A 72,089-nucleotide genomic window follows, 5' to 3' on the forward strand; every position below is an offset into this window, starting at 1 on the left:
GCCATGCAGACCCAATACATGGGCTTTTGAATCTATTAATACAGCTGAATGGGGGGTTAATTTGAGACATTAAGATTCAAGCTCTGATGGGTGGTGATAATGATGATGAGGGAGTAGAGATAATATTGACTTTTCCCTGTAAATATAGTTTCTGAATGAAGGTCAGATGACTCATTTAATATTAAGTTAATCACAGGGAAACGATTACTGCCTGACCTGTTTGTAATAGTGCTGCTTTAAGGTCCTTGCTACAGAGCTCTGTGATATAAAATGTAATAAAGCAATGATTCATCCCATAAGAATGGAAGGACATACTGTAGCACAGTGAAATCGGAGGGAAGGATATTGGTGGCTTATGTAGACAAATATACATTGAAGAGGAAGTAGTGATCAAGTAACCTGTCCTAGTACTGGAATTATTTATCAATTTTTCCTTATGCTGAACAGGTGCAGATCAACTGCCCTCTTGGTGATTCCATGGTAGAAAGATGAGAGATGTGGTGGATAGACTTCTTTACAGGATCAGAATGCAAGAATTAAAATTGTTATTAGTCTTAACCGAGGACCAGACTTTATTGAGAAAAATCCCAACTGATAGTAAGGGTTTGTCTTTTTTGTTTAGGAATTAGTCCAAGATTTCATAATATGCTCCTGACCAAAAAACTCAGTGGCTAAAAAAATGCTAGAGGCTGAAGCTCCCCCCCACAGGTTCTAAAACTGTGAGCAACTGTTTCTGGTAAACAGAAAGAGAGATGACTGTGGCCATTTCTCAGTGGCAGAGATAGTTTAACAGGTCTGAAGTTCATAGGCTGAGGCACCACTTTAAAACCTACAGGCTTAACAGCTGTTTAAACTGACCTAGAAGGAAAACAAATTTCACGCCCTCATTTTATGGGATTTTGCTTCAAGGTGTGGTTCACCTCTTGAAGTACAAGACATACATAGCTTGAAATTAAATATATCAACTAAAAATGTTCTAACTGCTACCACTAGCAGCATGTCCTTGGCATCCAACCAGTCAGAGGCAAGCAGAATAAAGCCTCCTGTTGTCCACATGGGGCCTGCCTCTTCTCAATGGACTAAGACATAATGAGCAGGGATCACTTAAGCCTTTCCAGACTGTTGCTCAATTTCTTTGTAACTCATCGCCACATCTCTGAATTTAATTTCAGTTATTTTATGGATTTCTTTTGCTGATTTCTGAAGAGTGGCTTCACCTTGTTGCTATTGTATTTCATACTGGAGTTGGCCTTGTCAGTCTGAGCTTTGCAAAACCAGTACATGATACAGCTTGTTATTCTGTGTTCACATAAACCCCATGATGACCAGTGAGAAGCTATGCAGTAATCATTTAGTATCTCTGGAAATGTGAGTTATGGAAATGTGAGTTATGCTGGCTTGGGTAACTGAGCAGCCTGCTGTGCAAGGACAAAATTATAAAATATTTTCGGACAGGAGTAACATTTTGGTATTACGAGACTCATTTGAGCATCAATCCCTTAACTACAGTCCACAACTTTTCTCTGAAGATAGATTAGTCTTCTGCATTATGAAATAAGTATTTTAATGAGGTGTGTCACAGCCATCCTTAGCAATTACTTTACTGAATACTCAACTGGTCTCTGTTAACTTTTATAAAGAATTAAATTTTGTCTCTTTTGAACACATAGATTTTTAAACTGGCATTATGCCAAAGGAAGTGATGCAAGATGATATTCTTCAGTCATAGAAGTTGAATTTTTCTTACAGATATGCAAACTGCTTTTGTCAGTGAGAGGCTCCTGAAATCCTGACCTCACTATGGCAGTACAAAGCAACTGTAAAGTCAGCTTAATTCACCAGTGGAAAGTTTTCTATTATTAGGAGGATCTAAAGACATAGTAGTGCTAAGAGGCAAGGGCAGGGGAAATATAGCACATTAAAACAAACACAGAAGTGGTTTACCATCACACTCTGTACACATTTTTTCTTGTAAATATACCTCATACCAGCACTACATGTCTTAAGAATTAATTTAATCAAAAAAACCAAACATGTATTTCTCTATGTAGATATCAAAGGAGCTTGTTTTCTTTCTTCTATTCATGTTTGTCTTCGCAGAAAATACAGAAAGGAGATTTTTTGTTCAAGCAACAATCTTTTAAAGTGTTGGAAAGTTAGTGAAATATAATTCAACTTCCAGGAGCCATTTTTAATGCATGACTTGGGAAGCCAAGCTAGAGCAAATGTTAATCCAAACACTAATTTCAATAAGGGATGGATAATATTTAAAGACTGTGGCAAAACTGATCTGCTTTCACATTGTGACTGACTATGAGTATCAGCAAATTATCTGCTTCCGAGTAAATCTACTTAGTTTATCATCTGCACAAAAATTAGACTGCACATTCACCATACGAGTTACAGTGGTTTAATACTTGACAAATAGTGGTGTCAGCAAGAAAACAGGAACAAAGCAGGGGGAATTAATATTATTTGAGAGAATAACTTTCAGGAATGTTACTGTTCAAAGTAGAAGCAAGTTCTGAAGTCATCAAATTACATTTGAAAAGAAAGAAAGTATATAACAAGTCTGTTAGGGTAGCTTAACAAGCTCTGAAATGAAGAGCATGTCTACAGGTGACTTACAAGTTCCATGGTAAGAAAAAAATTCTTGAATTCCACTTAGCCTTTCCCATGGAAGAGCAGGGAGACCAAAAGCATGGGGAAGAGTGACAAGGATCAAAATAGAATAGAGTGTCCTTAGCCCCAGAAAAAAACTGCTTTCAAAATCAAGATTTAGTTTATTCACACAGGACTGCCCTTATCATATTGTCTTACTAGTGAAATTCTTTCAGAAAATTCTCTTGAACTGTAAAGATCTTCATTACTATGACACTGTTTATGAAATTTTATGAATTTCCTTATTTTTAATTCTAAAACTTTTAAACTTTCTAGTTCAACTATTTATTTCTTTAGCAAGATCTTTTAATATATAACTATGCTGATTACAGCTGTGGGGAAGGTCAAGATGGAGATGGAAATATTTGCCCCCAAATATTCCCTACATTCATCTCTATTAGAGGCTTGAGACTGAATTGTTAGGCTGGTATGGATAATATATCACTTTCTCTGTTTATATTCCTTTTTGCAAATGATACCGCTTTGAAGACTAAGCACAAGGGCATGTTTAGCAGGAAGACTAGCAATCAGCACTGATTACAAGTGTGATTTTGGGGAGTGATTCTATGGTATATTGATGTACAGTGCTGGAGGCTCTGCTCTTACCAGAATCTTATGAACAATTATAGCAAACAGTTTTCTGTAATAACACATTTGGTAGTATTGTCTACTCATAGTTTAATACTTAGGTCCAAATATGATATAATTTGTTGAATTGGGCAAAAATCAGTGTGTCTGTTTCATGGAAAACTTTGGTATTTGTTTTCAGTAGGAGTACGGATGCAAAACAGAAATGCTGAGGTGTTTTTTTACAGGAATTTGAAAATGTCTTCAATTAGCAAATGTCAGAACATTAGTTTCAGATTTGTCATTGTGCACAGCTGTTAAATTGCCACAGTGGAGATGTTATCAAAGTGCCTCTGCTCCCATTTTTCTTTTCAAATAGAATTGGAGAGAAAGATGCCGCTTTGTAACATAGAGTTCTGTCAGAGGAAACAGAATTCAACTGTTCTTCCTGTAAGGCTGTATATGGGCTTCTATTCTGTGTGTTGGTGTGGTCTGATTACTGGGAATGCCAAACATGGCACAAAACACAGTTGGGACCTTGCATGCTGTCTTCCATGCAGGATGAGCAAATCCTTTACTCCTTGCCAGGAAAAGCGGTGAAGCACAGGGCTAGCAGTGCCAGTCAGACTCAAGAGGAGACGAGAGAACTGGTAAGGCAGGGAGAATGCCTGTCAAGCATTGTCTGAAAGATAATAGAGGTTTGAGTTGCAGTGTCTCTTCTACACAGTATCCCTGGTAGGTGTTAAAAGGCTATCTTTTCTGAATTCAGGGGAGTATTTTATGTGTTGATTAATTCAGCTTAAATCTGACTAATAAACTGCTTGAATATATACAGCAGGGAGTTCGAAAGATGTGGAACACTGCATCTTTGGAGTACCTTGCAGTTAGAATTCATCACAACTTTAAATATACCGGTTCCTTCAAGGGCAGGTGGGCTTAGTCCATGCCTGTTTCAGCACTGAAGAGATGTGATCATGTGCAGTATTCTAATGTTATGTTACTCTTGTGTTTTTCGTGGTTTTTTCACATCACAATTGTATGAACTGTTATCTAAACGGCTTCTTCCTGCATCTGATGATTGTTTTTCCATTCCCTGTTTTAAAGTTTATCATTTTTTAAGAAAAGTGTTCCTAAAGCATTTATTTTTTAGCTGTTAAATAACTGTGAGAAGTCTCACAAAATGTTAGTGATGTTTGCTTTCCCTAATCAAAACCATTCTGTTTTTAATTTTTCATGTGTCTTGGTTCTTGATTAAATTACCATAGTACCTTTCTGTAGAACTAACTGGTATCTTCATGCATGGGTAACAAATACATCTTCTGTCTTTTTTCTGCAAGTTAAAAGTGGCAGAAGAGATAGGCAAAATCTGGTGTTAAAAGTAAAATGCAAAATTCCTTCTTGAAATTCTTGAAAATCTTAAATGCAACTTCCAGATCTGGAATCGTCTTCTGAAAAGTCTTACACCTACCAATCTCTCTTGATTTTGGAGTTAAGCATTTTTTGAGAATATTTTAAAAAAATAAAAAAATCAGTATTTTGTTCATGTTCACTAATTTTGTAATGATATTCCCTATAGTATTGTTTTAATATTCACAAATCTATAGTCAGATTAACAAGAAACCTTTTAAATCAATTTAATGTATGGTTATGGTGATTTTTAAATTTTTTTGTCAGTCAAAACTTGTTGTGGGAGGGACAAAGTCATTGGAAAACTGGCATAACTGGAATTATTTTGAATTTGCATTGAATTAGACTTGGTCTTTTTCTTCAAGGACAGAAGCTTTTCAGGAAAAAATAGTTAACGGAAATTATACTTTCAGATTAAATTTGGCTACTTTTTTGGAAAATGATTGAAAGAAACATTGAGGTTTAGGTTGAACCTTATTTTCTGCCTGAATAAAAAACTTAGATTTCTCTTTTTCCTCATTTCAAACTGATCTAAATATTTTCCTGATTTTACTTGGCAACTGTCGTGGTTTAACCCCAGCAACTAAGCACCATGCAGCTGCTCACTCACTTCCCCCCACCCGGTGGGATGGAGAAGAGAATGGGGAAAAAGAAAAAGTAAAACTTGTGGGTTGAGATAACAACAGTTTAATAGAGCAGAAAAGAAGAAACTAATAATGGTAATAATAACAATACTAAAACAACAATAATAATAATAAAAGTATCAGAATATACAAGTGATGCACAATGCAATTGCTCACCACCCACTGACCAATGCCCAGTTAGTTCCCGAGCAGCAATCCCCCCAGCCAATTCCACCCAGTTTATATACTGGGCATGACATCACATGGTATGGAATACCCCTTTGGCCAGTTGGGGTCAGCTGTCCTGGCTGTGTCCCCTCCCAACTTCTTGTGCCCCTCCAGCCTTCTTGTTGGCTGGGCATGAGAAGCTGAAAAATCCTTGACTTAATCTAAACACTGCTTAGCAACAACTGAAAACATCAGTGTTATCAACATTCTTCTCACATTGAACTCAAAACATAGCAATATACCAACTACTAGGAAGAGAATTAACTCTATCCCAGCTGAAACCAGGACAGCAACCCAAACTGATTTTTCATACAAGTGAATTTCAGTCTAGTTGTTACTTAACTACCATTCTATTTTTTTAGAATGTCCACCTCTTTGTGCTGATTCAAAATCCTGATAAATGTTCAAGAAAAACCATTATCTGGTTCAAAGAAATTCTTTTGCCTTGTGCCTGATTTATTTCAGATAAATGAAGAAGTATATTTCAGTTGTTTTCCTTTCTGGTTTTGAGCACTAATGCAGTTGTGTTTTATTTTGTAATTCACTAGGTAGGGGCTATATTCCATATATGGTCTATTCTCCCAGTCTGTATTTAATAGTGTTATGTCTTTTCATTATTTTTTCTGAGGCTTTGATTTACATTGTCATATTCAATTTTAATGCACTAGGGTCATAGCACTTGATGCAGTTGTAACGTATTGATTAGTTCTGATACATGAGACAACTATATGTATATTGTGTTAGAACATAGTATGTTGTATTGCTACAGCAAGTCCCAGTTATGTCTAGGAAACATTTACTAATGAGCTTTTGCCTGACTTCCTGTTGAAGGTACACTGATTATGAATGTGTGCATGGTAGCTGCTTCTGCCTGGAGAACACTCCTGTTGAAAGGACACTGATAGCCTCCACTGACCTACTTTATGACATCATGTCTGAATATTTACTTTCTGTATCAGTGTAGTGGATTGACCCTGGCTGGACACCAGGTGCCCACCAAAGCTACTCTATCACTCCCCTCCTCAACTGGGCAGGGGAGGGAAAATATAAGGAGAGGCTTATCGATCGAGATAAGGACAGGGAGGTCACTCAGCAGTTACTGTCACGGGCAAAAAAGACTCGACTTGGGGATATTAGTTTAATTTATTACTGATCAAATCAGAATAGGGTAATTAAAAATAAACCCAAATCTTAAAAACTCCTTCCCCCACCTCTTCCTTCTTCCCAGGCACAGCTTTACTCCTGAATTCTCTACCTCCTCCTGCCCAGCAGTGCAGGGGGATGGGGAATGGGGGTTGCGGTCAGTTTATTGCATGTAGTTTCTGCCGCTCCTTCCTCCTCAGGAGGAGGACTCCTCAGACTCTTCCCCTGCTCCAGTGTGGGGGTGCCTCCCACGGGAGACTGTCCTCCATGAACTTCTCCAATATAGATCCTTCCCCCGGGCTGCAGTTCTTGATGAACTGCTCCAGTGTGGGTCCCTTCCATGGGCTGCAGTCCTTCAGGCACAGACTGCTCCAGCATCGGTCCCCTGCGGGGTCATAAGTCCTGCCAGAAAACCTGCTCCAGTGTGGGCTTCCCACAGGGTCACAGCCTCCTTCGGGCATCCCCCTGCTCTGTCGTGGGGTCTTCCCCGGGCTGCAGGTGGATATCTGCTCCACCAAGGACCTCCATGGGCTGCAGGGGGACAGCCTGCCTCACCATGGTCTTCCCCACGGGCTGCAGGGGAATCTCTGCTCTGGTGCCTGGAGCACCTCCTCCCCTCCTTCTTCACTGACCTGGGGGTCTGCAGGGTTGGTTCTTCTCTTATATGTTCTCACTCCTCTCTCCAGCTGCAGGTTTTTTTTCCCCTTCTTAAATCTGTTATCCCAGAGGTGCTACCACTGTTACTGATGGGTTTGGCCTTGGCCAGTGGTGGGTCCGTCTTGGAGCTGGCTGGCATTGGCTCTGTCTGACATGTGGGAAGCTTCTAGCAGCTTCTCACAGAAGCCAACCCCTGTAGCCGCCCCCTGCCAACAAAACCTTGCCTCACAAACCAGATATAATTAGTTATGCGTACTCTAAGCATAAAGGTCTCAAGCTCTTTACCACTCATTTTCTTCTGCTCTGTGATGTAAGTAGTTTTTCAAGATCACACACAGACTCTGCCTTTATAACCAACTCTTTAATTCAGCACAGATAGTAACTGGTAAAATCACATAAAGGACTCCCAAGTCCTGTTGACAGTCATCATTGCAACTCCTCTTTGCAGAGCTGCACTGGTACCTTTGTCAAAGAAAACACACACATTATTTTCAGATCTTACTGAATGAAACGTCAGTTTGAAACTTTCAGCTTTAATCCTGTCTCCATGAGATATGTCATATCTGTGTGCCCCAGATGTTTCAGGAAATCAGTTGAGTAAATCAATAGGCCATCAAAGCAAGCTAGCAAAGTAGAAAAAGTGTTATTCTTACGGTGTTGTAAAAATCAGTCCAGTGTGATGAAACTTCTTCAGATCAGAAGATGCGCTTAAATAATAAATCCTCACGTATCACACATGCAGGATTTTGTTGAGGTTCTTCTGCAGCAGTCTTCTGATGGTTATCTATCCAGATAGATTTCTCAGTGCTGAACACTAACTTTTTTGTAGGGAAAAGATGAAGAGCACTTTCTCTGTGTGTTTTTATATGATGGGATATTAAAGTCATGCTGGGGAATATTCAGTCTTTAATTATTCCCTCTTCTGAGCCAGGAGATTTTGGGATTGTGAGCTGTGAATTAGTGTTGTCAGCTGTGAATTGGTGTTCTCAGCTCTATCTATTTCTTCCTGTTCACATACGGAGCTTAAGTAAATAAAATTATGTGTCCATTTTTGTTGCAATAAGAGAAACAGGAAGAATCACCAAACAGGAAGCAAAGATTGAGCAGAAAGCAAGGCAAGTGGAGTGAGAGACTTCCCTGAGAACAGACTCCATATGCAAGGGTTGGAGCATTTGCTGATTGTGGTAACACAGGCCAAAGGCAGATGATGAGCTGGAAGCCAGGGACAGCAGGGAGAAATGTCACTGTCAACAGAGCAGTTGGTTCAGCCAAAAAGAAAATAAAATTATAGTGACCAAAAAATGTATGTCTGAAGGAATGCCAACTGTAATAAATACTTTTGACTCAGAAAGTAGGAATAAAGGTTTGCTGACTTCCTGATAGGAACTGGAAAGGAAGACATTGAGAGGAAATAGTCCTAAAGAATGGGAGAATCTGGGGGGGTAAAAATATCATGCTAAAAAAGATGGTACTTAGCCTTTATCCTGAGTGAGCTAATGAATTCCAACTCTCATCTCTTCAAAATAATTATTTTGGGTCAAATTAATGACTCTGATCAAAAATTTAATTCTCAGTTTTTTTGTTTGAGGGAGAACTGACACTTTTTATTATCGTTAGCTGTTTTTATACTTCGGTTTGTCCATCATGAAAAATTAATAATCAGTTTTTGAAAAACTTCAACTGATAATTCCACTTGTGAGACAGGAGACAGGCAGATGTGAAAAATTCCAGTAAGGGAAATGGATTCCGCTACTTTTTCCTCAGGGAAATAGGATGTCTTTTCCTGGAATGAGTAAAACTGGGCAAAAGTAATGTCAGACTCATTGACAAATCCTCCTCTTGCCCCAGGGAAATTACACAGCATGGCTCTAAGCATGAGGTAACTTTTCAGGCCAAAAGTCAAGTACAACATTAGCTTTTTTCTGTTTTGCTCTGTTGTCCTATGTCTAGCTGTAACTTTACTAAATTACTTTTGTAATTGGCAAGTTATTTGCAGTCCAAAAGCTGTATCATGAGGCTATTTCTCTAAGTCTCTCCAGGTAAATCAGCATATAGGTGTCACCTGCTGCCATCGCCAAGGCAACACCTGGATCATAATGTCAGAGTAATATTCGCTTGAGTTGATAACTCGTTCTGCTTCAAATCTTATCAGTACAGGACAGAAAGATACTCCATTTAAGAATTTATTATGAAGAATAAAGCTAAACTGTCACAACTGATTTGATTGCCTCTGTTTATTTCTGAGAGGAAACTTTTTGAACCATTACGGTAATCATATTCTTTCATATTAGAAGTAATTAGACAAAACCTGAACAGCTGAGAATAGGAAGTCTTGCTTATTGTCTGTGATTACAGGGACAGACTTTGGGAGTATGTAATTCCTCTGTTTCCTGTCCTTTCGAAAGGAGGAATGTTCAAGAAAGGAAGAAAATATTGCCATTAAAATAGTGTATTTTGGTGTGTGGCTTTTCCAAATACCTCTGTAAATAATCAGCAGCACCAGTAGTTGCATTGCTACCACTGATTAATTATCTGGCTATTTGTGTTCCTTGCTTAAAAAAATTCTAAATCAGAGATTTTAGCAATTAGCAATAATTGCTAACAGTGTAGACACTTCATATACCTACTGCTGTTACTAAGGAAAAAAGCCATAAACTCAATGTCAGGCTGTCAATACTGAAGATATTTGTAGAATAAGGCTTTGCTTTTGTTTGTTATGCTATTAGTTTTTATTTTAAGCTAACCACAGTACTAATCCTTGTTATTGTTATTCCTGGTGGTTGATGGGAGTGGCAATACATATGATGCAGATAGTAGTTTATACCATGGTATGCAGAGAGTGCAATATATCCAGTTCTCTAGCAACAAAAATTCCACTTTAATATGCAGCATTGTAGTTAGGCTCCTAATAATGATATGCTAATGGCATACTAGCAAATTCAACTTCATTACCTTATACAGAGGGGACTGAGAAACTTTTTTACCCATTTCAAGGAAAAAATCCTAAAATCTGAACTGAAATTTTGATTCAGTAGAAGCCAGGTGAAACATTGTAATCTTCTTTTGAACAGAGAGTATTCATTCACCAAGGATTAAGACTTATTTTCAGCTTTCATACAGCAACTGAGGTTGAATTGACCACAAAGGAAAAGGTGTTTTCCATTTTTGCAGATTTAATGGATGCCCAAGAGTTTATATAGTCCAACTGAAAGTTTTCTGACTTTTGTAGTACATTAACAGTGTTCCTCTACGTTTCATTTAGTTTTTAAATGCCATAATAGATTGAATTTATAATTACTATTCTTTATTTTCTTGATGCTGTGCAGAAATTGTAACAAATGAAATTGAGTTGCATATTGGAAATTGGAAAAATTTGTTGAGGTAAATTGCATGAATGAAATTGGATTCTGTTTTATATGTATCACGTAAATCTATACTATTTCTGACCTTGTCATGGTTTAAAAGTAGTGCAAAGGGGTGCCTTTAATGTCCCTGTTCATCTCTGCTGCTGTCAGTACTAATTAGTCAAAGTTATAAAAAAGATCCTTCGTGTAATAAATGTAAAATATATTGATGTATAAGCTTGTTAAGAATATTGTGCTCCTCCTCTTAAAAACCTCACCTTTCTGTTTGTGTAGTCTGATATGTAAATTAATCACAGAGATTCAGCAGTATTTTTTCTATTAAAATAGAACCATGTTACCAAACTATCCAGATTTCATTTTAATCTTGTGAACTGCTGAAGGCATGAATAGTAAGGTTCAAATTATGAACTGTTCCTTCCTGCCTGCCTCCTCCTCTTCCTACTTTGTGTCTTTGCCTTTGAAATACTCTGATCTGGATTTACATCTATGAATGACAGATGACAGAAAATTTCAGCACACTGCAATGTCCTGTCTTTTTGACAGAGGCTTGCATCCCACTTTCAGTGATATGGTCTTATTTACGTAGTCTTGTCTTCAATGTTTTTTATAATTATTTGACTCAAAATCAAGATCCTGCTTCAAGACAGGACAGCATCTATTGATAAATGCAGGTGAAATTTTGGAGGAATTCTAAAAAGATGAAGATTTTTTTTTTTACACTCTTTATCAAAATGCAGAAGGGTTTTAAGAATAAATAGTAACTGCTTTTCTGTAAGAGCATTATACATTCCTAAGGCTTCCTCATCTTCCTCAGAGCTGCAAATTGATGGTGGATCTATTCTAAAAAATTAAATGAAATTTACAACCTTGAGGAGATTGAAAATAGTCTGGGTTTTAGGATACTGTTTCTACTGTTTGTCACTGTGCTATGTAATGCACTAAATTGAAGACCTGGGTATCTTAAGATGTATTGGAAGTTCAATGTACTCAGTCTGTTTGAGTACAAGCTCATACCTGCTCAAGGATGAGTTATCTCACGTGTCTTGGCAGTGCAGATAAATAGCATATCAAAGATCAGACACTGTGCATTAAATAAGTAATAGAAGGCCTATGGTTTGGGGGGAGGGGCACGGGGAAGAAATGTATGAAAATAAAATGACATTTATGGAAAATAATGAAAGCATTTAACTACGTGTTTTTAAATATAGAACTTAATAACCAGACATTGCTAGTGTACAAAATAAATAGAAAGTTAAGAAGTATTTAGGTAATTTTGAAAATTTTGCACAAAGTGGGCATCATATGGATATATTTTCTAAATATAAATATATGCATTTCACAGTCGTGTATCTTAGTCCCATATTAAAAACTAGAATGTATGCAAGGTGTACAATACAAAGTGAACAAAATTGATTACTCTGTCATGAGGAGTAGTTGCCTTAGTGATTATTACTTTTTAAGTATAAATTCAAATCTTATTACACTGTATTCTCCTGTCCTTAGCAAAAAGAAAATCTTTGAAAAAAATAATGTGTATCTTTGTATTATTTACATACTCTATAGCAGCTTGCTTTATTACAATAGTGTTGTATTGGGAAAAAAATGTTTTTTCTTCAAATTAGCTTATAAATAAGCACCAAAGGATATGGGCTTAGTGTCCCAAACAGTGAAAGTTAGACCCTGTTATTACAATCCTGTGTGTTTTGGTAGATGTCCTATGTTGCCTTATACAGTAAGAAGACTGGTTGATGGATGCGCACTTCTATATATCATTTGGATTCCTTCAGCTTTCTGTTCTGAGGTAAATGGTTCTTTATCATTATTGTAAATCTTTTGTAAACTCATTCTGGGTTGTATGAAAAGAAATATTGTGGACTCTAAGTCAGTTGAATGATATAACGGCGCAAAAAAAAGTCAATAAAGTGTTTTCTTTGAAAACTAGTCAAGACAGTCTTTGTGCCCAGAGTTACAGAACCTCTGAGGCTTTCTAATATGATTGTGTGCTGATTTTATTGATTTTGCTTAATAAGATTATTTGTGTTATTAGAGTTTCTGATTTACTTAAAATCATTGATTTTATTTATCCTAATTTCTCCAAATAAAAAAAAAGTGCCAATTGAGGGCTTTATTCCTTGATAGTGTTAACTTCAAGACTTGATCTTATACATATTACAAATTACAAAATAAACAAACTACAAAAATTGTCCAAAACTGACCTATTTTACATTTTATATATTCATTTTCAGTAAATCTTGTTTGTCCAGTGTCAAATGGATTTTGAAAGTAGATAAATAATAATTTTTAAAATTATGATAACAGAGTGAACAGTTTTATAATTTTCTAATTGTTTAATATTCTGTAGTAGTCCATTTTTAATAAGATCTGTTGAAAATGGCCTTCTTACCAGAGCATAACATCTAAGTAAAAAAAAACAAAGCTAAGGGCTGGTTTAATAAAAGATAATATTAAGATTTGCAGCATTGCCAAAAGTAATAGTATCTGACAATAGAAATATCCAGTGTTTGTGATGTAGTTAAATCCCTCCCATGACTGGGATGGTTGCCATGACATGAAACAAAATGACAAACCTGGTCTGGGCTTGCAATTCATTTTAGGTATTTGCAATGTCAGTCGATATTCTCCCATTATTCCTTCAGATGTAGTTACAGTCAGCTCTGTCTTTGCTAGTCTTGCAACTTTTGAAAGGTTTTCTATGTAATAACAGCAAAATGAGAAACTGTTGCTAATGATGCTGGCTAAAATGATAATGCTTTTCATTTTTTATTATTTGGACTATTTCATTGTTGAAGAAATTAATTTTGATAATTCTATTCCAGCTCTTCTGATCATTGACAATAGGCCTATATGGAGGGGTAGCTAATATTTTCTGGTTGTCCCACAATGACTACATAGCGTTCCTACCTCAGAAACAGACAATTGCAAACAGCTACCAATAATGATATTGCATACACGTTTGTGAAGCAACCAACAGGTGACTATTGCCATTCTAATGGGGATAGTTAAATAAAAAGTACTGATTTTTTTCAATTATTGGTGTGATAAATGTATCTACAATGTCTAGAAACTTGCTTGTATTAAAATTTGTCTACACAATATATTGCTTTAAAGAATCTTAAAATGTCCCTTACACTATTGTTCATTCTCCTGTCTCTCACACACTCTGCTGCTCATACCACTTTGTCTGATGCTCCTTTTCCACTTCAGTGATACACTAGATCAAAATTGAAGTCCCTAGATACCCGAAATCCTTTCCTTTTCTGGCATTTGCTTGGTCTAGAGTTCAGAAGCTTAGAAGTTATTTTTAGGGTCAGTATGAAATAAGAAAATTGATTCATTGTGAGACTGCTTTTGCTGAGTTACTGGCCTTCCATGCCAAACATTTCCTAGGCCTACTTGACAGTTCTTAATAGTACACTTTTATCCTAAGGTCCTTTGTAGAGTTTTGAATGCCCCTTACCTATGGGTACAGCTTTTTCTTTGATAAACAGAACCCCTGGAGATCTATTGCTCATGGATGTGAACTGTTTACATTGAGAAGAAATGAATTTAGGTATGATGCTCGTGATCAGATTATAAGGTGGTATAAAAGGCATAGTTAGATCAAAAATAATAGCAAATGCACTGAGCTAAATTAGTTATATATCTCATTTCTCAAATGTATCTTCTGTATAAAGCACAATTCTCTTTGCAGTTCATTTTGTGGTCCAAATACTGAGAGTGTCTATGGTGGGACTTTTTTCTGTGGTGACTTAACAAATCTGATAGGATTGGAGGTGGAACTTGTGAAGTAACCAACACTGCTGATCCAATCTCAGTTTAGATCAAGCCTTTTAAAATTAAATATACAAGGAAATTCTCAGAACATACTTGCAATGTAATAAAATAGAATCAGGCCCTTTGCATATTCCCTGCTTGTGTGTGGGACAAAATGCCTTCAACTGTTTTCTCACTGAAAAATTCAGATTCATTATTCATATTTTTAATTTTAAAAAACCCTTTAATATGTCATTCTAAAAGGATTCATTTCTTTCTTAAATTTTTTCTTCTTTTTTCCCATTTCTTTCATTTATTTTTCTTCGGTCTTTTGCCTGGAAGAAGTTGTTGGGAAAGGCAAAAATTGAAAAGAGAACTTGAGGAAATGTTCTTTTCCTCCCACTGTTAAAAAAGTATAAATAGTTTTTTAAATCAGGGAAAGATGTAATTTCTATTTTTAATTTTCCTTTGTTTTGTTTTAGTTTGGTCAGACAATTTGTCATCTTTATAGAGAGTAAAATCTCTTTTAATGAAGATGAAGAAAGGTAGTTCCTTGGGGTTTATGTGCATAGAAAATGTTTGGCATCAGAAGGTGTGAGATACTGTGCTTTAAAATTTAAGAACTAGAAAGTAATTGTGAAGAAAATGAAATCATTGTAGGTAAAAATAATTTTTCCTGTGTTTAGCAATTTATTGTATTCTGTGTGAAGTTTCAAAACAGACTGAAAATGTTAAGCTGTTAGCGCTGTTCAGATAGGTAATACTCCTTCTTACAGAACTTCAGTAAAGTCAATAGACTCATGACAAGGATGATTTTTCACTTGTTCATGCTCTTATTGATGCATTAGTAACTACGCTAATAGTAAGTCTGGAAAGAATTTCAGTTCTCCTAAATGGATTGCAGATATTAAAGAATTAATGTCTTTTCTACCTGCTTCAATCTACTAAAAAAAAGAGGACTTTTTTAGGGAAAGCTATTAAAAGTTAAAATTTGTTCTTGGCATAAAACATAGCTACAGACTTTTTCCACAATAAGGAAACATCTGCTTGTTTTAAAAGCTTGTAGTTTACCACCTTAACTTTAGGGCACTACCTGTAGTAAAAAAACCAAAAATTAAAGTAATGAAGCAATGAAGCATAAACATTAATGCACACAAAAGGCAGTAAAAAAGCTGTAACAAGCCTTTTAAATTTTTATTGCAAAAATATGTCCCATTTTCCTTCGTCCAGTGAATGCAAAGCAGTAAGCATTCATTTAAGTAATAAAGTTGTGTAAGAACATGTATAATAGGTGGCTGAATAGCAGGTACACTTAGTTCCAAACGCTTCGGCTCAATGGTCTTCTGTTATGAGTATGTCTATTGATCTTGTTTTTATATTCTACTGTAAGATTCTACTTTTCAAAAGAGGCATAACTAGAATGACTTCAATACAATCATTTTGTGTCCTGTTTTTCCTTATCTTGCTTTCCAGTATTTTTACTTCTGATTGTCTCTTGCTTCAGAATTCACTGTTATTTATTTCCTGCTTTAGACACATTGTATGAAATACTCTGAAGCCAACAGAGTGTAATCAGCTATCTCTGTTTCTTACTATTTTGTGTCTTTGGTTTCAAAATAGTACAGCTGTGAAGAAACTTGCTTGTTTGCTTTATTGTCTATCTGGAGATTCAGAGAAAAAATTCTAGCAAAAATCTGCTGCTAATCCTTTTTTTTAATTTTTTTTTTCTTTAAGCATTACCTTAGGAAGTTTCTACTTTGTTGAAAAATGAAATGGTTTGGAAAAACATTTTTAAAAATAAACCAAGTTTATCTGAAAATAGTCTTAGAGTCCTAGAACAACTTAGGTTGAAATGAACTTCTTGAGATCTTCTAATCCAAACCCCTTTTCAGAGATGGGTTAACTAGGTCAAGTTGCTCTGGCCTTGTCCAGTCAGGTTTGAGCTTCTCCAGGGTCAGATATTCCACAGCATCTCTGTGTCCCAGTTTCAGTATTTAACTACATTCAGAACCCCAACCAGATCTTCTTTCTTTGTAAATATCAGGTCCAGCAGAGAACCTGTGCTTGCTGGCTCCTCAGTCTTCTGTGTTAGGAAGTTATCATCAATGAATGCATCCCCAAAACCAGCGTACCTCTTGGCTTGCTGGTGCCCAGCTATGTTGCCTTTCTAGCAGATACAAGGATAAAGTAACTCATGAGGACCGGGGCCTGCAAATATGAGGCTTCTTCCAGTTGGCTGAAGAGAGCTTCATCTAATTCTTCTTCCTGACCAGGTGGTATGTAGCAGACACCCACCACAATTTAGCCCATGTTGGTCTGCATCGTAACCCTGACCCATAAGCTCTCAGCTGGCTCATCACGTTCCCCAGGCAGAGCTCCATGCACTCCAGCTGCTCTTCAATATACAGGACAATTCCTTTCCTCACCTTCCTGGCCTGTCCTTCCTAAATAGTCTGTATCCATCCATCACAGTGCTCCAGTCGTGTGAGCTGCCCCACCATATCTCTGTGGACATTTCTTGTGTTTGGGGTTTTTTTAAGCAGATAAATAACAATAAACAGAATTTTCTTGAAGAATGTAGGTTTCTTGTCTTCAGAGTGTTTGCCAGGAACTAAAGGTACTCCTAATCTCAGAGGTCAGCAGATAAAAATGCTTGCTAGCTCTTATTATTCTTATTACAAGGGCAGACAAAATCCAACCTATTTATGCAAAACAGTAATAGAACTCTTGTAAGGGGATCCATATGGATTCTTCTGTCTTTGTAGGACCAATTAATTAACTTACTTTCTTCTAGATTCCTCTACATTTTCCACTGTCTGGTTCTGTCTAAAGCATCTGTCACTGCATTTTTTTTAGTTTTCCCCCTTTTGCTGTTATTTAATACTGCTATGATGGTTAATAATATGTATGCTAATGAGGTCCTGCATTAGATCATTTGTTTCCACTTTTGAGAGTGGAACAGATGGTTTGGACTAAGAGTTTTACTCTTGGGCTTGCAGTACAGTAAAGGGGAAAAGTGTATTGAAGTTATGCATCTTCAAAGTTAAAAGTAACTTTTTAGATTAATCACCTTTGCCTTTTAGATTACTGACCTTTTAGAGAATGAGAGGGAAAAAAACCTATGGAGCTAAAATAAAAAGAGAAAGGGTCCTATCTGGAATGTATTCAGATCTGGTAGAAGCAACGCCTTCTGGTGAAGGAGGCTACCCAGGCATGGCAGAAAGTAGAAAAATGGAGGGATTGGGCTAACTTCTCAGTATGTATGAAGGTATTTAAGGATTAGGTAATTAATCTGGCAATAAAGAAAAAATCTGAACTGCACACACTTGAGTTTGCCAAAGGGAAGGCCTATTCTTTGTGAATTTATTTTTCCTGGATGAGGAGCCTTTCAGTTTAAGGGCCATCAGATACAGCAAAGTATACTGAATTCTGTTTATGAGTCACGAGGTGAGGGATGAAGCAAAGATATTCTATGACTGTGTCTTTGGTGTCATAGATTTTTTCATTTTATTAGCAAACAGCTTTTATATTGTCTGAAATTCTGAGTTGCAGTGGGAGGGAACCTTTTATCAACTCCATATACAGTAGCAGTACAGTAAGGCAAACAGTGGTATGATAGCTATTGCTTTTGATTCTAGCCAGATTTTATAGGTTCTTCATACAGTAAAGACACAAGCAAAACCACAGTGTCCAGTGTCTTTCATTTGTGAGGCTGGGAAAGTAGAAAAGTCAAGGGTTTCATTTTATTTTAAAACAATTGTTAAATTCTAATATTTGTCATCTGTTCTATCTATGGAGAAGATTCATCTACCCAGTGAGTGAGTGTATATATATATAAAACATACAAGATATATCGAGGTGATGGTTTTCTCAAAGTGCAAATCTCTCTTACTGTCTGTGCCTGTCTTTATGCAAATTAATGTTGCAACAACCACTGAACTTCATAGTGTAGACCATACAGTGTAGGCCCATTACTACACTTTATTGGAAGTGATTACTGTTGATTGATTTATATTGTAAGTTTATATAACAGGATTTGATTTGAGAGAGTGTGATCACTTGGCTCTCAAGAGTCAGAATACTTAGTTTTTACTATGTTTTGAACCTTACATTGAGAGAACTCAATTTGTGAAGTTGGTTAGTCAACCAAGTGTTTTTCAAGGATACATCAAGGGAATGATGAGAATTAGTATTAAAAAAGGAGAAATAAAGCCTGAGAATATCAGTGGAAATATCAGGAGCTAAATAGAAGACTGACACATCCATAGCCCTGATGATACTGTCCCCTAAAACATTAACAAGACTCCTAATATTTAGATAAGTAAGTTAGCTTTATCTATGTTTTTATAAAGTATCATTTCTCCTCCTTTCTGTTTTGGCTCTGAACAGTAAAATAGTAGCTGCACTCATGTTCTAGGTTCAGTGTTGCTTCTTAATTTTTGTAATATTCCTGTTTAATTTAAGCTTTGTTTGGCTTGAAATACTCTTGTGAATCCTAGATGAGAGAAAACTTTTCTTCTCAAAAAGAAAAGAAAGACAAAAAAGAAAAGAAATTTTTCTTTCTTCAAAAAGAAAGTCTTTCTTTTTGAAAGACTCTAGTCTTTCTGTGTGTTCATTTGGGACATGTATGCCAAAAATCTATACATTAATCACCTTTTTAGCTGCTAAGTGGTACTAAACCTTGAAAAGGCCTTATTAGTGCTCTTGTGTGGTCTGCTCTATAACTATTTACTAGTTTAACTGCCTAATTTTATGAAAACAGTTGCTGGTTTTGATGTATTTAATTTTCAAAAGTCACAGAATTCTCCACAAAGAAAAAGAACTGGAAGTTGATAGAAGTTTTTAACTAGTATTAAAACATACAGAAAAAGATGAAGAATCATTTGGAAAAAAAGAGAATTTTATTTACATTTTTCAGTTTCAATATTTACCAAATATTGGCGTAGTTAAACTGATTTCCCATGACATTTTTCTGCAGGAGCTATGTTTCTGTCACAACCCAGACTGGACAGACAAAGGAGTCATGTTTAATTCGAAATTCCCTCGGGCTAAATGAAGTTGAAATGACACCAAAAGATCAGTTAAAGATTTTATTCATGACAGAAGCAAACTGAACTGGGGAGGCCTGGTAGTAGCTGGCAGGGTTTCTCACAACAGGAATTGGCATAGGACTACTTCTGTAAACCATGTAACCTATACATCAATTCAGGGAATAAGGAGATCCCTCCTGTTGAGTCACAAGGTTCAGAGCAGACCCCCTTGCTTTCCAGACTCCTCCTCAGAGAAGTGTCTACGGGCAGCTGGATCCACTCTTAGTCTCAGACTTGGTCAACGGTTTATATCTTGAAATGGATGAGGTGTAGGGATTGTGGAAAAGGAAAAGGAAAAGGAAAGAGAGACAAGGAAAGAGAGAAGAAAGAGAGAGAAAAAGGAAGAGAGAAAGATTTCACCAGTCCTGGGTCCAGCGTTGGTTCAGTCAGCCAAGGGGTCCAGTCCCGGTGGGCTTGCACACCCCGGGGCTTCAGTTTGTGTCCTTTTACCACCCTTGCCCCTCCTTGGGGCGGGCACCCAAACTCAGGTTAATGAGCAGTTTGTGAGCCTTTGGGCTTGGGGGTCGTTAGTGGCGTAACTTCTCCTTCCCTGCAAATGTGGCCATTGTTTAATCTTTGTATCAGAACAGGGAGCTGCGCACCCTCCAGCCTGCCCTCCCCCTCCTGTTGCTGATGTCTGAGCTGATGGGCTTTTCACCTTGGCTCCTTGCTGTGCGGGATTGTCTTTAAGCAGAACTTGCCCCACCACAATGTTTGAGACATTAACTCTTTCAGTCTCTCACAGTTTCATCAAAAATTTTTGGAACAACTTTAATCCCAACTGCTTTAAATGTTGTGTAACTACTTATATTCAGGTAATTCAGTTGTGGCATACCATCCTTCTGATTAGATACTTGGTATGTTTTGCATACAGCTCTCTGATCCCCATAGTTTTCTCCTCCAGAGTTACCTTTGTGATGCCTTTGTTCTCAAATTATTCTTCTTGGTATCCTTTAAAGAAGCACAAGCATTTAATTCTTCACTTATATTTTAGTCCTTATCAGGAACGTGAGTGCCTATGAGCAATAAAGACTTGACTTGGATACCAGATGTGCTTAAATTTATTATCCAGACTTACATAGAGGTGTCTGGAAAGAGTACTAACAAGAAACTGTTTTTCTTCCTTTTGGCTTAACCTCAGACTGGATTTGCTTCCTACTAAATCAAAACTTTTTGACTTAAAATGTCAAAATCTACATTAAGTTTATTTAGCAGGTCACCACTATTCTCTATACTTACGTTTACAGATTATTACACAAATTAAGGAAATGTATTAAAACATTTTCAAATTAATTTCTAGGACACTTTCAATCTTTTCTGTAGTATTGTGATGATCCTCCATCAGATGGTGCTATTAGGATTTAAGATGAATACTTAGTCTGGTTTGCGCTTATGAAAACTGTCAGCTCTTCATCCTGTTTGTCATTTTCTATTTTACTTTAATTAGTGGAGCTTTAAGGGAAGTTTTTATACTGTTCATACAGTGAAGAAAGCTGTGTGTGAACATACGGTAAATGTCAAATTCACTACTGATTTGAAAATATGCCTCTCAACAACTTTTATTAAATATTGTGGAAGATGCAGTAAGTTTTTATCTTAAGTCTCATCAGTTCTATGAAATCACACACTGTCCTCCTCCAAGTCAAGGATTTACACAAGTATTCTTGAAAGCTACTTCTGCTATTCACAGCTGCATGTTATTCAGGTAATGGTTCAAATAAGAGGGCATTGTTTAGAATCCAGAAAGTACAAAATGATGCTATTTGCCTTCCCCATTCAGCAGTGGTTTCCATTTTGCTTCCAGATGTACTATGAGCATATAAGTGCTTTGATCTCTGACCATAATACCTCACAAGGAGCTTCTTCCCCATGTACCTTTATGACAACTGGAAGAGTAACAATGGTTGGTGCATTTCCATACCAACCCCCTGTATTTGTATCTGGATGCTGGGACTTCAAAAATGGAAGTATGTTTCTGAAATATGCTTTTAAAACTTGCAAAGTTTTGGGAGTTTGTGACTTTCAGAGTACAGCGCAATACCTGCTTGTTTATGGGGTTTTTTTGACAGTGATGATAGAACAACACTAAATGAAACTCGTCTTGCTTTGCATTGGTAAAATTGTTGTTATATTTTATGTGCGTTGTATTCTAACAATGACATAAATCTTGCCAATGGGAATTTCTTTATATACTCTGAACAAAGAGTTACCAATGTACCAAATAGTATCCTGCTTCTAGTGAAGTTAATGTGAAACTCCTCTCTAATCCTAGTAGGAAAAAGATTACACCTTAAGAAAAGCTGAGATACAGTGTCTTCCATCTCAATAACATGTTTTTAAGAATAACTTTTTAGAAAGTTTTGTAGTTGCCTAGTTTATTTTCTAGGCATAAGAGCTGAAGAAATTGTATTACACCAAAATCAAACTGCATTTGCCATTTATTGTGGTCTGGTTTTCATCAGAGTAACATAAAATTATGTTTATCATGATCAATAACATTAGTAATTTTACAGCATATTCTGAGAGCAGTGGTCTTGTGAATATTCTACAGTGAGGTTTTGGATTGAATTATAACATTGTACCTGCTGGACAATTTTGGTATATTTTTTAATTCCAGTGTTTGTTCTTCACTAAGCAGAACATTAGTCATATAAAAATGATTTTGTTTTATTAGTGTAGAAAGTTATCTTGAAGTGATCTTTACCTAGTTCATGAAGTTGTCATATCATTTAACTTGCTAATGCTTTTAAATGCTTTGGGATTCTATGGTATAATATAAAAAGCTATTAACTTGTGGCATATAGTAAATGAGGCACTCACATGAATGTCTATTACTGCTATGTATCTTTTGATTATAATGTATGGTGCAAACATTTTTAAGGACATGTCCTGATTTTGGCTACAATAAAGTCAATTTTCTTCCCAGTAGCTGGTATAAGTGCTGTGTTTTGGATTTAGGATGAGAATAATTTTGATAACACACTGATGTTTTAGTTGTTGCTGAGCAGTGTTTAACACTAAATCAAGGGATTTTCAGCTTCTCATACTGTCCTGCCAGTGAGGAAGCTGGGGATGCACAAGAAGCTGGAGGGGACACAGCCAGGACTGCTGACCCAAACTGGCCAAAGGGGTATTCCATACCACAGGACATCATGCTGAACAAAAAACCTAGGGGGAGTGGGCCAGGGGGTGGCAGCCACTGCTTTGGGACTGGCTGGGCATTAGTCAGTGGGTGGTGAGCAACTGCATTGTGCATTACTTGTTTTGTATATTCTTTTATCATTATTATTACTTTCCCTTCCTTGTCTGTCCTATTAAACTGTCTTTATCTCAACCCCCAAGTTTTACTTTTTTCCCCCGGATTCTCTCCCCCATTCCACTGGGTGGGTGAGTTGGGGGGAGTGAGCGAGAATCTGCATGGTGCTTAATTGCTGGCTGGGGTTAAGCCACAACAGGATGTAATAAAAACACTGCTCTGCACTAAGGCCCTAAAACAATACACACAATCAAAAAGTCATCATCCCAGTGAATGCTTATGCAGACAGAAATGAGTGGAATAAAGTAGTTAATTTTCTCTTTTGAGAAATACACCTTTAGCAGACTCAAATAAATTTTGCCTGTTCTTATGCAAAATGATGAGAAGCACAGAGCACTAGAAAGAGGTTTTCTTTTAAGATTGTTGGAATTAGAAAAGTCTAAGTAATTCATTGTAATTCAGTAGAAAATTTACCTTGAATGCAACAGCAGTCTTAAAAGATACACTACTATAAATTTTTGTGTCTATGTGTATGGATATTTCAAGTATTTCATTACCTTGGATGACAAATAAAAGGTAATTTCTAAGCACAAAATAGTATAACTAGAGAAGCAGTGCTTCAATTACTTGTTTCCATCAAATAACTTCAAAGAACAGGAGTAGTTTGGACTGCAACTGTCAGCAGATGCATCCCATTTTTATCATCATTTAGAAAACCCTGTATAACATGGGGGGGCTTTGCACTCTAAAAAACAAATAGACCATTTTTCCTTCTTACACAATAGAGAAAAATGAGTGAGGTATCCCACTGTGCAGTCATATGGAATGAATTTAAATACTGTTCTGGAGACATGTTCAGATGAAATGCAGAATTTTAGTAAACTTAAGGCTTGTGCCTCTGTGATTTTTCTCTCTAATAGGTACCTACCAAAATATAGTGTAGTATTATGCATCAAAGCTTTGGTACTGGGCAATATGGGAAAATGTTAACAGAACAGTCTCTTGCTTCTAAGATGCTGATTCAGATCAATCCCTGATATAGGTGAGAAAATACATGTGGAGGTAAGTGTATCTTCTAGTGATCTGCCTAGCACAATTTCATATCATACATGATTTCTCTGACCAAGTTCGCTGTCTTTGTGTGACCCCATACTGATGACTTTTGCCACTTTGAGTTTTATCTGATGTTCCCATCCAATGGGCAGAAACTTGATATTTTTGGCAACCCTCTGGGGAAAGGTAGAAGACAGAGAGATTCTTAAGTCATATACAAATGAGATCTACTGACAGATCTGACAAAGAAGTTTAGTTCTCTGATTTGGATCCTTATCACCTCTAAAGCCTTATTTTATTGGCCTGTCAGCTGCTTTTCGGGGTGTTGTGGTTTTTTTCCACCCAAAGAACCAAATTTTAAAGGTGCTGTAGTACTTCTAAAAATATGGTCCTAAAGTTTTTAATAATGTAATCAAATTTCTGTAGTTACTTCTTTTATTTTCTTCAAGGTGATACATGATAAAATTTTGCCTGGAAATTCAGTGAGAAATCACTGTTTGAAAGAGATTTCCCAAATGTCTGTAAATACTTAAGTATTGGTAGGAATAAGGATGCAGTTGTCAAATTTGGCATTTTACTCTGGGTAAATTCTAAATATTTTTACTTTTAACAACCCCATTGCTCAGATTTACCCAGTGTAAAGAGATAAATCTCAAGGAAACATAATTCAGGCTGTGACTTACTTATGCAGTTTCACCACAGCTATTTCTCTGAATATTGCTGCTATTGTGTGACTGGTAATCCTGGAAAGCTAGTAGTGTTTCATTTGCCTTATTAAATGGATTTTAGGTCCAGCAAATGCTTTTATATTAATTATAATTAGGGGTCTTGATGCAAATATCTGTTCAAGCAAGAACAATGCAATACTTCCATTTCAGCCATCTCTCTAATATTAAAAAAAGAACAGGGAATAGTTACTATAAGGTATTTTGAAATCCTCATAATGATTCTTTAAACTAGTGCTACCCAGCTTTGCATTGCATGTAAGTGATATGTTTCTAACATGTAGTCTACAAAAAACAATTTGGGCTATATATTGGTAGCTAGACTTTGCTCAAAATAGTTAATCTAGAAATGCTAAAAGACAAGGAAAAAAGAATTAATCTTGCATATTTCCAAGTTTCTGATTTATACAGCTTTGTAATGATTTGCTTTTACTTTGGTACTTTTTTCACAGAATTATTTTTCTTCTTTCCTATTCTAGCATAAAGATACAAAAGAGATGACTTTGTATGATGTGAATGTTTATAAGCAGATTTTTATTGCATTTGATATTGCTTGAGATAGTAATTACTGTTACAGCCAGATACTAAATAGTGTTACAGCTTTTGACTGATTTTGCAGCATTTAAAGGGAAAATTTAAAAGTGTTTCTCATGGTTTAATCTTGTTTTGGGGAAAAAGAATAATTGCAGAATAGTTCAGAGACATATAATTTCAATAGTTCTACTTAAAATGCTGAAAATTTCACATGTGGAGAAGAGATGGTAGCTCTGCTATAGGTGTTAAGTTGTGTTTCTTCCTTAGATCTCCACTTGAGAAATACTGATGGAAGAATCATCAAAATCTAAAAGCAGTAAGGCCAGAAAAATCATATTACATTTTATTTTTTATGATGTGTTGCCCTTCTGGTTTTTTTTAAATTTTAAGGATCATGCTTCCACATAACCCCATGTAATTTTGTTTTTCCTGATCTATGTTTTTTTTGAGAGCTTGGGCAATATTGCAGCTGATACAAGAAGTGCTAACCTGGATGGTTAATGCATAATGTGTAAAGCTTGGCTTAATCTTGTAACGGGTGAGTCAAACCCTGAAGTTTCTTTCATGGGATTTTGAACGTTGAGGCACATGTAAAATATCTTACATTAAAATATTTCACTTTGCAGCTAAATATACAGAAAACAGTTAGCATTTTCAATGTATAGTTCAATTTAATTACATTCCTAAAAGATGTAGGGGTGACCTAGGCCTCATTTCCAGAAATTATTATGGAAATCAAGAGAGCCTGTGTATTGTTTAATCATGAATTACTGTGTCTGTACAGAGGATCTGTGGAAGAATTGAAAGTGAAACATCCTTCCCAAAGTCACGCTTACAGATAGGCCAGTACTGTGTGTTTCCCCCATTGTGTTGGGGGTGTTTGTCATAATTTCCTTGCAGAGGGTGTTAAAATGAGTTATTTCAAGAACAACAGTACAGTAAAATGGGAAAACAAACTGAAACCCAGCAATTTATTTATCACATCAATTGGTCAAGTGATGTGAGTCATGAAAAGTATGGTGATGCTAATAAACAGCTTTCAGATATCAGTGTCAGACATAGTTGTGTGGAAGTAATTTTTGGTAGCATCTGCTTTTATGGCATATTATGGCATAGTGAGTGTCTTTAGACCCTGGCTACACTGCATGGGCACACTAATCTTCTATAAACAGTAGGATTTCAATGGGTCATTAAAAGGCTTTTGGTGATTTTGCACCACTATCAAAAGAAAATCTTTTGATGGTGTTCAGTGCTATCTTTGCTGGGCAAATTAAAATTCTTGTGTAGGGATCAAGAGGTGCAGCTTAGATTAATATCTTAGAGAAGGAATAACATGCTATCATCTTCCACAGTCTAATGCCTTTATCTGAGCCAGCAGTTCATGATGCTGTGAACTGCTGCATTTGAGTGACCTTTCCCGGTGATATTCACAGTAAATGGCAAGAATAACAAGTACACACACAAAGCTGCTCTGAATCTTCCCCCTGCCTTTATATTATTACTTCATTATGTTTAAAGTCTCCTTGCAACAATGACTGCCACCAGTATTCCCGCACTAATAATCTGATGACTGGTATCTCACCACTGGATGCAATTTCATTGTAGCTAAAAAGACAGAAAAAAGGCTGTCTCTCTGCCCTATTATGGGAAGATGCTGCTTTTTATATTCCTCTGAGATAAATTCGTATTGTATTGCCACAGTGGGCACACTCCATTAATACTTTATAAAGTCATTCTCTGGGAGATACTGTGTCAGAATTTCATTCTGTAACTGATGCTTCAGTTTCACTCGGATTAATTCATTTCTCTGAGTTCTGGTTCACGTGCTTCTTGTTGGATCCATAATAATCAGAGATAATCCTGAGAACAACTGCCACTGAATCAGCAGAGCTGCTCTTAGATAAAATCATACAGATTCTCAAAACCCCTTATCCTTGGCTGAAATTGATTGATATGAATTAGGGGTATAAAATGCATTTTTTTGGGTTACAGTGAATCTTACTTACATATAGCTTTTCTGCTTATTTAGATGAAAATGTGAATTGCCAGTGTGATTTTTTTTAATGGGATTAGGTATTCCAGTTTGGTGAACGTTGCTATATATTTCATCCACAATCCACTTATGTTCTTTGCAGGATGAAGCAACTCAGAAATGCTTTATTAATATGACACTGCTTCTGTGCAAGTGTTTGGCAGTATCATCAGTGATTACTTGGTCTGTCTGGTTTTTATAGGAATTTACATAAAGCAGAAAACTTTATTATCACACTAACCTGAGTAAAGTCAATTATCTTGATATTTTTAATCTTGTTTGTGTGCAGGCTTTCTGAACAAAAAGTCTAATATGTAAGTTTCACTAAACTGTATTTTCAGTCTTCTAAAAAAAGAAATTACCTGCAATTATTGAAAAATTTAATGTTGCACATCTACAGTTAGCTACAAACTACTTCTGAAAATGCAACAAACCCTTATAAGAAACATTTTCTTGCACTTAACCATGGAGTTAAAATAATGGCTACAACTGAAGGAACAATTCACATATGTATATGGTACTTTGGAATAATCCTGAGGTATGTACCAGACAGTATAACCACATAAAATGTAATGCTCTTAACTTTTTTCTCCTGCAGTGCCCAGTAAATTTTCAGTATTGTTAATGAAGAAGGTATCTTATACTTAAGTATCTTCTAGACTGAAAGTATTCTCTAGGGTGTGCTTAATTTGAAAGAAATCTCTACTCTGTGCTGACAGACTTTTCTGTTTATCAACACAGTCTAACAGGGGCGACCCATAAGTACAAGAACTGGTCAGATTCACTTTTTGCTGAGTATCTCAAAGAGTGTCATTTCAGTCAAGCCGGGACAATTCCCTTAAGAAATAAAGACAGCTGTCATAAAAACCTGTATGGTAATAAATTTTTATTTTGATACCTAGGTGGTTCTGAGATCATCTGACCTTTTTGTTTCAGAATTTGTCACTTGTTTAAGAAGTGTCATATTGTTAGTCCTTCACTGAAGTGGTGGCAACATTGGAAGTCTAAGAGTCCTACTCAGCCAGCCTTTGGCAATAATACCGAACTGCTGATAGTAGTATTGGTAGTGACTGGAGGGTGTGTTGGGGTGGTCAATATAAGTAGCATCGAAGCTTAGTCAAAGAACTCTGGACAGGCTGAATTCAGAATCCATTGAGGAGAAGGAAACATGGAACTTCAAAATGGGGGTGATTTTTAGGGAAAGTGTGTGATAATGTTGAGTTTTCAAATAGTGAAATCCTATGATTCTCAAGTGTATATTGCTTTTCGGTTTGCTTCCTCCTCCATTCTGGTACTAGCTCTTTATTTTCATTTTCATTTTTTCTTTGGTCTGTTGGCCTTGTTAAAACTAAATAAAGTCTTTCTAACTTTTTTGAAATTTTTGAAAGAATATTCAAAGGAAATGAGACTGGAGCCAAAAAACCTTTGTTTTTCCCCTTAAAAAGACAAACACCTTTATATGCTATCATTGATCTAGTAAGAAGTCATTAAGCTTTCAAGTATTCCTTATCTACATAACATATTTTAGAAATAAAAGCCGTGTTGGCAAATTGCTATTAAACTTTGTTGCTATTTTTAAGTTGACTGACAGAAACTTGCCCTGTATTAAAGGTGAAGGTAAATGAAACCAAATAGACTGTATTAGTGGCAGTCCAGGGTTCTGTGTGAGGTGTTTTTTTTCTGTGAAAAATCCTTTGGACTATGAGTAAGACCCTTAGATGTTGTCAGTGGTGCTTGGCTGTGGTGGGGTTTTGTTAACTTAATCCACCTGACATGGCTGTGTCTGGCCCTAGCGTGGAATACAGGATATGGGATAAGAAGCCAAGTCTGTCCAGAGCTGCTGCCATCTATGTCCTGCTGAGCTCTACTGTGGTGTAAGGTTGTCCAAAACAAATTTGGAGCAGGTGGGGAAGTAAATCAAATGCAGCAGTTGTTCTGCACTGGAGAAGAGTCATGGGGAGAGAGAGAGACATGGTGCAGGGTTCTGTCTGGCTCTCAGTAAGAAAGACCTGACAACAAATGTCTTAATAGGGCAACTGCTTTATAAGACAGAATAAAAAGGGTAAAATGGTTAGTGATTAAATCATAATGTCCCTTTAGGTGTTGGGCACCCTGCATTCATGCACCATTGGATGGAGGCCAGGCGGATTTGCTTGCAGTTGCATGAGACTGTCTTGCACCATTTCTAGAGAAAGGCAAGGCCAGGGAGGTAGCGACTGGCACTGCCTGCAGGATCCTCTGTCACAGGCAGCTGGCTGAGGTTGTCCTGCAGCCAAGGCATTTGTGCCACCCAAGGCAAGGCTGAAGGCCATGCTGGATGGGTGGCATGGCGCAGTCCTGCGCTTGCTCAGCTGGAGTGCTAGGTGAATCACTAACTCCTGAACATGCAATGGTTTCTCAGTTGGGGTTGATGCAGTAGTTTTACACTGAAGTGCAGCAACTCCATCTAAAATATATTTGCTTAATTTATTTATAAATCAAGTAATTTTTATGTCTGAATTCATTCCTATGTCAAAACCATGGGTGTATTTCAACAAAATTTGTAGATGTTTGCAACTAGGATACTTCAGTTAATATATCACACAGGCATTATTTTCATATAGATGTTTTTAGTAATGTGTATAGATGGCTTATGTTCAAATTGTAGTGAAATACATCAGGGTGTTTTCTTCTAGGAAATGTTCCTGCTTCTCAGACTAATAGTGCAACCATGATACATGGTTATAATTTACTTTTGGAAAGAAAAGGTCTTTAGAACTGTCTGTTCATGTTCTGATGGGGGGGATGTTGCTCCAAATGATATTAAAAGTAGAAACATTCTGAAAAAACAGCAGAGCTCCAGGTTATCTGTAGACAAAATAATTGGAGATAGAGGGAGGAGGGATGAAAGCAGAGAAGGTCTAGCACAATGACAAAACTGAGACTGAAAGTGTCCATCCACCTCAATAAACAGACAAAACAAGTAAGTATATCTTTTCTGGATGGATCAGCTATTATAAAGAATTTCATAAAAGTTCATAGTATAAGCAGAAATTTGAGCTGAATCTAATATAAGAGGAATGGTCAGTTGAAATTGTTTTCATCTGGAATGATAGTGAAATCCTAATTGCATGATTTAGCTTTACATTCACACAGAGTGCCTAGCTGTACCCCAGAGAGGTACAAACTTGGCATGAATTTCAAGGTAATAGACCACTGAATAGTGGTAAGTAAACCTGTAAGACATGAGTTGGAAAGAAGGTGGCCCATGTGGTTTTTTTTTAATAACTACATGAATATTTAATTTCCTTTGAGTCTCTTTCTTGATTTGAACTCACAGGACACATATTCAGAAACAGTGACATGATTAGGATATCCACTTTCTACTGAAATAGTGAGTTACATTAGCACAGTTGTTCCCAGGCTACAGTAGGGTATTTATCCTTACAGAGTTTCGGTTTGGTTTGGGAATTTTAATATGAACTGAGAGTAAGGTGGTAAATGCAGGAGGCATTTCTGGGAGTCTGTTAAAATGTAGCTAATGGATTAAGAAAAGGTTTGATGAATTTTGTCATAATTTCATATTTACGACAGCTTTCAAGCACTATAATATAGAATTTTCTTTCTACTTGCCTGTATATAACCTTTCAAATTTCTCATTCATATGCTTGAGATAAATTTAAGATTATGTAAGTGCAGTTATGCCTGTTTACGACAGTTGTCCTTGAAATTAGTAACCAAAGAAGTGAACAAATACACATGATTTGTATGCATAAGTTGCTTGCACATTTTTACTAACAGTTGCTTTAGATTCTGATGGCCCTTAACAACTTTTTTTTAATGTGGTCAAGATTGAAAGAACAACAAAAGCATATGTGAAAAATTCAGTTACTTATTATGCAGTTCAGAGTGAGGATAGTAGATTAGACCAACTTGACGGGTTTAGCATAGGTTAAATTTGTCTAGGACTGACAGTGAAAACACTATTATATGTCAACATGTGTCCCTAAAAAATCCTGCGAGCCTTGTTTGAGAGCAACAGGTAAGGGCAAATGCTGTTTCTTCAGTCACGGGGCCTCTCTGAGCTGTAGAGCCAGTATACTTCAAAACAAGAAAAATATCAGGATTTGTCAGAGCTCCCTTGAGCTGAAGCATTAGGTCTATGGAGGACCTGTTTTTTTCCAATGCACAAGGATTGTACTGAAGAGAAGTAAGTGTAGGAAAAGTAAATACATTATCTCCTAAGATGGCTAAATACTAGCCTAATAAATTTACACTCTGTCTCAGCTTCACACAGATATAGTAATAATACAACAATTTGCAATATGCTACTGATCAGGTGGTCTCATTCTTTATAGTATATGATGTTTGAAAAAAAGGTGGTCTGTTTCTGTGTAACTGATATGAGCTGTTATGTGGATATGGGGCTCACGAGCAAATCTGAATTTGCAGAATTGTTGTGTTGAGTTTTTTATGACTTCTTTTTCTTGTTCAGAAACTTCTGACTTTGTTGTTGAATACAAGAATCTAGTCCAAAACCATCAGCCCATAAGGCCAAGCTCTGTGCTTTCACTTTCACATTCTGTAATTCCTCACATGCAGTTAGTTTTTTGACACTATGAGATGACTACAAGATTAACTGTGTAGTGATTCTTTACTAGATAGATAAACAGGAAATCCTAGTGGAATTCAAATAACTTGAAGGCCAAGTGTTTAATCTCTCATTCTTGGTAAATAGCATTCAGAATAATGCTATAAAATGACAGCAATCACAAGGTGATGGTCTTTTGTTTGGGTGGAATGGTCCAGAAAAATTAGAATAAGAATGAATCTTTAATTTTCTAATTCAGTTTCTGTGTAAGACATACAATAGTGTAACCAATTGCTGTGTTTAGCACATAAAATCAGGTTTTATGTTTACAACACAAAGCCAGGTAGTGTGAAAAAAACCTTAAAAAATAAAGTGAAACAAGGGTTTGTATTCAGGCTAGTTATTCAGCAAATTATGTAAGTTGCATTAATGCTCATTCTGGACATGATAAAGAGTCTGGATTGTTCTGAGAGAAATCTTTGGACTAAATGTTGTTTTTCTAAATCAATATATATTAGTAACCACAAAAAAGATAGGAAACACAGTTATTTATTCTCTCCCCACACTTTGAAGCATATCAGAAGTGTGATATAATCTTAAGCAAACTCAGATAATATAAAAGAAGGTCTGCCTTGTGCTCTACTACAGGTAGTTTCCTGCCTTCTAGGCATGGCCTATGTGTGGAAAAACTTGAAATCTTTATTTTCCATTTTCTATTTAATAGAATAGTTACATAATATGCCTGTGTGTTGTGTGTGAATATATTTGTATACAACGGGGGGGCCAGTCATGGAACTTTAGGGTCTTATCAACCATCTGTTAGACTCCTTAACTTGAGATGGAGGAGGTGTAGTATTTTATGACTAAGCTTAAATTTTTTTATGCAGTGAGGTGCAATAGCATTGGACTTACTTGAATATAGCTCTCCTGTTTTTCTTTAGCACTTCAGACACTGAATAGAGTTGTACTGAGCTAGGACATATAAGAGTACTTAACTGTCAATCGAGTGCACCCTCAGCAAGTTTGCAGACGACACCAAGCTGGGAGGCAGGGTCGATCTGCTCAAGGGTAGGAAGGCTCTACAGAGGGATCTGGACAGGCTGAATCAATGGGCTGAGGCCAATAGTATGAAGTTCAACAAGGCCAAGTGCTAGGCCCTGCACTTGGGTCACAACAACCCCATGCAGCACTACGGGCTTGGCGAAGAGTGTCTGGAAAGCTGCCCGGCAGAGAAGGACCTGGGGGTGCTGGTTGACAGCCGGCTGAATACGAGCCAGCAGTGTGCCCAGGTGGCCAAGAAGGCCAACGGCATCCTGGCCTGTATCAGAAATAGTGTGGCCAGCAGGAGCAGGGAGGTGATTGTTCCCCTGTACTCGGCACTGGAGAGGCCGCACCTCGAGTACTGTGTTCAGTTTTGGGCCCCTCACTACAGAAAAGACATTGAGTTGCTGGAACGTGCCCAGGGAAGGGCAACCAAGTTGGTGAGGGGCCTGGAGCATAAGTCTTCTGAGGAGCAGCTGAAGGAGCTGAGGCTGTTTAGTCTGGAGAAGAGGAGGCTGAGGGGAGACCTTATCACTCTCTACAACTACCTGAAGGGGGGGTTGTAGTGAGGTGGGTGCTGGTCTCTTCTGTCAGGTGGCTGGAGATAGGACGAGAGGAAATGGCCTCAAGTTGTGGCAGGGGAGGTTTAGGTTGGATATTAGGAAAAATTTCTTTACTGAGAGAGTTGTCAACCGTTGGAACAGGCTGCCCAGGGAAGTGGTTGAGTCACCATCCCTGGAGGTATTCAAAAAGCGCGTAGACAAGGTACTCCAGAACATGGTTTAGTGGGCATGGATGATGGTTGGACTTGATGATCTTGAAGGTCTTCTCCAACCTAAATGATTCTATGATTCCATGATTTAAGTTTCTTCTTAACTGCACCACGCCAGTTTTCCTTCAGAATATGTTTGAAATATGATCAATCTCATGTATATATGCTGATAAAAATTCTTTGCAGGTAAATCAGATTTAAAGTCTGGGTCTGCAAAGAACATTATTCCATTATTAAATAAATCACACAGTTTATGAGTCTTTTTACTACACTGCCAGAAATTATTTACTGAATGTTCATGAAATACAGATGGTATTTCACTCATAGTCACAGCTACCTAAACAGGTTGAATATTTTAGTACATAACTACAGCACAAACCAGGAAAATTTGAATGCCAGATCTAATGGTCCTTTGGTATTTCACACATAAATAGAGGTTTTTATATTCACTTTGAGATTAATAGTTCTTGGTATCTATAGCCTTTATAAATGAATATGTTATTGCACTTCCATTCAGAAGAATTCCAAAATGTTTTTGTAAAGTATGAATCCAGTTAGGGTCATTGTTGGTGGTGCAAGTTTGGTACTGACTCTAATGAATAGTTCTGTTCACTTTAATGGGTTTTTTACAAGTAAGCACTGAGGAAGGCAGTGAACAGTTGGGTAAAACTCAACTCTATTCATTTAAAAAAAACCCAAAACATTAAGCATCACTGATGTTGCTTAGGTGAAGTCTGATGATTCAGCAAAAAACCCTCAGTGCTCAGTACAAAAAAATTAAATACAAAAATGAATACCTTAGGTGATTACATGAAGTTCTAATATTTCTGTTTAGGTACTATGGAATTTACTTGCCATTGGAGTTTCATATTCATGACTTCAGTTACTGTAGCTGTGATGAATTTTAGTAATTTAGTGGTTGTAGCATCTAGGGTTTCATTCCTTGCCATACTGTGCACTCAGTTGTTACCCTGCTTTGTTTATTTTCAGTCTAGTAAGATGATGTAAATTCCTTTCAGTATGAGTAGGGTAGAGTTTTCTTTGGAGTTTGGTTCACATTTGTAGGTCATGTAGTACAGCATGGTTCTAAATTTTTGGCATCTGAGCTTTAATAATACCTCAAAAAGACCACGAGCAGGGTAGCCACTTCTATTTGTGAGTCCTCTGATAAAGTCTGGAACTTCAGGCAGATGTCTTCAGAAAGATTAGTGTGTTTTCCTTTGGTGATGGAGCAGATAGGCTCATTACTGCAGACTGGCAAAGGCAGAAATTAAAATAGTCTAGTTCAGCAGTGATGGTACTTACAACACTTGTCACTTATGGCCTGGGAGATTTTCAGCTGCATGCTGGATGTTAGATCAAGAAAGGAGTAATAGGTCCCTCATTCTGTCATTCTGGGGAAACGTTTGAGAGGCCAAAGAGCCATTAAAAATATGCCACTCTGCTTCGACTTTTCTTTGTACTTACTTGTATTTGAGAACACAAACTAGTATGTTTTATAAACATTTTTCCATGTGCACTTAAATTAGTGTTTTGAAGACTTGCATGAACCCTGCAGAATTATGTAAAGAAATATTTCAGTTTGCCATAAATAGATGAAACAAAAGGATGATGCCTAGTAATAAAGCAGGCTAAAATGGATTTCTCAATCTTTGCTAGTCATTTTTGGATGACTCCTCTGAGTTTCTTATGAATTGCACTCAGTGAAATACATGCAAACAGGCAAATACTTCTGGTGAAGTAGGCAGGTTTACTAATCTAGATCTTTGTAGACTTTGACAAACTGTCCTTAAAAAAAATAATTTAAGAAGCCTCCACCAAACCCTTCAAGTTTTTAATTATTAATTGCTTAGCTTTCACATTTCAAAGCAACTCTTCATTTGGAAATGTTGTTTTATTATGCAACATATTGAAATACTAAAAATTGGTCACATTCAAAGGGAACATTTGTTTGATACTGGCAACTTTGAGAAGTTTGAACAACTAATGAACTGGGAAATGATTTTATGTTCAAAACTATTTTTGAGTACACTGTCATGCAAAAACAACTTTAAGTTCATGTGGCAGCCACTGCTTCCTAAAGAAGCAAAAAAATTCTTACACAATCATTGCTCAGGATGTTCAACATATTAGGAAACAGATCATGTTACTACTGGGGAAAAAACCAGTAGGTTTTCTTCTAGAATTTATAGAGTATTTAATTTAATGCAAATAGTGATCACTGCTTTAAAAGAGCCAGTTTATCAGGCTCTTAATATTTAGCATACTCATGTGTATTAGGAAAATGTGATTATTTTACCATAAACTTGTTCATAAATATATATAGATATATTTGTAGTTTAACTTTCATTAAATATGCAGTAAGACAGAGAAGGAAATACTTACAGATGTGACTGTCCATGCAAAAATACACATGCTGCCATTTCAGCCTCAAAACTGAGACTGGACTATTTCCCTAATACTGAATTCCCAGAGGATGCGAACATGGATTTGTAATGGTGAATAGATATCACAGTGGAGTATGCCTTAAAGGGTTGCATCACTTTAGCTTTGAAACATATGCTTACAGACTAATGCTATTCCATTTTATATATTACTGAGAATACTATTCATGCAATTACAAATCCAATTTCAAATAACAATCAAAAGATTTTATATTTTTACCTTTTTCAGCATTATTTTAATCACATAATGCAGTATAGACTAGGCTAGACACTAATTGCCAGCTTGACATTCCAAAGAACTTTTTATCATTTGATTATCAACTAAAACCTTTTCTACCTAGCCACCTGGACCCAAGAGTGGTAAAACCTTCAGTATTCTTCTGACTCAAAATATGGCTGATTCATTTCTAGGCTGTCTGTTCTGTTAATAAACCACCAGGATAGACATTATTTCATTCTTCATGGATGAAGGAGCATATTGTATCTGTGAGGCAAAAGATGAATGAGGAATGGAGAACACACCTAGAACAGACAATCCTGGCAGTATTCAGTAGAAAATCATGATCTGTTGGAAAGGAGTTACTAGTGTGGACTCTTAGTGCAAAAGTTCTTTAAAAATGTTCTTTTCAGAGAAATCAAATGACATCCAAAAATGTTGCTTGAATCTATGACAAGTGGTCTTTGCAAGTCAATTCTGTCTCTAAGCTACAGAGGCTATGAATCAGCAGTACCCCTGGGTAAGCAGCATTCACAGTTTCATTTTCTTGGAGACCGCTGGCATTAGAGACCTTCCCTCTTCTTCCCATCTTCCCCACCTTACTTACTGTATCTGATTTTCCCTACCTATTTTCCCCTTTTTATTTGTACTGAATACAAGCATTTTCTTTTGTGCATGTAGCAGCAATTTTATCTGTCCATTTTTAAGAAAAAATTCTAACTGTGAAGATGAAAACCAAGCAGGCTACCTAATGCAAATAATTTTCTAGCAAATTTATTGGAATATTTAAACTTAACATGTCAGGAAATCATGGTGACTAACAATATCTTAAAATGAAAACCTTTGGACTTTCACTCCAGCTCCTGAAAGTCACAGTGTAGGTGTGCCAGAGAATGTCTGAGACAGCCTGGAACTCATGAATGAACTCTGAAATAACACAGTAAATTTGTTTGCAACTTTGTTGTGGACTGCAGAACATATTTGATAAGCTGGAGTCCTTGCATAGTCCACATCTTTCTTCCACAAAAGCAGCAACAAAATTAGTAGTTGAACAGAGAGAGTATTAAACTATTTCTGAATTGGATAGCTGACAGTCATTCTAAATAATTATTAGCTTATTGTAAATATGACAGGCTCAAATGACAGCGCTGAATTTGTATCCCGGAATCTAATATGGTTACATGTTCATGTATCCAAAACTGTAAGGATAAATATTGACTAGGCACTCTAAAACTGAGCTAGGAAATTATAATAATTCCATTTTGATCATACTGAGCTTTGAAATGCAATCATACTCACCATAGACAATGTTCACTGAGGCTGAATAACAATGTTGCAGAATCATGAGCAGGAAAAACACAGAAATGAACATTTTCAGCTGATGCAACCACATGTGACACAACAAATTTGGGAGTGAAAATTACCTATGGGAATGAAAACATTTTGGAATGGGAGGGAAGTTAGCAGAAGAGGAAAAAAATAAAAGTAAATGTTTTAGGCTTCCCCCATTACAAGAAGCATGAAAAACAAAATAATAAATTTGTGTCAGAAAACTGAGGGGATCCATGTATTCAAACACTGCTCTATCACCTATCAGAACAGTGAAAGAAAAGAATCATAGAATTGTAGAATTGTTTAGGTTGGAAAAGACCTTTAAGATCATTGAGTCCAACTGTTAACCTAACACTGCCAAGTCCATCACTCAACCATGTCCCTAAGCACCACATCTACATGTCTTTTAAATCAAATCAAAATAGATCAACAAGGTACATCTCAAAAATATCCAAGCACATTCAGAACATAGTAGAAAATTCAGTGAAATGTTACATGCATTATAGTGTAGTACAAATCATACTTCTAGTGAATGAGATGCCTGTTTTCACTTGTCTGGAAGTTTTGAAACTGTCTGGAAAAGTATTTCAGTTTAAAGATTATGCACAGTTGTTTAAAAACTCGGAATATAACAGCATAAGAGAAAGTATGCACCCCACGCAGTTACTAGAAAATTGGGCTTCTGGTTTATCTAGTGACCAGGGTTGCATTAATATGCACCTACATTGGGATTCTGCCAGTTCATGTGAAGCCTGTCTGATCACTTCGACCTTCACGCGCTCTGCTCTTTCTTGAAAGAGATGATTGCAAACGCACATGACTATGTTTAGAACACCTTGCTATATTCACCCACCTACTCACCTAATCATTCAGACCGTGCTGATACTCCAATTTTTTACTTCAATTAAATGAAGCTCCCAAATGGTGCTCTGGTATTTCAGGGAGATCTGACTGGGCAACTCAGCCAACATGGAACCTCAAAAGAGATCATGTTCATTTTCTGTTAATTGCGAAACAGGAAGAAAAGTAATTCAATTTACAGCTACAGAGACGTCCACTTTCTGTGTTAAGGTGAGCCTCTAAGCAGAAGGTGTGTTGTCCCTGTTCATCGAGCTGGAAAATATAACAACTAAATAGAAAATTATCAATGCTGACATGCTTAAAATGGTTTCTATTTGAATCACACTTCTTTGCTGAGTGGGAGCCTGTGATTGCTAACCCCATCAAGTACACCTTTAGCAGTTGAGAGCAAATCATAGGAAGGATTATCTCTGTCACAAAGTTTCTGTAGCCTGTCAGCAAGTACTGCATTCATGCAAAGTGGTAAAAATTCATGGGTTTAAATACTACACAATTTAGAGAATATACAAAACTGTAATTTTTTTTTTAATTAGGTAAGAATAAAGACAGCATGAAAAGGAACAACTGTGATGAAAGGCTCACTGTGGCTCTTCTCACTTTGAAGTTACATCTGTCCATGAGAAGGTGTATTTCTGTAAATAGGAATTCAATAATGTTATTAACTGGATCTCCAGTGTCAGTTTGCTGGATAGTCATAATTGAGTATAGAGAAATGTGTATTCATGTCATCCACTTTCTGTCATCAGCTCTGTCGATAAAGATCAAAAATTTCAGTCCTCTGAGATTTCCTATAATGCATCTTAATTCGTAGGGTAAACTGGTGAATGAAGTTTCTAGGGACCTTTATATGAAGTTGGCTGTGTACATTTCACTGTCTTTGGGCCATAAGGCACACAGAAAGGGAATATACAGACTATATATGTAAATATTTGTAATATACATAAATATTTGACAAGTGTCAATATATGTAGATATTTGACAGGTGTTTGAGGAGAATAAGGGAAAAAATTGGCAAGGGTGTACTAAAGAGTTTTAGTTGTGCATCATATATTAATGTGTAACTGTTACTAATGGGCAACTTGTGGGTCAAATTCAGTTCTCAGGAAGCTTCCATCTGGCCAGATATTAGCAGTAAGTGTTTGGGCAGCATTAACTGAAATGAGCAAGAACCAAAGAAATACAGCGTGGAAATGTTTTGAACTACTCCATAGAAATTGTTATGCAGTGTCAGAGGTGGTTTGTGGGTGAGGGTCATTTACTTGTTTATACTTTGGAAAAGCTACTGTGTAGCAATCAGCTATTAGTACTTACCCAGTGCATTCTGTGTCTCTTAGGTGATGGTTGGGGAAGTTCTCAGGTTTAGTAGTGTCCCAGTGCATAGAATGAAAAGCAGAGTAGCTGCTTTCAAGGTGTAGCCAAGAATCAAATGAGCAGAGTATAAGTACCTGAATTCTCCACTTTGATACAGAGAGTTAAAATATTGCAATAGCTAAATCTCAAGTAAACAACTATGTTTGCTAGTTTTATCTTGGTGTTTATAAAGCTTTGAGTATGCAGATGAACACGTCAGTCAGAAGAGCAGCTGCATTAAGGAACCAGCTTAGTATGTTCTCAGAAACAAGAGCTGTCAGCTGGGAGTTTCTCTTTAATGCAGTTCTTTTCCTATGTGCTGTCTTCACAAGTTTCTTGAGAAAATAAACATATGTATATGCTCTGTTTACTTTGTTTAGGTTTCTCTTTCCACAAGGATCTCTGATTGATATATATTTTCTTGAAAAAACATCTTTCACATGCAGAATTTATGTGTAGACCTCTTGTCACTGTGGAAGATATTTGTTTTACTCTCACAAGCCCTCCATGGCATGTAAAAATAGAGTCTGGCTATGATAAGGCTCAAAATAAGCCACTGAATCTATATGCTGGGGTATGTGTATGTATATGTGTATATAATATATGTGGTGGTTTTTACTTCTTAATGATAGAAATAGTATTTCATTTCATACATATTTTGTTTGTCCTCCTTGCATGCTTACAGTAGCTGAAAATAGCATCAGAATATTCCTGCCAGTTGTGCATTTTCAGGTATGTCTGCTAACTTTAACATTCTTCTGACAACAAAGACAGTAATTTAGACTATTTAGTTAATTTAGACTATTTTGGATTAAATGCTTTTCTGTTGAAAAAGCACAGATTCTCAAAATGGATATGGTCAGTGTGGTGAACATGGCAGTTGGTAAGGATCTGTTAAAAATCCCAGGTTCTTCTGCAGCAGCTTCAATAATCAGGCTCATTAACTGCACGGCTTCCATATGGCTATGATGTAGTGTCAGGGCTGTTGAAGGGAAGAGAATGCCTTTTCTTTTTTAAGTAAAATTTATCTTTATCCTTTTTTTTTAACATTCGTGTGTCAGGAGGAGTGAAAATGTCATGTCTGATTACATTTTGGAATAAAACTGCTATGTCAGTGTCTTGAAGAATTGGATTCCAGTTTTTGACCAACATTATTGTCACTGTAAGAGATTATAATTTATTGGTACATGCTGTAATATAAAAATTGATCCAGTTAGTAGTTATGATAAAACTGCTGTAAACTGTTAATGTATTTCTGAATTTTGTCTATAACAAGGGAAATTTGGGTGCTCAGTGGATAATCTTAGTATACTTTCCTTTTCAAGCTGAAGTTTGACTATTATTGTTTGGAAATTTACGTTCTTGCTCTGGATTTACAACCTGCCTGGTTGATTTGTCTGAAGCGTGTTCAACTCCAGGATTATTTTCTTCAGCTGTTTTGGCCTTGCAGGTTTGGCAAAAAGTCATTTATTATTGGATATAATGTGTTGCTCAGTCTTTAGCAAAAATTAAATCATCTGCAATCTAACCAGTGAGCAGTTACTTAATTTCTTCCATCTACAGAACAAAGCCACAGAGAGAGAGAGTTTGTGCTTAAAAAATGTTATAGCTCTATAAAATCATAATACCTTATTGATTCACTGGACAACCAGTTCAGCATCTCTAATGTACTTCAGACTTCTCAAATTTTGGCAGATCTTCTTCCTAAAATCTTTCTGTTAAAGAGCTGAAGCCAAAGACGTAGGAATATTAAAGACTAATGTTGTAATTTTCTATTAAACATGAATTTTAATTTGACAAAAGAGTGCTGCTCTTGAGAGGTGGAATCTGAATTGCATTTCCATATTAGAAAAATTGATCCTCTAAGGTTCAGTGATGAGGCAGCCTCTAAGCACTTAGCAAAGCTTACTTTAATTCATTCACTGGGCCTTTAGAATACTCAGCATAGAAGGGAACTAACAGCCAGGCATACAGTCTGACTTAAAGTTTGTGGGGATTATCTCACAGAATTTTAATACATTAGGAATGTTCCTGATGTTCCATCATCTTCTATTAGAATACCTTTATTTTGATTTTATGGTATAAAACTATTTTGGGGCTGCTTGCTGATTATCTTCATCTTAAAAAAACCATAAGCTCTTTCTGCTACATGTCTTCATCTGCAAATTTACCCTACCTGATGTCTTTTTGGCCTCAGCACTTGCATAGCAAGGCAGTAGTATCATCTTCCTATAGTTTTACAGGTCTTGGCAATACACTACTGCATTACAAATAATTGTGGTGACTTTGTTGGTTTCTTCTGCTGTTCATCTGCAGTGGGCAGTGCTTATGTTTCAGCCATTTTTGTCTTAGCCACTATTAAATCTTAATGTTGTTCAGATAAAATTGAAGGTCTGGACAGGAATGAATAGCAATATAACAAAAACATGTTCCTAAACTTATTTGTTGAGCTGAAGAAACAGGCCAAATGCCATAGGAGAAAATGCCCAGCTGTTGAGGTGAGGCCAAGTTAAATAAAAAATTATTCAAAAAATCAAGCTAATATTGATGGTACATAATCACTCCCTTCTCTTTTCTCATTAAGTACAGTTGACCTAGGATGAGTATGAGGTTGATATGATGTACTTTTGGCCATACACTTGATTCTGGCAAACTTAATTAAACTTTCTGCAATAACAGATGCGAGTATTTGGAGTATTGGTGTTTATGTTAGAAAATATACCTTGCAACTATTTTACAACCAGTAACTTAGAGTAGTAGTGTTTTTAATATTAGATGTATGTTGCAAGTATGCAATTATGAAATATATATTCCATATATATAATCGGTTAATGTGTTTGGATGTGGTGGAAAAAGATAATAATGAAATTTTAGTTTGTACGCCCTTCCTCTTAATAAGAGTAAAGGCTCCTTTTAAGATAGTATAAATAATGGAGCAAACTATACCCTGCTTTGCAGCTGATTTTAAACAGCAGTAACTTTTACTCACCATACTGTTAGAAATTCTTCTATGCATATAGATCCTGGATTAAGATCCTTACTGTAGAGCAAAAAGACAAATTTAGAATAAAGTCTGGCTACCTGCTTAGGTTCCCTGCCCCTCAGTGTCTGCTATACCTCAGCTGTTTCCACAAACAAGTAGTTGAAAGGAAGGCAGATAGTGGGATTTACAGCAGTAAGGCTTTTGAGAATGTGCATTCTACTGGGCAAACTACAAATGTTTTTAAAACGCTCTATGAAGTGGAAAGAATTTGTCAGAGTACTCTCTAACTGCAGTTGACTGAACCCCTTGCTAATTCTTCATTTTCCATTTTCCATGTTTAGAACATACATTTTTAACAATATGTTCTTCCACATATGCCTTAAAATGTTTAATAATATTTTCAGCGGGCATATGTGTGCAAATAACATAGTTACACACATGTGAGAATATGCAAATTTTTTCACTATGTTAAAAGAAAGTAAAGTTTGCTAAGTCAAGCTCATAAAGAAGGGAAAAATACTCAGAGAATCAAGGTTGCCTGATGTTATAATTCCAATACTTACATTTACTATTTCTATATGCAATTTGCTTTGGACTATATTGTCTTACAAACTTGTACATTTTTATCATTGGGCCCACAATGAAACATTTTAAATAATGTTTTTCAATAGAATATATAGAAAATAAATGAAATTTCTGAAAGGTTGATCTGTGAAAGTCACAAAGATGTGGTCCTGGTATGATGCACAGAGTAGTGCCTTTTAATTGCATAACACTTTGTAATAATTGTAATAATTTGAAGGATGTGGAATAACTAAATTTTTTCAGGCAAGCACTTTTGTGTTTCTTTTGATTTCTACACATGATTTTTCCAAGGTCAAAGAAGCTCTTGATTTCTAACAATACACATCAGGGACTGTATTCCAGCCTTGACAAATCCAAAATGAATGGTATTAAGAGTATATAACTGCACAAGATTTTGAAATTACTAGGCAAGTGATGATTGGGAACTATGACAGACAACATAATGAATTCTATAAAAAAAAAGGGTGTTGAATCTTGAGGGGTAATACAGTGATGCTCAAATGTCATGCATATCATAAAACTTTCCTGAAAAACGAGAAGGTCTTGTGTTTACAACTTTCATTAAAAGCTATAATTTTGAGTTGAAGCTCCAGACAGAAAAATCTTATCTATAAGACAATTAAGTTAGTTTTCTGCCTCTTCATTCATTGAAAGAGGACAATACTGTTAAATAAGAAATTACATTTGTCATAAGTAAGGTAAACATAAGCCTGCTGTTTTCTTATGAAAAAAAAAGGGGGGGTGGGGTGTGAATTACCTAGACAGGCTTTGTATTTCATTTATGCAGTAATTACAGTTGACAGGTCCCTTTCTCAATTACTTCCCAGATGATTCTCCTCTGTGTCTCCCTATCTGCCTCTCTTTTTCCAGTAAGTTTCAAATTTCTAGGTAGAGGGAGACAATAAGCAATCCTGTTGCAGAATTAAGCAATGTTAGGCATGATTGTTGTGACAGCTTCATGCAGAAGATTCCATTTAGTATTATATAAATATCAAATGATAATCAAGGTCAGGTATAAACTGTCAGGACTACAGCTGTAATAAATGCAGAGGATCAGAAAATTGCTTCATAAAGAAAAGATATATGGCCTTGTTTCAAACCCAAATTCATACCACCAGCAAATTAGAAGAGGGTGTTTCAAGAACACTTGAAGTAGGCCACAGTTACTGAATGTAAAGTGACATGTCTGAAATGATCTCATTATTTTTCTGTTTATTTTAATTTGATATTATACACACTTGTCTGTAAACATCTATAATTAAAAAAAAATCTTCTAGACTTTTCTGTTTGTTTTTTTTCTAAATGTTTGCAGTTTTCTCTCTCCATGTTGGAGAATTTTTATTACTTACACAGTGAAAAGTTGTTTGTGGAAACAGTGTATGCTGAGCCACAAAGGCTGCCAAAGATGGTCTTTCTTCAAGACAAGCAAATTCTGACATGGTGGAGGTAATTGTTTAAGAAGATGTTTGTCTTTCTGTTGCTGAAGCATTGTGTGGCTGGTATGAAGATCAACCCTGGCTGCATGTGAAGAAATTAATTTACCAGGCACAGTGAGCTTGTTTGATAGAATTAGTCTGAATTGAGGGAAAACAAGGGTACATTGCAAATAATTGTAAGTCCAGGTGTCAGTAGCGCAATGACTGGAATATATCTCAAGTGGAAATATAAAAAGGACAGTGAAGACAGAAGTTGCTTTTTCAAGTTGATTGAGAATTGAATTCTCAACTACTGGTGTAAGTGTAGTGTTGCAATTTCTGATGGTGTAAGTCTCACAGACATCATACCAGTTTCTGCTCCTGGGCTATGTCAGTTGCAGAGGAACACACAGCAGGCAGCAAGATAAATAAATTCCACTTAATTAAAAATTTACTGTGGCAAAAGAGGAAGTTGTACTGCAGCAAAGTGAAATGCCACTATTTTTGTAGGTTCTTTGTAAATTTTCCTCTTTATATTCTCTATAAAATTAATTTTAATTTGCATGTCTGATGACCATATGTATCTAGAATAGTCATGCACAGACTACAAATGGAAAATAAAGGTAAGGTAACCTCAGCTTACTGGCAAGAACAGTGCTGTGCAAAAATGCTTTAACTTCCTGTGCTGACTTGTGCATATTCAAAGCAAAATGACAGTAAATTTACTCCACTGACACTGTCAAATGAACTGAGTCGTCATGTAAAGAATCATGAGCTAGCATTCACATTATGCTCAAGGTCAATTCATTTACATTCGGTAATTAAAAAAGGCATATTGAAATGTGGTGAATCCTGAGTGAGTTGCATGAAAGCTCATTTATCAGACTATTATGATAAATATTTTGTGCTATTAATGACTTTCCTTCAGACATGCTTATGCACTTGCCTTTCATATCCTCTTAAATTTCTCTACCTTGTAAATTTGACTGTCTTATGAAAAACACTGCTTAAAATTCCACTGTTAACAGCATGCAGATATTCGATGCTCTGGCTTTCCCATAGGTAACTTTACATGTAATGCATCACTATTTAATCTCTTGCATAAGCTTAGGTTAGATGATCCAGGTGTCTAATTTTAGTATTTTATTCAGTTAGCCATATTCTTTAAAGATTTAGTAATAAAAAGAATAATAGGTCTTTTTTCCCTTTCCTTTTTACAGGACATCATTTAGGATATAAGCTAGAAAAATTTGTAAAAGCTCTGTCGTGTCATGTTCCTTATCTAGCAGTCAGACAAGGATACATAACAGGATGTGGGTCTGAAATCCTCACAATCAGAATTTTCTGCAAGATTTTTCTTCTAAAATCTTCTCCCAGTACTGAGACATAGGAGCTACATGGGGAAGGGAGTCACAGTTTATAATAGAGCAAACTTAAAGTCCTCTGACAGTGTGAGAATGGTGCAATGGATATTATCTCTTTCCCTAAACTTTGAAATTGCGGTGGTTATATTGCTTATCATTACCATGTTCTTTTAAAAGTAGGTTATTAGTATATGTTGATATTTTGTGAGTTCCCAGACAACAAAGGAATATCTTAGCTGGAGTCCAGAGCATCCATTTTTATTGCAGCGATCTACAAGACAGTGCCTTGATTTCAGGGGGGCTCTTACCTCACTAGAGGCATCAAACAATTTCCTGTGCCAAGAACTTCTCTGCATCATGGTAAGAAAAATTTCATTCTCATCCTGACAGAAATGATTTCTAAAAATTGTTTGCTCAGATGTTGGGAGGAAACTCTGAGTTTTGAGCACTGAGGCCCTACTGGGGACAAAGTGATGTTAAAATTTCATGAGCGAATGCCTATTCATGATGGTAGTTATCTTTTTCACAGGAACAAAAGTCATCGTATTTCATAAGCTCTGGCCATCAACGTTGGAATGCCACAGGCCAGAAGCCTCTTTTAGCTGACTCTGGAACCAAGGACTGGCTCAATTTACTGGGGAAATGTTTTCTACAGAAGACTGGCTAATTCCTTCCACCTGTGCAACCTGCTCTTATTGTTCTCAGAGAGCAACGGTAAGGGATGAGCAGGTCACTGCACTACTTCTGTCCCCTTCTCACATTGTGTCCCAAATCCAGCTTTAATTCACTTTCTTCATATGTGTGAATGAACAAATGGAGAGCACTGGCTCAGGTGGGGGGTATCTTTCCCCTTAACTCAGAACTATCTCTGGGTACACTTAGTTTTAGCTGTACTGATGCTTTTAAAGAGATATTACAGTTGTCCTTTAAAACGCCAGGTCAAATTACTTGGCTATTCAACTGAAGCTTGTCCCAGACACAGCTTGCTTTCTTTGCAAAAAATTCCACAAACAATAAAATGTTATATTTTTCAGTAAGGAATCAATTTACTGCAGAGCATGCATTATGCAAACACACTGGCAGCCAATACAGCACTGTATGCAGCCAAGGGAAGATCAGAAAGGCTATTTCAGAAAAAGCAATGAATCTCAGGACCTTCCATCTAGCATTTAGGTTTGCAATATAAGTTGACTTACCTTGAAAAGATGGGGGAACTCTAGAAAAGCTGAAGCAAATTAGTAAAAGGTCAATGCATCCCTAATCCATTTTTTGATGAAATGGCTTATCAGTGTCTCAACAATTATGGTGGTGGTTAGGAATTTTTCCCTTCTCTAAATTGTGTAGCAGTGATTTCTCTCTCTTAATGGTCTAAAAATGGCTTGCCCTTAATAATTATGACTGTTGCCTGTGGAATTCTGCAGTCATCCAGTTTCAGTCTTCACACAAAGGAAGATGTACCCCAAATTGATCCTGCACCATTTCAGTACTGCTAAGGAGATGGTTACTAAAGAGTTCCAGAGAAACTGAAAGTATTTTGAATACCAGAGGTGGATTTTGAGTTAGCAATACCACACTGGAAGTGTTCCTAATATATACATTTTACTTAGTTTTAAAAACATATACATGATCAGATGGCTACATCTTTGTTCACACTGTGCATATATATGCTAAATTGTTTAAAAAAATGCATGTTGTAAAAAAACCCTACACAACCCATCTTGTGCAGTTCCAGATTTATGTAGAAGTGTAGTCTTTATTATTTTTACAGTAAATCTAGAGATATTTCTGCCTGAACAGAATTAAACAATGCTGTCTGTCTGTGTCATTCCTTTTTTCCCTCCATGGATAGTTCTGCTTGCAGACCAGTTTCAGCTGTGTTTGACAAAGTATGGAAGTCTCAAAAATATTAAGCAGTACAGTTATGAACAGCAGCACCACGAGGTGCTAGAAGGTATTTACTTGGTGTGGCAGCAACCAAAAGACAGCAGGTGATTGATGTGCATTTTGGCTGGTGTGGCAGCTTAGAAGTATATAGTTAGCAGCAGCTAATTCCTGTATAGGCTTCAGAAAATGCACATTGGTAAAAGTTGAAATTCCCATCTATGGAGATAAGCTTCAGCTGGTGTTCATACATAACCAGAGAAGCTGCGCTTCAGTCTAGGTTTAGATTCTACAGGAATTGACAAAACATGAGTTCAGGATGTGACTTCACCATAACCCAGTTAAATATGCTGTCAGCCCCAGGACACTCCATGTTTTGTGTTGGAACAGTGGTTTCATTTTATTTTTCTGGGTTTCATCCTTCTTATGTTCTCCTTTTGATTCCTTTTTCTGCCTGTGCTCTCATTCGCTGGTATCACCTTTTACAGCTTCTCTCATCCTATTTACTTATCGTATTTGCTGTTTTGAACATACTCTGAGTCCAACAAAAGAAAAAGCAGGAAGTGAAATGGAATAAATGTCAGGCTTGTTTTCATCTCAGCTGTTTGTCCTGTGTACTGCATTCACATCAGCCCTAGAATCACAGAAAGCTATGCAAGCCCAGATTATGGCAATTTTCTTCCTATCTATATTTTAGGTTTAGGCGACGACCATAGCTGATTAATATATGTACAGCAAAACAGACCAGCCATAAACCTCACACAGAGAAAATCCCATTCAATCATTAATAATGGTGGCTTAATCATGCCTGACCATTGTTAGTGCTTAAAGCATACTGAAAGAATTGAAGGTGTTCTTGGATAGGTAGGCTTGCATATCTTACTCTAAATCTTTGTCAGGGATGGAACCACACAGGGAATGTTTGCGTAATACAAAATCTACTTTTTTTTAAAAAAAGGCAATTTAATTATTTGTTTAATATAAATCTAAAAGCTTTGTCAATACAGTACGGACAAATAGTTTTGTGCCTGGAAATACAGTTGTATTTTAAAGTTTAAGTGAAATGTTTACCACAGAGGATCAGGAAAAAAAAGCATCTGCTCTCGAAAAGGACAGAAATTTGTAGTAGGTTGTGTTTACTCGGAACATTAGTGTTCTCTTAGGAGGCTGGCTTTTGATGGTATATGTACTGACATTAATTACTCTCATGATATTTAAAAGATTTTCAGTAAATTTTCATGCATCATTATAAGGAATGAATATCTTCCTTCTACACATTGTCCAAGAAAAAATTAAGAGAATCCATTTATCTTGCAATATAAAAAAATTTCTAAATGTATCACTCAGTGGTAGATGTTACAGCAGCCTTTAGGACCTTAATTACTTCTGTTGTTCTTAGATGCTACTCCCATGAAACATACCCTGGGAAAAAGATAGAAGAGGAACCTCTTATTGAAGGTGAGTTTGTTTTGCCTGACTGATGCCCCGATGTTGTAACTGAACTCATAATGTGGACCTGAAATGTCTTGCTTTGTGGTTTCATTTCACAAAACAACTAATCTCTGGCGATATTCTGCTTTTGTGTAAATATTGTACATAAATGCCAAACTATGGGTATTCCATATGCTGCTGCATCATTATTCTTATCTAGTTTCATTGGAGAATGTAATGGATGTTCTGGTTTCAGATGACATTGTACCTTTTCAGCCTCCAAAAAAACATTCACCTGATGAAAATCCATAGGTATCCAGGTTTCACTTTTTCTGTTGCTTACTTGTTATATGATGAGTGAGAATTCAATATCTTACTCCAAAAGTGAAAAGTAACTTTTTACAATACGTGCACTTAGAAATATAATTTGAGTAAGAAAGTTTGAAACTGCAGCAGTTCTTCTGAAAGAAAAGAAAGAAGATTGAGTCACCAGAAAAAGAAACGGAGACATTTCATTGAACTTGCTGGATCCAAACAGTGTGTTGGTGTTGCTCTTCCCAGGCTTTGTTGTATTTGTATTATTGTATAGCTTGAGCAGACATCAAGGAATGAAGTGCCACCAAAATCTATAACTCAGTCAGGACTTCAGCTGAGATAAATTTTACCTATTCTTTCTTTGCGGTTAGGAGAATTATTTACCTCATTTGGAAAGCTGTAATTAGAAAATGATACACAAGCGCTTTCAAAAAAAATCTGTAGAAACTGAATTTCATACCATAATGTCTGCAATGATTTCTTGTGTAAATCACAGTACATACTGATTTTGCAATTTATGGTTTAATAGGACTTGCAAAATGTTTCAGTTCTTAGTCTGGTATATTTTATATTCAAAGGGGATTGGTTTTTGTTGTTCTGTATCACATCAGCATTGTTTTCTAAGTGTATTTTCCATGTACTTCCCTACAGCTACTTAGACAATACTAAAGGTTTCCTTGCTGCAGTGCTTTACGGCAAGGCTTTCAAAGTCATGAAGGGGCAGGCTGGCACTCAGCTCCCACTGACAGCATGATGTCACTTGTGCTTTTGAAATCTCATTAATGTTTTATCTCCATGTCACAGAAACACTGTTGTAATATTTTATTTATCTAACTAGATGGGTCTTGTGACTCTTTCTGTTAATTTTTCTTACAGAAGTGTGATTTCTTTTGTTTTGTGTGTGCAAGGAGTATCCATTTGTTTTATCTTCATGGTATTAATGAAAGATTGGAAGATGCTTGTGTTTTCAGTCATTTGAAGTGAACAACAGTCTTTTAAATAAATGTGAAATTATATTTTTGGCAGTATTTTAGACTGGTTTACTCAACTCTAGAAATGTATGTTACCATTTAATAGGATAAGTATCAGAGCTTTAGAGCTCTATGTAGTGTGTGTATTACAGAATTCCACTGATAATACTGCATTTCTGTCAGAAAATCATCCTTTCTCAGTGGCAAGATATAAAGGTGAATTTCTGAGATGAATGTCTTTTTCATGTTTCTAGCATGCCAACAAGCATGCTATGATATTTTATAGTTAACCTGCTCAGAATCATTCAAATATTTTACATTGATATATTTCTATCTTTGGGCTTCTGCTGAACCGCTGATTTGCTGTTCCTTATTAGAGCTTGTAATTACTATGTGAATCAACTGCCTTGGTTTACGATCTTACAGTGCATCATTGCCACTCGTGTGAGAGAGAGCTAGAAACAGGTATCTAGAGCCATTGTTTTGCCAGATTACCAATATTTGATCTCAATTTTCTTGATTTTACTATAAAGTGTAGGCTGAAAAGATCTTTCAATGTTGTATAATCATCATTGTAATTATTACAGGTTCCATGGCACTCATTTATCCTATTCAATGCACTTCAGGTTTTCCTTAAAAATTAAGGAAAAGAAAAAAGTAAAACTATAATGTGTATGTATGTTTCCATAATTTAAATGTTTTGTGGTATCTTTTTATGTCAGCAGGATATTGTACTGCATTCTCATTTGGCTACTAGTGTGGGGCTGTTTAAGAATACCCAAATGACTGTCTTCATTTTAAACTCTGTTGGAGTAGCATTTCCTATATAATCTTTTTGACCAGCTTTGATCCTAGAGAACTTTGATGAAGCTACTAAGTAGTTTTTTGATTCATCTGTGTTTAGGAAAGAGCGATTTATTATCATAGCACCCGCTTGTGCCACTGATAATTAAAAGACTGTCAGCATTTTCATTATATAGCTCTAGTCTTGCAGGAGAGAATCCCTCCCCATCTGACACTTTGGATTATTTGTGAATGACTAAGGCACTCTGAAGAACTTGCCACTTAGGCTAAAATTGACTGGAAACAGCATTCCCATGAACCACCCTAGCCATCACTGCTGTGAGGTAAGCACAGCCTGTCACTCTTTTCTGTTAGGAAAAACAAGAAATTGAAACATTAGGAGCAGACCCCCATGTGGTTTTTGGGGGGAAGCTAAACTGTGCTGCAGATAAATGAATTAAAAAAAACAACACAATAAGAAATAGATTTGCCTTTTTTAGAAGTTCAGCCTTGTATAACTTCTTTGTAAAGCCATAGAAATAATCTGTTGTTTCCTTGAAGAGCATTTTTATACCCTGATAGTTTTGTTAGTAGCCAGATTCTCCATTCCTCATTTTTGGCACATGATCTGTTAACAATATGTTATATATCTGCTTTTAAAAATCTGATTTTCCAAAATGCACGTATGCCCTTTGCTCAGCCTATGATGTAAATGCTGTTAATCTGTATTCAATTTAGGGTTGCAGCTGGCTATCGGCATATATGAAAAAACGTGGTTCATATAAGGTAGGTGATTCTTCACGTTATTCATATCCTGTGCATTTACTATATCATATTCTAATGCAAAACATATACAGGTTTAAAATTCTGATTTTTCAAGAATCTGCAAAATTGGACTGTGACCTACAAGAATGAAACTCTTTCTTTCTAGAATGAGACAGTTTGGTGGCTTTCTGTGCCTTCCTGAAAGCCCAAGGTGAATCCATGGCTGCTTATGTCTGCTTATGTGACTTACTCCAGAAACAGCTGCTCACTGTTGCAGGCAAGGCTCTAATATGCTACTTTGAAAATTTATGTATGTTTTATAAAAAGGACATATAGCACACTAGCAGACAATATAAATATTACTGCATAACAATAATTCAGTTTCTTTTTTTTAAAGACTCTTGAAGTAATGCATTATTTTTACTTGGCTGTCAGTGCTTTTTACATTTATAAAAGTAAGATAGCAGGGGAGGAAATAGGATTGTATTAGACCTCTACTTGCATTTTACACGTTTGTGAAAGACCATATGTATGGTTTATAAATTCTGTTAAATCAAATTCCTACCACTTATCACAACATAAATTTATTTTTTTTCTATCTAGTCTCATTGACTTGCTTAAAATAACTTCTTCCCCCTCTTCATTTATTTTATAATTTTCTCTATTGATAAATCTGCTGTCAGAAATAGTAGCTTCTCATCAACTTCCTCCAGCCTGTAAATTATTTTTTTAATAAGCAGCTTGCAATTGGCATCTTTAAGGGAAACCAAACAGCAGTGTTTTATAATTGGAAAAAAAATGAAGCAAGCACTGTGTGTTCTGTCACATTGCTCCAGTTGTGGAGGTCTTGGCCTTTGGAGGACAAAGGCAGATCTACTGTTGTGAGTTCTAGGAAAAGCAAGCATAACACACTTCTGTGTCAGTGTTTATCAGAAGGGAGAGAAGGAGAGGCCCTTGCCTTTGGACAAGTAAACTGACATTGTGAACTACTGAATTTTCTTAGTTGTCTTTGACCTGGAAGTTGTGTTTGTTGCTGAACCACATTAGCTGTTTGGTAAACCTGTGGATTTTCAGCACAAGACAGAAAATTTTCTTTTAAAAACCTTCCCCATCCTCCCATCTCCCAGCAAACATGCAGGTTGTAGTGGATTGTTAAGGACATGTTTAGCCATACAGACTTTTAAATCAAAGTACGATACTACATGTGTTCTGAAATAATTGTTTTCTTGCATTGTAATACAATGTACTAACAAAAGACAATGAGTATTTTCACATTTAAAAAAATTAAAATGCAGTTAAAACCACAGGCACATTTGGAGTTGCCCAGTACAAAGAAAAATTGCCATTTTAATGCAGTCTGGTGCTTGTGACTAAGTTCAGGGGAGACAGGAGATGACATGCACACAAGTCAGTTCAGGGAAGTAACGTATTACAGACTTGGTGGAATTTAATGTTGTTACTTCTCTTGTTAAAATCCCCTGCTACCAGTTGGCTGGGCTTAATTGTTGTTTTTTAATTTTGCTGAACTTCAAAGACAGGGAGGTGCTTTCAGATCTGATATGTAAAAATGAGAAATGATGTTGGAAGTTATTCTCAGCCAGACAGAACACACAGTTACTGTCTTATTATTGCAGTGTAATATATCATCAAAGAACAGATAAACAAACCTCTTCTGACTAGTTTCCACCTCATTTATCTACTTTGTACAAATTAACTATTGTCCTTGACATTTAGAGGTGAAACAGTCAAATTCTAGTACTTACAAGCAATAATAATGATATTCTATGTATATAAAACCTTTCCCGGTTCTGCACATCACAAATACTTTTTTACATATGTGGTTTTGTTATGTGTGAAATATTTCATGATCCCACCCTCCTTTCTCCTCAGCTCTTGTAGTTTATTGTTTTAGGATAGAAATATACACATGACTTAAGCTACAAAATTGCTTTTATACAGTAATAAGTGACCTCTGGCCAGAAGAAAACATCTGCTAATCAGGCAAGGTGACATGACATACTTACGGGGTGGAATGAAGGGGCATATTCTATCCAATTTAAACTAGTAGTAGGTATTTCAGTGGATAAGATGTAATTACTCCAAAAGGTACAGTTAGCCATACCTGTGGGATATATCATAATCATGCATTGGTGGCTCTGACCTGATGTTTACATTTTGTCCACCACGGTGTTGCCACTGGCTCTATGGTGGTATTGATGTTGACCCGAGGGCAGAGTGCCCAGCACTGAACCACCTCACATATCACACTGTCTCACTCTCCTCTTCCCAACAGTGCTCTTTCTTTAGTACCTTTCCAAAGAGCTTTAGGTTTTGGAAAATTTTTCTGGGGTGCCTGTTTTATGGCCATTAAAAATTGAATTTCCATCAGGTGTTAAAAACTATTTGAACAGATGCTTATATTGAAATTCAGTAAATTTATGCACCCTTGTGCTTAATGAATTTAAATGTATGTTTCTATGCCAAAATAGTTTAGAATGCACATAATTTCATAACTCTGTGGTGCATTGGAAAGCTTTTTGGAAATACAGCCATAGCATCTCTGACTCATAAGACAGTATTGTGGAAACAACAGGGCAGTCATTGCTTTGTGTTACCCAGTAACTCCAAGCAAAATATCATGTACTGGAATGCAGTCCAGAAGAATAAAGATGTTGCTTTTGCCCTAAGTGGGAAGTGGCAAATGTGGATTTCAAAAAAACGCTGCCAGCCTTGATCCAGAATAGCCAAAACTGATCCTTGAGATACAGTGGCCTGAAGGGGCTGTGCTATGACTGGGTGATTTCAGCATGATCAGATATATTTTGGCTAGTACATGTTTAGCAAGGACAGTCACTTTAACTAGCATGTGAATCAGAAGATTTAGAAAAATCTAAGATTAGTTTCTTGTGTTAAAACTTGAAGGCTATTGCAAAATTAATTTTGGTAATAGAATTTAATGAACAGCTAGAGAGAGAATGTATCTTTTGCATATTCTGCACAACTTTAGAGTACAATTTATGTTTCATTTTATTGTAGCCTGGAGTATGTGTATATGTACATGCCTATATCACGCAGGAAAACTAGTAATTTTTTTTTAGCGGTGAAGAAACTGCTATAAAAGACATGTATTTTAGAGATCTAATCCTCCTTCAAATTTATTTAGCCTTTTTGAAGTAATTAAATGTAAGTTAGCTAGAAGATGATACTTGTCATAATTTCATCGACTGTATTTGCCTGTAAAGGGAGATTTGGTTTTAGAAGAATTGATGATTTTTGTTCGCTGGTATCTAGACTTTGTTTGTAGGCTCAGGTTTTTTACTGTGAGAATTGTCTACTTCTTTCCCTGAAAGCAATGGATATGGGAAACGACAACAGAACGTACAGACTATACCCGGGGTGATTCTCTACCCCCCAGCTCCAGCCAGGGCAGGGGATGGGGAATGGCGGGTTGAGGTCAGACCTTAACAGTTCCTCTCTGCTGCTCCCCCCTCCTCACACTTTTTCCCTGCATCAGTGTGAGTCCTCTCCATGGGCTGCAGTTCCTTCAGGAAATACCTGCCTTCTCTGGCGTGGGGCACTGCACGGGCTGCAGCGTGGGTGTCTGCTCCCTGGTGGTTTCTCCACAGGCTGCGGGGGAACCCCTGCTCCGCCCCTGGAGCACCTCCTCCACCCCCTTCTCCTCAGACCTCGGTGCTCGCAGGGCTGTTCCTCACGCTTTCCCCTCACTGCCGGGCAGCGTTTTGCCCTTTCTCATACACGTTTCCACAGAGGCTTCGACAGCCTCGCTGACGGGCTCAGCTGTGCCCTGCGCTGGGGCGGCTGCTGAACCGGCCGGAACCGGCCAGAACCGGCCCTGTGCAGCACGAGGCAGCCCCGGCCTCTCCTCACAGAGACCCAGACCCCCCCACAGCCCCCACTGCCAGCGCCTGGGCACGGACACCCGATACAAGTTACTTCAGGTTAGGCAGGCACATACACTGTGTACATCTGTACACATCTGCCTGTCTATACATACACCTTAAGGCTGCTAGAGAAAAATGACACAGAATTCAGGATGGGCTGCAAAATTCAACAAAGAAACAAGTGTTCAGACAACTGTTTGTGGCTGAGGGCTTGGCCACTGCGGCTGCGGCTCATTTAAAGATCGCTCAGGTATGTGCAGAATTAAATGACACTTGGTATAGATGGGCCGTCAGAGCTCTGCTGTCCCTCTTAGTTAGTGTATAGTATTTAAGCGTGTATTAGGGAAGATTGAGCACAGATTGACTTCCTGGACATTCAACCAAGTGATTGATATTCACTATAAATTGCTTTGCTGTTTGTTTCCTCTCACAGGTTCTTGCCAGTAGTTTAGGACTTGCCTTTCTCTTGAGTGAAAAAAAAAGAAAAAGGAAAGAGAAAAGACTTACATGCAAAGTCCAGCTGCAGTCACATTTCTTATCTGTACCACGTAGGTCCAGAGAATGGGACTTAGAGGGCTGGACCTGTGCAGATAACTGTTCGGAAGTCATTCAGGGATAAGCCTCTGGAACTCCCCAATGCCTTGTACAGGACTGACTTTCCTAAATGTTAGAGAGTTTTCCTCTCTGCTGTTGCATGGAAAGCTTTTCTCTAGAAGGGGACACTGGTGGTGATTTGCTACCAAAACCGGTGTTCTGCAAGACTGAAGGCATCTGTTCCCTGGGGCTTCATTCCTACTGCAGCCTTCCAGGGCTGCACAGAAGAGGGGAGTGCTAGATGGAATTTCTTATGATTTTATTGATGTGAAAGAAAGTCACCAATGACCTTTCTGTTCTCAAGTTGCTCTTGGAAAGAGGAGGTAAAAGTATAGCCAGAAGTTGACTGTAGCATCTGAAAGGACAGCAGTGAATGTCAGAGCTGAAGGCTGGTACAAACTCATATTAGCTTTTTCTAGTGGTCCATCTGTGTATGTTGAATTACTGATCGTTCACCTATAAAACAGTTTATATATTAATAAACATTTTGTCATAACAGTCTGATGTCAGAAAACTCTTGTAATTGCAATAGATGATAAAGGATCTAGGGTTTATTTAATTAGTTTTTAGTATACTTCTGGTGAGCATTACTAGGAAAAGCCTGGTTAGGAAAGTCAAATGAGCGCTGACATACCTGACACAGCAAATTGGCAAAATTCCTATGGCCATTAGCTGAAACGGTAAATGGAAGCAGAACAGTTCCTACATATTTATAAGGAAAAACAAATGCCTGTTTGGCTGGCTATAATCTTTCACAGACAGTTGCTTTATTTTGTAATTATAGTGTGTCCTTATATTACAGTAACCTCTGGGACAGCCAGCCCTTCACAGTCCCCTGGTCCAGACCTCCTGACTGTCCTAGGAATGGACTCCTAGAAAAAGGGTTACTTTGCGTCACTTTGGCAAAGAGTTACCAGCAAATGCCAGGACCTGGACCAATGTGTTCTGGAAGGAACTTTGTTCAACCCCCCTCGGCTAGGACAATTCTGACCCTAATAGTAACTTCAGAGGAGGATGCTTCAAATGAAGAAAACAGATCACTAATGCAAATTTTTAAAAAGCTAGGTATGCCTCACTTTCTGTTTCTTCTGAAGTAGCTATCATTTTTGATAAAAAGGTAGAGAACCCGAGTCATGGGGGTAAATTTATCTCAGGAAATGTTTTTTACAGCCTATCAGAGATTATCGAACACATGACCTTGGCATTGATTCAGTGATTTAGCAATGCAGTAGCTCTGTTCTTCCACTACTTGGAAGGGCTCTCAAAAGAAATGAAAAATTGAACTGTACCTTCAAACCACTTGGGTTCAGGTGCAGAAAATAGTAAACCCCGTAGGAGAGGCTTTTGGACACAGGGGTTTTATGCTTCAGAATCTGTTGGTGTCAAAGTTGAGTTTAAAGTCTTGATTTTGCTCTGAGGCGTGACTTGTCATCCTGCTACAACTTTTCTAAGTAAAAGCAGTGGTTCTGCAGCCTTCTGAAGAGCAAGGAATATGCTGGGGTGCTGTGGGCTGTGATGATCCCTTCCCTTCCCATTTCTAAAGAGCTTAAAATATGTTGACCTTGACAACTGAAGTGTTGGAGACTGAAGTCTGACGTGGTAACAGATACTCTTGTAGGCTCTTGGGCAGAAGCTCTGTGTGGGTTTCTCTCACTAACATACCGGATGACTTGGCTGACTCTCTACCTTAGCTGCAGGCAAATACTTACATTGATCATGTGCCCTCTGAAATCATTATGGGTAGGTAAAAGGTGTATTTTGTGATCTTAGATTGCGGATTAGCTAAAATAATTTGTTCTGTTGGGTCTGAGTTTTGTGCTTCTGAATGGTCAAATCTCTGTGAATGCACTTCCAATTTATCAGGCTGTGAAAAATACTATTGGCTTCCACTCATTTGTGCCTAAATCTAAACAAATAATGTGAAATAGAGGAAGTGATTAAATATAGCCACCCTAGTTTTCTTTGGAAAATATGTTTGTAATGTCACTAATTGGCTAGAACTGTGGCATCATATTAATCGTGCTAACCAGGATACAATTTTTATTTGCTCTCTTATCACTTCAGATAAGAGCTGTGGGGAGCTGTGCAAGTGACTTTGCTAAGGATGACTCAAAATCAAGGACTGTGATGCCTAGTGCAAGTGATTCCAGAGAATGTGAATAAACTGGCTAGATGGCAATGGCTTGGTTTGTAGGTGTCACCTGAGCAGCAGATATAGCTGCTGAAGACTGCAACAGAAGTTGCAATTACCAGCAGTGTATATGAACTTAAAATGCATAGATGCTTTCCATCTTAAGCTCCTTATATTTTTTTGCCTGTATGCTGACTTTATCATTTTAACATAGTTCATGGCACAAACTGGCATTTGGAGTCTTAGCATGATCTGTGTCATACATATAGCAGGGATGCACTGGTGGGCACCTAAGCTGCATTCCACAGGTTTCACTAATGTGTCTCTAATCTCTTCTCTGTGTGGCTCTTTGAATTGCAACTAGATAGCTTAGAGCACAGAATCAATAATGCAATACTAACATAACTCATTAACTGCATAACACAATGACTTTGAACCATCAGATTTAAGAGTCTTGGGCAATAGCAGTCCCCTTGGTGAGTCATTCTGTCCTAGGCTTTGTCTCTGAACTCTGCCCTGGCTTTGTCCCTTATCAACCTAGACTTACTTACTAGATGTCATATTACAGTAGCTGTCTGGACAGTCTCCTAAGAAAACCTGACTGCTGGAAATACAGTTGTTTCTTCTGGCCATCTGTGCTTTTTTACCTCTTTCACTTTTTTTTTGGGGGGGGAGCATGGTTGGGATGGTGGGGTATCACTCAAAGATGAATACATGCAGGTTTTCTACTACAGCGGAGAATTTTTCTGAAAGCAGCAATGTAAATTGATACCCAGTTCTTAGCCCATGAGCTATAGTAGAATTCCTGAAGAGGTCTAGCAGAAGTTTTGGTATTTCACAGGTTATTTGCATGCATGGTTTATGTTTCTCCATAACCATAACAGACGACACACCAGACTCTAATATCTCTTTTAAAACTGCTGTGATTTTGATTGCCTGAAAACCTTATTAGGCATGGAAAGCAAGGGTTTTCAATTCTTGGTCTTATGAACGGGTCTATGAAAATAGAAACAAATAAGTGAGGGTAATTCAGGTCTCTTTCCCCAACCCCACCCCCCGCCTCCCCATTCTAATTTTGAAATTAACCTGATCATTTTGCTAGCTATTTCAATCTGCATTTCCCCCTCTCTCTTCTCCTTTATATGTAGTAGTAAAAAATGGAATATTGATATGGTTTAAGCAACCTAATTTTTAATTGTATATTTTTTGTATTTTTTATTATGACGATCATATCAAATTTTGTGAAAGGCTAAGGGTTTTATATCCATTGTTGTTTTTCTTTCTGTAAAGCTGTTCTAAATTCAACCAGCAATATTCTTTCTGTCATATTGCTTCCTATTTGGCTGCATTATGTGTAGGAGGGTCAAAATACATGTCTTTGATTTATGTCGCAATGTAGAGAATAGCTACAAATGCCATGAGGCAGACAGTTTGAGTCTGTCCAATTGCTAAGTGTTTCACTGTGAAAAATGACTCCCTGTTCTGTGGATCACAGAGATTGTACAATTACAATTTTAATCAATCCAACACAAGATTCATTGGTTCTTACTCTGCAGAGCACATAGTCACAGTCCAATAACTCTGCTTCTGATGTGCAGATCCAGACTCCTGGAGCCTCTAAAGACTGTATACAAATGATAGGCATGTCTGCATCGCCTATGTATTTGCATGCTGTCAGACATACAGAGGGGGGGGTGCTGATACTGTTCTGAGTTCTGATGTGGTATTTTATGGCTTCCATTTGAATGATTAGAAATCATGTGCTTGAACTGGTGGATGCAGGAGGTGATACTCCTTTTTCTAGTTTCTGTTGTTCTCAAAGTGAGATTTTGGTGCTCTAAGATTCTTTTGCTGAGGTTTAGTGCTGGGTGAATAAGATCTTCAGATTTCCAGGGCTAATAAGGCATTGCAACATCAATAAGAGCCTGTCTGACCTGATCACTTTCGAAAGAGCACAGAACTGTCAAGTCATGGGAAGTGAAGCCTGTGGTGGATGGGCAAAAATATGTCCAGTTGAAAGCAACAGGAATGGTGAGAGTGAAGTTTACCCAGCATTCTCCATGTTACATAGAAATGTTTGTAAGTTTACCAAAATTGTAAGTATTTGTCTGAAATAGAACTGACTTTTATCCATACATCCCAAAAAAAGAACTCCTGAAGACAGCAAACCATTTTTCCTGAAAAGCAATTTTGGGACTGTTACCTAGATTCTCTGAAGATTTTGTCTTAACTGAACATGATTAGCACCAGTCCTACTGATGGGTTTGCACCTACGCCATCCCAGGACTGAAAGACAATAAACCTGATCCAATATAAAGGAGAAAGTTGGCAGAAAAGCAGCTTTTTGTTCCTGTATCCAAATTTATTGCCTGGCATAGCATCTGAGAGTAGGCAGTGTCTGTCCTGTGCTGACAGTCTGGAGGATACAGGAGAGAACTGCCTGAGCTGAATGTGAAGGAATGGCAAGAGAAGATAAACAGACAGTAACCTGCTGGTGAAAGAAAGGGCAGATAAGAACAGAAACCTGAAGTATTTGATGGGCAACAAGACATGTAACAGTGCTGAATGGGAAACCCAAGTACCTTGTGGAAGGAAATACCAGCAGGACATGAAGGAAGCAAGAACAGAAATAGTGCTGAAAAGGAGAAGGCATGCACTGGATTGCAGGGCTCATTAGAAGCAATGGAGGGTATGGAGAGAAGCCAGGCCATAGGAAAGAGAAGAGGAATGGGACACAAAGAAGTAGGTTATGCCATTCCTGGCATTTCGTTAGTTGCAGTTATGGGGTTTTGTCGTGGTTTCAGCACAGTCGGTAAAAAAGGACCACGCAGCCGCTCGCTCACTCACTCCTCCCCGCCCCCCTCCGGTGTGATGGGGAGGAGAATCAGAAAGGAGAAGACAAAAAAACCCGGAACCTTGTGGGTTGAGATAAGGACAATTTACTGAGACAACACAAAAAGAGAAATTACAATAACAACAACAGTACTAATAAAAGAATATACAAAACGAGTGATGCACAGTGCAGCTGCTCACCACACGGAACCCGATGCTCCGCCACTTCCCACACCGAGAGCAGAGAGCTCCCCCCCCCCAGCCCGCTCCCCATTTATATACTGAGCATGATGTCACATGGTATGGAGTAGCTCCTTGGCTAGTTCAGGTCAGCTGCCCCGGCTGTGCCCCCTCCCAGGTTCCTCTGAAAATTAACTCTATCCCAGCTGAACCTAGGACAGGTTTTAAACCACAATATTCTTCTGATATAGCATGGATCCTTTTGGATTCGATGCCCAATTCTCTTCTGGATTTCCTTTTAGTATTTAACTTTCTACTAACTGAGGAACTAAGAAATAACTTCAGAAAAGTTAGTGTAAAAAAATACAGACCAAAAAAGGCATCTAGAAAATTCATAAAACATCAAACACTTCATTTAATTATATTTATCTGTCTTTTAAAATGTTTGTTAATTTAAAACAAGGAAACAAGCAAGAAGCCATAATTTATGATTGACAACATATGAAGGTTTTTAGCATCTTTTTTGATAGTCTGAGAGAAGTTACAGCAACACTGACTGAAAAAGAAGTAATTTTTAAGATAGTTTCAGTGGGTTATTTCTGTTCATTTGTAGATCTTTCTAAAGGTAGTACTGTACAATGTTATTATAATGAAGGCTTTGCTGTGTAACAACAGATGACATGATAATGATAAGGAATATAAAAAAAATTGATTTTGATTTAAGTAAAAGTTTTGGCCTCTTGTGGGTAAGTAGTATCCATTTAAAGGGATTGTGTACACAGTATTTCAGATGAAGACTCTCTGTCTTGTCTATGAGGAGATGTATAGAACTTCTTTTTTGGAAATAGTATTGCACTTACGTCCAAACATTTCCTTTCACAGTTTGTGCAGAGATTTCTGCATTCTGCTTAGGAGCAGCTGCTTTCTTTGGTGCTGGTATATGTTACAGTGTTTCCAAAATATTTTTGGTCATTCAGAATGAATGCAAAATATTTTCACAGCTTTGCTCTTATCATGCTCAAAACCATGTTTACGTTCATGAATTTATTTTCTTCTCATCTGGGGGTGGTGGTAGATGGTATGCATATATGTTGTCAGTGGTGTTTGGGAAAATAAACAACCATTTAGACCCTAAAAGAACAGACCCAATATTAATATGAAGTCACATTTCACTTTGCAGCTTGCTTTCCAGGCTACATTCACTGATGTTCCCGTGCAGTACTGATATTCTGCCTGCTGGCTTGGTCTTCTGGAAATAGTCCAGAGAAGCAAAACCTTCAAACAAGAAAGCAAGGTTTTGGCATCAGGACGTTTTATTTTGAGGAACCTTTCAGCCACTCTATCAAAAAGGAGGTAGGATTAGTTACTAAATAAATTGTTTATGGTCCTGCTGCATAATAAATTTCTTTCTCCTCTTACTCTTCTGTCTTATTTTTCAAAGTAACCTGTTCATGTCATCACCGAGCAATATTTTCCAAAGATCTATGTCTTGTTAAAAAGCCAAGTTCTACCAGGAGAGAAGCATGTTCTTGCCAGTGGGAAGGAGGCACTGAGAGCCAGGGATTACAGTCTCATAATTGACTCTGAGTCAGACCTTTGAGTGAGGCAACTCAATTTCATTGGGACATGGAGATAATGGTACTTGAGTGTGATGCTGTAAGGATTAGGTAGTTCTTATAAGTTGTTTTGAAGATGGAAGGTACCACAAGAGCTGTTGGGCTTTCGATTATATACCAAGAGGTCAGTGCAGGAGACTTTCCAATGTGCTGAAGCATTTCTGGAATGCAGTTCTTCCCTGAAGCCCAGTACCTATCCATTTGCTTTTTCCCAGACAAATGTTATAATTAATGGACTCTTCCTATCCTTTTAGAAGCTTTAGAAAACAAATAGCTTTTTCAGGCCTGAAAAACCATTTCATGATTTATTTCATATCCAAATGCAAAATGGCATGGGAGACTAGCATTGTTTTCTGACAGATTGTCAAGCCTGAGGCTAGTGTGCATGTCTGGCCTCACTGAATTCAACAATGCTAATTTTAGAGGAGGATGGCTGACTGAATTCCTGCTAGTTTGGCTTCTTTTTAGAGTTTTTCTTTTCTCCTGTGTTGTGACTCAGTTTGTCTTTTCTGTCATAACAGGCAGTGACAAGTCCTTGGGGTGGCCTTTAGCTTAGAATTCTAGGGAACTCATGTAGGTAACATGGCACACAAAAATTCATTGAAGCATGTTCAGCTTTTTTCTACTGCTTGTGTTTCCACATGTGCTGTCCTTAAATTTCAGATACCCCTTTCTCCTTGTAAACCTTCAAGAAAGACAAAGGAAAGTAGAGTAACCTGCTCTGAGCAAATTCAGTGCACAAGCTTCATACCTGGGAAGTCTGAGATCATCTGCATTATTTGCAGCTAGGAATTTTGAAGGTTCTGAAAAAAGGGGCCCTTGTACCTCTGTGCAGATAAATCATAGATTGTCCAAGTGATTCTGCCACACTATGAATCTGAGCAGGCTCATAGCACAAGCAGTACAGAACTGGGCATTGGAGAACAAGAAGATGCATACTTTAACTGCACTTGTGCAGTAGTTCTTTTACCAGATATAAGGTAGCATGGGCTGCTCAGCACCTGGAAAGGAAGCAAGAGCTTGGGGAAAGCCATGTCCATATGCATGTCATTTAAGGCATGGAACTGTGTTTTTATACAGGAACTGCTTCTTCATGCAGTATGTCTCTGAAGCCCAGCACTGGGCTGTTGAGGATTTCTTGGCTGGGTGAGCAATCCAGCCGTTAGGTGGGAAAGAAGCATAAGTTTACAAAGTGCTGGAGCAGACAAGGATGCTGTGTCCTTGTACACTGGGAAAAAGGAAGATAAGAAGAGCCTGACAACACCTGGATGCTGAAGAATGAGATAAGTAACTGCTGGACACCTCGTGAAGAAGCTTGCACAGCCAATAGAGGATAAGATAGTGTCGCATGAACCGGGGTATTGTGTAAGGCGCATGCACAAGCACATAAGATATATAACTGTGTCAAACGTGGTAGTAAATGAACTTCACTTGATCACATTGGGCTGTGTGTCATGTCCCCTGTGGATCCTCCGCAACACTGGGCAATGATTCTCTGCATCCTTCACAAATTGTGTTCATCGTACAGTCCCTGGGCCCTGAACCTTCAACTGGCACTTCTCTGCAATCTTCTGCAAATACCTGCCCAAGTTAGAGGAAAACTAGAAAAAGGATTTTACTGTTCCAACCATGCTTCCTATGGCACTGTCAAAGCCATATTTTGCCAGATGAAACTCCTCTAATGAATACTTTTAACAGAGAGACATCTGTTAAATGCACCAGCTTCTCCAAACAGTGGGAGGTTTTGGTGTGAGGACATTGTAGCTGTCAAAGAGAATTCCATTATGCCAAAGTGGGTGCAGATTTCTGTCAATAAGGATAGAGCAAAGTCTTCTCCCAAATAGTATATATGTTTGTTATACCACGTTTTGTTGTCTTCATTAAACTTTGCATTATGTGATTTAATTAACTTGTTTTCTCTCCCCTCCTTTCCTCAACATGATGGCATAGTTTTTTGCTTTTCCAGCTTTTTATTAGAGCAGTAGGGATACCATTCATTACTTTTTTCACTTTACCTTTTCTCTTTTCCTTTTCTTTTAATGCAATTGGTAATACTCCAAATGGTGTACTGGGCTGTGGCTCAATAGGCACTGGACAGGGACATTGCTAAAAACGAGAAAGACATTAGTTTAGGTGGGTTGTTGTACTACTTTTAGCATAAGGGTGCAGATGCTACCAGCGAATAGAACAAGAATTTCCTCTGCAGACTTCAGCGTCTAAAGGCACACAGCTGTATCTTGGCAACTGGTCCATTAGCCTTTAGCTAATTTGGTCATGACTGATTTACAGTGCCAGTCCAGCAGATAACAGTGGAGAGGAACTGAAACTGTGATGGGTGATTTTACTATACTGAACACAATCATCTGTGATGATTTCTGCTATTTGAAAAGGCTCTAAGAGGCAGACCAGGCTAAAACACAGCTTCAGGAACTAAAATAGTATGTGAAGCATTTTGGGCATGAATCCATGCTCCCTTGATTTCAATTATTAGCTGAATCAATCGTTCTACTTTCTCTTGCTTTTTTCTCCAGCTTCTCTTATATAACTGTCCCTAGCTGCTCAATAGGTGACATATTACCTTATTTTTTCCTTATTTAGTTTGCATTTAAAAATGCAGTACACAGGACGTGACAACACATGCTTTTGACCTTGCAGTGCTGACCTTATAACTAGTGTGTTTCATAACATCTCCCACTGAAGAAGAAAAGGTTTGACTAAACTAGATCTGTTTTGAGCCGTTGGGCATTCATCCACAATGCTAAAGCCAATTTCAGTGAGGTCACTTTTTCACACAGTGAATCTATAATAGTTTTTGTCTCCTACTGTCTGATTTATTCTTCTGGCAAGGACTGCTGGTTTCCCTGAAACTGAGAGGCAGTTCGTTCTTCCCCCCCAACCCCCACCTCCCCCTAGACAGGAAAGTGATATTTATTTTTAAGTGCACAAGATTTTATATATAACACTTTACCACATCTCAGTTGTATTACTTCACAGTTTCTTTTTGATCTGCCTGTATTTTAGGCTCCTGCAGGATTTCCATTGTGAACCATACCCTGTTGCTATACATAGAATGCAAAGTATTGAAATACTTTCCTGCTTTATGGAGATAATTATAAGCTCTATTTCCTGAACAATGAAAGCAAGACCAATGCTTAAGTCTTCACATTTCATTTGTAATAAAGCAGATGTAAAATGAGTTCCAAGGGATTATATACACTGGATGTACTTTGAATTGTCCCATTAAACACCTTGTCCCAGAGAGCATTGTAATTACCAGATATATTTGATAATTTCTCATTAATTACAACACCACTAATCCTTAGTATCCTATGCATTTTCTTATTTTCTTGGAGTTCTCTGAATGAACTAAATAGTAAAGAATATAAATATGTAAATAACACGTACACAAGGGAGTTACTGGGGTCAAGTACATACTCAGGTCAAAACGGAAGTGTAGCCCTGTGCTGACCTGGATGGGTTTGCCCACATGAGGATAATCTAAGGTAGTTGTATGTCTGAGAAGTGTTTCTGCCATCTCAGATAGTGAATGACTTGGCACTATGTCTATGCTGCATGGATTGGCCATGGATATTTAGCAATGGACTGGAGATGTCGGGGGATGCAACGGGTCTGTGGAATGCCTGACAGTTCAAGAACAGCGCGACCTTGAGCAGCTTGTAGTGTATCCTTGAAAGTCTGGAAAGATCCGAGAAGAGCGGTACAAAAACAAGATAATGATAAGAAGAACCGTCCTGACAAACTCACCAATCATGAATTGTTAGTTACTAACTAAACCAATCATATACTAACACATACTCTGAAAAAGGGGATTAAAAAAGTGTGTTAGAACAATAAAGTAGCCATTTTGCATGATCTATTACTTGTCGTGTCCGTGTCTACTGCGACATGGAGAAAGAGGAGAAATCAAAATAGTGATTACTAATGTAGTTCAGATTTCATATATATATATACACACACACAGACTTTCTAATTTTTTTATGAGATCATGTGGATGCAGTTCAAGTAACTGCATACAAACTGATGAAGATTTAGACATCTAGAGGTGCAATTATTGCCCTTGAAGGTACAATTGCAAATACATAGCTGAGCAAGAATGATCCCTTATTGCATGTAAGATTAAAAAAAAAATTAAAGTTTTTTCCTTATCAAATAGCAACTATATTTCTTAAAATATGGATCTCTAGTTAGACTTGGGACAGTCAGTTGGATTGAAAACTGACTGAACTGACTTTTCAATCTCAGCTGTTCTGTGACTCTGTGGATGTCTGCTGTTTAAAACACACACCAGAAAGATGGAAAATATATTATCATTAAACTTTTGAGCAGAAGACTGGAAGGTAGTGCTGAGAACATCTGGAAAACTGAGTTATTTCCTTGTTGATCAGTGGCAACCACATCATAATTACCTGATATGAAGCAATCTACAGAAACTACTTCTCTATGCTCTATAATTAACTTAAAACATGCTATAAACACTAAATAATGTATCTTAAGGTGGCATAAAAAAACCCCACACAAACAAAACCAAAAGAGAAACAGGAGTGTTCATCAGCACTGTCTGTGGCCTGCGCCTCTCCAGTGGACACACCAGTCAGGTCTCTGTATTGTAACACCCCAAAGAGCACCAGTGCACCCATCCTACCTCCCAATCTTTTGTCTCTACTACTGTCATTCATCGCTCAGCATTTACTCTAGAAGATCATCACAGTGCTCACGTCCACCCCTGCGTTTCTATTTAGGTAGCTTAAACAAAGCCAAGCTCTTCCAGTCTATCTTCAGAAGACAAATACTTAGAACAGTAACCCTTCTTCATATTTTTTTCATTTATGTTCATGGATAAGGATCAAGGATACTCAGAACTATACCAGATATCAATATGCCAAATTAGGTCTTTCCTATGTTCTTATTTCCTAGCATAAATATTCCCTTGTGCTTAATAAAAATGCTTCATTTCATCCAAATTCAGAATTGCATTCACCTTCTTCACAGCTGCATCAAGGTGGTAATACATAATCATCCTTTGTCTGAGCAATAATCTAGATTTCTTTCTGTCTTCATAATTTCCGATTTATGAACGTACAATTAATAGCAAAATAAGCTACAAAAACCTGCTCCTTATAGTGTTAAATTTCATCTCACAGTCCTTAGTATTGGCAGTGCCTTCTAATTTTGTGTCAGATCCCAAGATCAGTCTCTGAGGAATACCGCTAGTAGCCTCTTTATTCTGGTAATTCTTCTTTCAATATAACCTCTTGCGTCTTTTCATTACAGTCACCCACAGTAGCGCATATGGAGTCACTCCAAGCAATCTTCCAGTGTCAGAATTACACAAGTCTGTGAATCTCAGGTCATATATAACTATAGGGTTAATATAAAATTAAAATACAGTTCAAGTTTATTCACAGATTTGATGTGACAGGATAAAGTTGGGAAAAGAGAGCATATTTATTTTTTCTTGACCAACGAATACCGATGGAACAGACAAATTTTCAGACACACCATCAAGGTACACAGGGATGCTATCAATTTTATTCCTACTACATGATTACTATACTTTTCTAATATATTTTTCTGAGATAGAGTCACTTAATTGAAGTCTGTTAAAAGGCTAACTTTTGTCCTACAATAATATTTTCAGTTCTGTGAACCCATTGACGGTTGATAAAGGAGTGTGACTTATTTATGTGATGTGGTAAAATGATGAAGTTCTTGCTTAGGGTCAAACCTTTCTGCAGATACTATCTCAATTTAGAAAAGGAAAGATGCCATTAGTTCTGATATCAAGATAGTTTCCTCAGCTGACTTCTAGTGTAAATCATCATGACCTGTGCATTCATCATTTCTGGAGGACAGCCTTGTCGTAATAGAGGAGTCTCAAATGCAACTAGTAGCAAGGTTAGCCTTTCATACTGTCCTTTGGGATGAATGGTTTTCTAAAGTGACCGCAAAGAAGGGATAACATATCTTACTAAACTGTCTCAAAGTCCACCCGTCACTGTAGAATGAAGTGGTAGGTGTTGAAATGCCTTAGGTACTAAGCATACTGTGAAACAGAGCAACCTTCAAAATATTGATGGTGAGGGTTGTAGTGATCATTGTTAAATGGCACAGATCTTCATTAGCTTTCAGTGAAGGAAATCCTTCTTTTCAGGATATTGTATTTCTACTGTCATAGCCAGATTTCTACAGTTGCAGTGTTAGTATATGGTGCTGTAGCAGGATCTGTCTTTAGGGCACAAATGTGCCGAGGTTTATAATGCCATTGGTTTAGAGCCATGGTAGAATTTTTCTTATGTTGAAGAAATGAATGTCAGTCTTTCATCATTGTATTATAACTTTCTCTAGGGCAGTGTTTCTAGCATTGCAATTTTATACTATGGCTCTTTCTTGGTAAGAGACACCTCCAAGGAGGGATTCTCATTATTTTAAGCACTATGTTATGCCTCCAGAGGAGAATTCCTGAACCAAAACCATAAATTTATTGCTTTTTTTCTTTTTCTTTTTTTTTCAGAATAAGAGCTGCTTCCTGAGTCACTCTGACAGTACATAATACAGCTACCAGCACAAGATTCCCAACACTCTCTTTAGCGGCATACTTATATTACAGAACACTTACACAACCAATGTGAACGGCAGCAATATATGGCATGTGTATAAAATAATGCATCTTTCTGGTTTTCCCCTCTCAGACATTTAATATCCACCATGAATTTCTCTCTTTTCCCTTTCAGAGAGGCTTCATTGCTGTATATTCTTATTCCATTAATTACTTCAATCTACTTGGTAACTGCGCCACTGGGGGAGACTATGCAAGTAAATAGCCAGTAGAGATAGAAGAGTTAGTACATTAAACAGATAAATGAGTAGCAAAGATCTCTCCAGTCATAGCAAGTAGTAGTTTTGGATCAGCACATCTTGGCCATTTTTTCTTGTAGTGCTTGTTTTTCCAGCACTTGGACAGGCCTGAAATATATGACAGCGAAGCAAGATTCGTGAATGGGACAACAGGTAATTACACTACATAAATTCAGCAACAATAAGGCAGTTGTTGTTTCAATATACAAAATCCTGTCTGGGATCTAAATGGATCTAGGAACACAATGATCAAGACAGATGTTAATACAAATGCTGGTAACTGCAGAGTAGAAATCTGGCATTGGCACTGAGATTTACTGTGTTTGTTTTTTAATTTTAGTGAACAAATGGCTTTCAACTCAGAAAGAATCTGTTTCTGAATTTATTTTGCAAAACTTTCTGTAGACTAGATTATTCTGTGCATGTGAACATGATGTATTTCCAGGCTTAATGACTTCTGAGCCCCAGAAAGCCCTAATGTTCTGCATTTATCAAGGTGAACTGAATTCTGCCCTGTTTTTATTCCTATTTAATTGCTATTGTCAGCTACACTCAAAAGAGTTGGGCCTTAAAATGAGGTTGGCTGAAAAAAATCATAGGATTTTTAAAATAATAATAATATACAATTTTTGTAGTCTTCTGGATTCAGTCAGTTCAGTTGTTTCTCTTTCAGAGGAGATTTTTTTAGGACAACTTGGTTTGAACCATACCTTCACTCCCCTGAACAACTCTCCAAAGTAAGTCATGGTGTGCTTGGAGAAGTGTCTGGCAGTACTACCTGCAGGTTGTGGATGCTGCAGCCATCTTTATGAATTTGTTTATAACCCAGGTTAAGGTGAATCAGAAAAATTTATTTATTACAACCTTCATACGTCATTGCTGACATGATGTCACAATTTTGGAGAGGTCTGATATAACAAGTTATATCACACCTGCCCTGCAAAGATACCTGAGATAGTGTGGGGTGAAGAAGTTGATGAGCTGCAGAAGTATGAATCAGCCTTCGCAGAACTCTGCTGCCATGGTGAGATTGCTGATGGCACCTATTTATAGTTAGCTAAGATGCTTCTGCCTAATAGTGTGTTATAGAGTATTTGTCTTCTCAGTTTCAGGGTAAACAGTAATTTAGGTCTCTCAGTCTTCCCTTAATGCATCCATAAGACGACAGACCTGGTTGCCTTTGATGTTTTGCAAAAGCAGGTTTACATGCTTGTACAGCAAGAAACTCTGGACTTCTAAGTTGTAGACTTTTTTCTGTAGCTCTCACTCTCTTAGCCCAACTAGGGTTTGCTCAAGCAAGTTGCTTTGCCCCCAGGAAGTTGTGACTTGTTAACTGATTAGCATTAGTAAGAGGTCCTTCACAAACAGGTACTTTTTATTCTTTTACCCAGCACAATGAGCGTACAGAGCAGAAGTTTGAAGCTAAAAGGGTCTGTATTCTTACCTGTGCTTCAGTCTTTCACAGACCAGTTTTTGAACTCACTTTAATCAGTGAACTCCATCTTTGGTTGGATAGACAATGTGTTTTTGCAGCATGATAAAAATATCCCCACAAATAAATTTCAGACTATCCTAAAAAATTGCCTTAGTAGGCATGGGGAAGCATCTTCTACTTAGTAAATTCCCCATTGTTTTTCTCAGAAACTCTTATATTACATATGACAGCACCTTATCTTTGCTGTGGTTTTGTTTCCTCTTAAGTCCATTCTTACTGTATTTCAGACAGTCTGATATATTGAGATCTATTTGATTTAAAAAAAAAC

Source organism: Haliaeetus leucocephalus, unplaced genomic scaffold (genome assembly GCF_000737465.1).
Source record: "Haliaeetus leucocephalus isolate CR32 unplaced genomic scaffold, Haliaeetus_leucocephalus-4.0 Scaffold92, whole genome shotgun sequence".
Classification (NCBI taxonomy): domain Eukaryota; kingdom Metazoa; phylum Chordata; class Aves; order Accipitriformes; family Accipitridae; genus Haliaeetus; species Haliaeetus leucocephalus.